A 70,265-nucleotide genomic window follows, 5' to 3' on the forward strand; every position below is an offset into this window, starting at 1 on the left:
TGCTCTATTGTAACCGGTTGGGCCTTTCCCCAGGCATCAGTCACATTGGCCAAATGAATCTCCCTCAGGAAGACACTGCTGTGTCTGGGTTTTATATCCCTTGGTTCTGTGGTATGATTAATCATAGTATTATTTATACTGCACACTTAGGAATATTCCTACAGCAACCCACCAAGTCTAGTTTTGTTACTTTCCCAATTAGTATTAGGAAGGGCTATGGCTCAGTGATAGTGCATAGGCTTTCCATACCAAAGATCCCAGGTCCAACTATCCGATTCTATGATTCTATCTATTTAGGTATTGCTTTTTTTCTTTTAAACTACAAGCTGCTTCAGGCAATGTACATGACTCTCACAACCTTATCCAATGTGATAGGTTTAGATGAGAGAAAGCACTCAGTGGCTGAGTGAGGCTTTAAAGCCAAGTCCCTCTCAGTCAAAGTCCAGCACTCACCACTATCCAACACTAACTCTCAGCAGGGATCTACCTGTGAGCTTCTTCAGTGCCTCTTTAACTTCTTTATTTCTCAAGGAATATATGACAGGGTTGAGCACAGGAGTCACCACTGAATAAAGGATAGCAACAACCTTGTCTTCTTCTGGGGATGAGGTTGAGGTAGGCCTGATGTATGTGTAGATGATGGTGGAAAAGTAGAAGCTGACAACAAGGAGGTGGGAAGAGCAAGTGGAGAAGGCTTTCTTCTTCCCTTCAGTAGATTTAATTCTAAAGATGGTTGTCAGAATAAACAAATATGATGTTAACGTCAGCAAACAGCTACCCATGGAGAAGACTGCATCAGCTACATAAGCCATGGTTTCATTGAGGCTGATGTCTGAGCAAGACAACATCAGCAAAGGAGGCAAGTCACAGAAGAAGTGGTTGATGACGTTGGAGTCACAGAAGGAAAGGCGCAGCACAAGCCCTGTGTGAACGGCAGAATTTATCATCCCCACCACCCACACTCCAGCCACCACCCCAATGTACATTTCCCTCCTCATGATGACTGTGTACTGCAAAGGGTGGCAGATGGCGATGAAGCGATCAAAGGCCATAAAGGAAAGCAGCAATATCTCTGTTCCCAGAGCCCACAAGAAAAAGTAGACCTGGGCTATGCAGCCGGGAAATGAGATGGTCTTCCTGGAGGCCAAAGTAGTCTGGAGCATCTTGGGAATTGTCACCGAGATACAAAACATGTTTGCTATGGACAAATGGATGAGCAGGAAATACATGGGGGTGTGGAGCTTGCGGCAAGTGCTTAAAGTGAAGATGAAGAGGAAGTTGGCTGACAAAGCAGTTGCATAGATTAAAGTGAACCCCCAAAATATGATTTTCTGATGTTCAGGGGAGCTGGATAAGCCGACCAAAATAAAATCTTGAAGTGCTGACTGGTTCTTCAGTTCCATGTGTCTGATAGTGCTGACTTGTCCAGATGAATAAATTTATTGGGTGTTAACCAAAGGTCAAATTCATGAAGACAAATTCATAGAGGATGAACCATGATCTGGAACCCCCATGTTCAGAAACAGGACATTTTCCAGTATATTCACACATCTCCAGTGGGATCAGAAGGAAATAAGAAATAGGTCACACAAAATTGCATGGCTGTCAACTGCTGCAAGACAGTCAAAAACTGCTGACAAAGACAAATAGAAGCCTTTGAGGTGTGAATTTAGCAGTCTCTTGCCGCCTCCAGCCACTCCACATCCCCTACCCTGTTACGCTGTAAGTCAGGGATAGGGAACCTGTGGCTCTCCAGGTATTGCTGGACTACAACTCCCATCATTGCAGATCATTGGCTACACTGGCTGGGAATGATGGGAGATGAAGTCCAACAGCACATGGAGGGCCGCATATTTCCTGCCCCTTCCTGCCAAAAGTTCTGTGGAAACCTACACTCCAGACATGTCTCATAGTAAGTTGGTGATGTGGGTGGCACATAAGTAACAGTCTAGGACAGGGTTTCCCAAACATGGATTTCCAGCTGTTTTTGGATTATACTTCTCATTATCTCATTATCCCTGACTAGCTAGTGATGGTGGGAGTCCATAAACAGCTGGAGACCCAAGTTTGGGAAATCCTGGTTTAGGACTACTATTGACCCACAGCTGATTCTGGGCTCTGGCCAAGGCTATCAACTTATTTTATAGCATGTCAACAGTATCTGATCTTTGACACCTACTTCCTCTTAAGGTAAAGGGTAAAGGGACCCCTGACCATTAGGTGCAGTCGTGACCGACTCTGGGGTTGCGTGCTCATCTCGCATTATTGGCCAAGGGAGCCGACGTATAGCTTCCAGGTCATGTGGCCAGCATGACAAAGCCGCTTCTGGCAAACCAGAGCAGCACATGGGAACGCCGTTTACCTTCCCGCTGTAGCAGTTCCTATTTATGTACTTGCATTTTGAAGTGCTTTTGAACTGCTAGGTTGGCAGGAGCTGGGACCAAGCAATGGGAGCTCACCCCGTCACAGGGATTCAAACTGCTGACCTTCTGATCAGCAAGCCCTGGGCTCAGTGGTTTAACCCACAGCGCCACCTGGGTCCCTCTTACTTATGAGTAAAAACACATGCCAGTTTGTACTGCATATGCTGATCATGTAGACAAAGCATTTCCCCTTATAATAAAGAAAACATCTGTACCAGAATCTTCTGCTTTAGGTTTAAAATTAGCTCACCTGGAAGCAGCAGCAGGATTCAAATGCTCCATATACCTGAAGATGTGAGGCAAAATGAAACTTGTCTCATTGATGATGATCCCCACCCCTTTCTGCTAAGCCAGAGAAGAATGGAAGAATCAAGTGGAGAAACCGACAGCAAACATAAATAGTGAGCGAATGGTTCAAGTGCAGTGTTGGTGGCGTAGGGACAAAACCCTCAGAGGGAGTCAAATTAGGAATAGTCTAAGGATGTAAGGCTGCCACCAAGGAGAATTAGGATCATTGCTTCTGATTGCCTGGGGACCTCTGGGCCCAAGGAGGATGGTGTGGGTTATTATTTATTTATTTAGTATTACATGTATATCCAACGTTTCCTCCGAGGAGCACAAATGTGGCACATGTGGTTATCTACCTTCTCCATTTTATCCCCACAACAACCCTGTTAGGTAGGTTTTGCTGCAAGATAGTAGCCCAAGGTCACCCAGTGAGCTTCATGGCTGCATGGGGATTTGAACCCTGGCCATAGTAAGGGCACAGAGAATCCATTCACATTGTCCAACTGCAAATTCCATATGGTAGATATGCAGTTCTAAAGAGTATAATCCTCTGAGAACTTCAGCTTTCTCTCTACAGTCATATTTATACAATCCACTGCCTTCTCCCAAGTGTAGGACATTGTAAATACATGTGTTTTTAAAGAAGCATTATCCTTATTACATCTCAAACAAAATGCTGCTTTAGTTAATACAAATCAAATATTTCCTGTTGAACAAGTCATCATTTAAGGTGCAATGACACTCCTGTAACATAAGTTTAAACACTGCCCAGTAGTTTAGGAGCCTCCTTTATTTCATTTATATATATCAATATCTGCATATCAAATTGATTTTTGTTTTTATGTGTGTGTGTGTATGTGTGTACACACACACACACACACACACACACACACAGAGAGAGAGAGAGAGAGAGAGAGAGAGAGAGAGAGAGAGAGAGAGAGAGAGAGGGTTTCTAAAAAAAGTGTCTCAGAAGCTGAAAATGCTGCTGGCCAAAACAAAGCTGCTAACAAATGTTGAAGCTGTAGGTGTTACTATTTGGTTACATCCATTAGCTGATATTTATCTCATAAAACACAGCATGCTAAAAATTCACCTTCATCATCTATCAATTGATCCAAAGTCAATATACCCGCTTCCATCCAATTTTTGCATATCACCATCTTTTCCTGATTTTTTAAAGTTGGGTTTCTAATAGGAAAAGGGGTCGAATCTATTTTTTATTAGGCATTGCATTCTATATCTTTCTAGCTGATGTTATTGTTTCCAGAGATTATTATTAATAAAATGGTCTCAACATAAATGTGGTGATTACTGTGTTGTACTATGAGCTAGGAAAACTGGGTTCAAATCCCCATTCAACTATGGGTCAGATACCATCTCTCAGTCTATCCCACCATGAACTCATTGGATGGGATGCAAGAAGGGAAATAAAAACAAATTTAAGGTCCCTGGCTAATGGCATCTCTTTCACCTTCTCAATTATGGTCATCCTTCTTCCTTACTAACCTCTCTTTACTGTTCATATCTGGCCTAAATATAATGATGTGGATTTTGGGGAGGAAGATGCAACCCAGTAAGCCAGCAGTAGAGGCCAAGATGGAGAAGATCTCCACAGCCACCATGTATTTCCCTTTGGTGCTCAGATAAGTGGGGACAAAGGACAGCCAAACACTGCAGAAGACCAGCATGCTGAAGGTAATCAACTTGGCTTCATTGAAAGTATCAGGCAACTTCCTGGCAAAGAAAGCCACAGAGAAGCTCACAATGGCCAAAAGACCCATGTAGCCAAGAATAAGGTGGAACATGATGTCGGAGCCTTCATTGCACTGCACTGTGATTTTCCCATCCTGGGAGTGCAGGTCAAACTCTGGGAATGGGGGAGAGGATGCCAGCCACCCAACACAGATGCCAGCTTGAATGAGAGAGCAGAAGGTGATAAGGGATCCTGCCAGCCTCTTCCCAAGCCATTTCCTCATGCTGTTTCCAGGCTTGGTGACCATGAATGCCAAAACCACAGTGAGGGTTTTGGCTAACACACAAGCAACAGCAATGGAGAAGACGAGGCCAAAGACGGTTTGCCTCAAGACACAGGTCACCTTTGTAGGCCTGCCAATGAATAAGAAGGAGCAGAGAAAGCAGAGAAGCAGAGAAGAGAGCAAGGTGCAGGTGATTCCCCAGTTGTTGGCTTTGACAATGGGAGTGTTCCAGTGCAGAGCGAAGGTCCCCATCACAACAAGCGTGACCAGAGAAAGCAGGAGAGCCAAGGAAGCCAGAATCACCCCCAAGGGCTCCTCATAGGATAGGTAGCTTATTTTTTTTGGAACACATTGGTCCTGAAAGGCATTTGGGTAGCGATCGTCTGGGCATTTCTCACACTGATCTGCATCTGAAAGTGAGAAGCATGCTTTTAGCATTTCTGGAAGTGATAAAAATTAATTTTATTGATACTGTCTATTATGCTGTGCACAAAAAATATTACTGAGCTGTTGAACCATAGCCTATTTTTTCAACTAAGTGATGGTTCCTCCATGAGCATCTCCGCTGTACTAATTAATCCATTCATATTTATTTGTCATGGTTGCGGTATACTGATTGATTTCAGTCTTTTCCCATTAAACATGTCTAGCTCTACTAGTAAGTAAGTGAAGATGAAAATCTGTTGGCTGCAGGTTGAATGCTGACAAAAGGGAATCTATGGAGTGCAATCCTAATTATTTCTTCCCAGATGTATGTCATCCTGATTTCAATGGTGGTTACTCCCATGTGGATGTACTTTCACACAATATACTCTTGAAAGAGGAGGCGAGAGGAAAGGACAATATGTATCAGTAAAATATAAACACATGTGCTTGGGATCCATGACAGTAGATAAGCAGACATAATAAGACTAAGACATGAATGTCTGTGTTGGAGAGGAAGATGGGAATTCCAGTTGACTTGGGTTCCTTCACTTACCCTTCTGGACTGAAATCCTCCCTTTAGGGCACTGAACACAGTCATAGCAACACATTTGCTTTCCCTGCTGAGCAAACATACTCTGTCCAGGGTGGCAGCTCTCAACACAGGTGGAAATGGGCAGCATCTAATGGTAATGACAAGCAAGAGATTTTGAGTGGAATAAATCTTATTGTCATCTATATGCAGCAGAAAGGTCACAGGACTGAAAATATCAGGCCCCCTGATAAAGATTCTTTCTGCTGTCCCCAGACTATTTGGCCAGCCCAGCAGATGCATGAATAGCAAAGAGAAGCTAGTGCCAACATTCTCCTTCCTGATAGATTGATTCCTCATAACCCAAGCCTGATTCCCTTCTGGAGGGAGAGGAGAGCTGAGATAAGGACCCAGCAGCAAATGCTTCTTCTCCTTCTTAGGTGTGCAGGAGTAGGGAATGAAGGACCATCATGAGTTAGTTCTGGTTGTTGGTGATGAAAGATATTTAATATGGTTGCTATACATATTTTCTCTGCAGATCACACAACCTTGACAGTCCTCTCCAAGGAAGTTTTCACCAACCATTTTGTGGGAATTAAACTCTCGTTCCCATTTTTAAAGTTATGCGGAAGATAGCCCTGGTCATTTGACCCGTTAAGAAGTTCCCCTTTTCCTCCTATAAAACTATGCAAGACACTCTCTTTAAAAGTTCAAATAAGAATTAATAAATATAAAATCTACAATGCACGTAGGCTTCGTTCACATTGCTAATACATCTTTGTATTAGACCTCCAGTTATATGGCAGTATATAAACTCATTCAATCCATCCATCCATCCATCCATCCATCCATAAAAGATGATGATGATGGATAATGATTAAAAAAAAGATCTCTGGGTATAGGGTTATATATAAATTCAATCAATCAATCAATCAATCAATCAACCAATCAATCGCCTCAGGCATATGACAACACATATAGCCTTCCATAGCCTTCTGAGCAGCAGCTCTTTCCTTAGCCTTTGGGATGCTTTCATCCCACACATTATGGCCAAGCCTGCATGGAGTTTGGCCTCACAATCAGCCTGATGGAGACCAACATCCTGGCACAGGATATCGCCAGCCACTCCGTCCTTCAACATTAGTGACCACACACTTCAGGTGGTAGGTGATTTTCTTTCTACCTAGGCTCCGCATTGTTCCCAACAACACATTTTGGAGCACAACAGGCCCTTTTCAAGAGCTTTAAACACTTGCAGATTCCTTACTCATAAATACTTTGTTCTTATCCCTGAACTCCAAATTAGCTTCAAACTAGCTCTGCATCAACAAATTTGAACAAAGTAACAAAGATAGTATTTCATCAGTAAGTACCAGAGCTTGTCTCCTCACACCTCTCCTTTGTAGCCATCTCTGTTTTCCTGGATCTCCTGATCTTCTAATAAAAGATGATGATTAAAATAAGAAATAGTCCCACCCACCTGCTTGAACTTGGGATTCCATGCAACGGCACTTCCATCCACTGTGAACTCTTTTCCTGGGGGTGCCTGAGGGTCCACCCTCCCCACTCGGACTCTCTGGAAAGACTCATTGGGAAATGTGACCAAGTTGAGGAGATCATAGCCACCTGCCTGCTGCCCCTTCTCATCAAAAGAGATTTCTTCCCCAGCACTGTTGTTGAAGTGGATGTTCTTCAGGAAGGAGTGAAGCTAGATTGCAGGGAAAAACAACAACACAATCCTTGGAGGCTAATACGCTCTCTCTCTCTCATTTGCAAAGTGGACCTTTGTATTCTTACTACAATTTATCATATATATTGGGTACTTCAAAAAAATTCCCCAATTAATATGTGAAACTGCCATGTGCTGAGTCAAACAACTGGTCTCTGTAGCCCAGAACTGTCGACTTTGAATTGCCACAGTGCTACAGGGCATACATCCGAGGTTTCAACCCAATTTTGACACCAGAGGACACCCCTGCCTCTTGTGCAGCCCAAGTAGGAGAATCCTGGGATGGATTAATTTCAAGAGTTTGAATGTGCAGCTTGCAAAGCATGTGGCCTTTAACTGAGATAATGTCCCTCCCAATGATAGAATTCACCAGGGGAAATCCCCAAGGCCTCTCCTCCATGCCAGGTCTCAGCTGTGCAACATACAAATCAGTAATAATAACATTTGCTTCTAACATTGAGGAGAGTAATTGGCAGTACCTGCCAGGGCGGCATCCGTCTCTCAACCAGTACTTTCTGTTTGGCTCTTGATGAATACATGCTATGGAGAGCATGCGCTACTGCATGGACGGCATTGTAGATGGTGTAGCTCTGGCTGGACATTTCCATTTCAAACACAGGTCCAGTGAGTTTCTCCAGCTTCTCCTCCCCAGTGCAGTGTTCCCGCAGTGTCTCAATTAGATTGTTATCTGAGAATGAACAGAGGAATGCACTGGCCCAGAACTCCTGGATGAAATTAAGATTTGACTGCCATGGATTTATGGTCTGTAGAAAGTCGTGAAACCCTGGAACTGGATTTGAGTGGAGTGTAAATGTCAAGGTGCCATTGAAGGATATGGAAGGGAATTTGTCTCCAGCCAGCACTGCAGTGAAATCCCATTGAGCTGTTGTAATCCACACCCTCTGTACAGGGTACATAGATAAAACCTCACAGGAGACTAAAACCAGTCTCAAACCCTCTAGAGACTGACTGTCTCCATAGACGAGAATCACATTCATCTGCCTCTGTGTGAGAGCAAACATGATTGGTCTCAGTTTTTGTTGAAGTAGCTCATTAGGTAACCATTTTGTCACTAGTGGGATCACCAGTGTCCAAGAAATGCAAAGATTATTTTGGAAAAGCCTTGGTCTAAGAGTACGAAGGAAGGTTTCTCCACTGTCATCATCTGAAACAAGGAGGCCAATCCAGTTCCACCCAAACTTCCGGAGGAGCCACACAATGCCATCATACTGAGCTTCTTCATTGGGGGCCATTTGGAAGAAGGAAGGGAAGAGCCTTTTGTCACTCAGCACTGGATCCAAGGAGCCATAGCTGAGCTAAAGTGAAAGGCATCATATTTTTTAGAATCCGAAGACCATCTATTTCTTCAAAGAAAGAATACGTCTGTGTTGTGGTGGTTAACCACCTGGTCTTACTTTTCAAAGTCTACACCCCTGGCATTATTAAGTCTCAGGGTAAGAGAAGTTTCTAAATAGGAGGCTGGATGCTCCCATGATTACATGCTTTGTGGCATTGTCAGGTTTGGAAGAATCAGAACTTTGGTTATTAGTATTATTGCTACCTTTGCCCCCCCCCCCGAAATCCCAATGCTAATTCAGATGGCAGTGTAGACTACACATAGCTATGAAGCTTTAACATAATCATGTACCCATACCAAGTCTAATGTAGGACATAGGTGTAGAAAACATAATATAATGGGATTGAAAGCAAACCTGGATGCTTTTTGGGGTTTCCCTGTGTATGTCTGCCCTTGTGGTTGTATCTATGTATCTACAAACATACCTGTGGAATCTTGTAGGTGTTTAATATATTGGCCATCTGAAGGGAGTTTTGGGAGGTGAGCCCTCCAACGACGGCAATTAATTTATCTTCCCCATTACAGTGGTAATTGGGGGGATTTTGTTGTCCCACAAAAAGAAGAGCAAGAGTGTTCCAACAAGATTGCAAAGGATTAAAAGCATTCTCATAAAATGTTGATCCCAGTGTGATGTTGGATAAGAATTTGGCATTCTTGTTGACCTCTTGCATGGCAAAGATGAAGGCAAGAACATGTTGGTAGTTTTTCGGGATCAGACTGCAATGAGACAAAGAATGATTGCAACACTGGTGGAAGAGAAACAACTGTGTTTCAGTTTTGATTTGTAAATCTATGTACCTTGAATTTTGCAACCCATAGGAAAGGAACATTTTATTCCAACTAATGAAACTACAGCAGTCTCCTAATAGAATTTGATTAGATGTATGTGAATGGTGGAGTCCAAGAAATCCCATGTTGTGCTATGGATGAATTGGTGGGTTTGGATATGGGAACCTTCGAACCAAAATTTCTTAATGTGCCAAGTTCAGTCAAGCTCTAATTCTGTTCCTATTTAACTAGGTTCAAAACCACAAATGCAATGGAATATAAAATCGAGTGAAGCTGATTGTATGTTCCCAACTTCTTATATACAGAGTCCACGCCTACTTTTTGTTTAGTTTCTTTGTCTTCCATTTCTGAAACATGAAATTTTCATGGGAATGTATTCCCAATTGAACCTGGAGAAGAACTAAACATTAGACAAGGGTGGTCTTACCTGCGGGACACAAGGCCTTTTTTAGTGTCCCTGGAATCTGAGCCTAAGAGAGGGAGAAAGAGGGAGGGTAGTAGGAGTGGGATGTTCCTTCACATTCTCTCCCTTTCTTTCTTTACTGCCTTTCTCCCTCATTGCTTTCTGCATGATTGGTATTTTCAATGGTTCCTTTAATGCAATCCCAAGCCAATAGCAACTGACAAGAGTGATTATTTTATGGGAAATGCAATGCCTGTGTCCCCCAGGTTCAGAGTTGTCCTATTGGAAGATGATGATATATTTGTGGAAACCAGCTAAGCTCTGTCCTCCTGCCAGATGAAAAGTGCAGCTTGTAGCCCTGATGCTGCTGCATGCCTTTTTTTTAAAAAAAAAAACTTTGGAAGTGAAACCTTCCTCTTCTTCTTTTATTCAGCGAGATTTGCTTCCCCAATAATCATGCACAGCTTAAAGGTTGTGATCACTCAAGCTTCCACTAGAATTTTTTTCCTTCCATGTAAACGTGTGGTAATGAAAGCTGTTCTTGATCCCAAGTATTAGAGAGGGATTTGATCAGCCACATCTGGCGCCTTAGCCTGCTAATGGCTTTATTTCTGCTAACTCGAGGGGTGGGAAATAGGTCTGAATGTATCCTAGAAGGCTTCCAGGAGAAGCAAAGACAGAAACTGATGCAGTGGTTCATTTAATAAACTCAAGAATGATCAGTGGGCCCAGTGGAATTGTTTCTGATAAATAAGTAACTACTTACCGAGCATATAATGCAGAGAATTGGGGGTCCTCTGTTAATTTCTTTATTCTGAAGTCTGATTGTGTAACGGATACAAATACACCAATGATCATGTCTGCCAGAGGACCATATGAATTGATTTGAATTTTTTGTCTCAATGTGCATGAGGAGGAGTTCAAACTCTTGCTAGAAGAACAATGCAGCAGCAACAGCAGCAGGAAAAGCAGGTGGAGCGCTAACCATTCTTGTGCTGAACTGCATCTGGAAGCCATCATGTTTGCCTGTAGTCACAATTTCAGTCTTGGCTGCAGTTACAGGGAAACTTGGCTGCATGGAGCTATGTGCCTGCATCATATCCACCTTCCTAACTGGGTTCATGTAAGTTGATAGGACAGGCGCCTATATAGACTAGAACACAGGATCATCATATTTGGAAAGGGCTGTTTCTGTGGCTGTTATTGTGCCGGGCCTCTGATTTCCCAGGGGATATTTAGAAGTAGTGGTGCTGATCAATAATTATAAAAAATTACAGGGTGGAGGATCTGTTTTGCTCAAGTTCTCAATTCTCAGTACACGCAAAGTGCTATGTCGGTGCCATCCAGCTGTAGCCCAAGATCTGCTCACTTCTGAAGCAGTGCCTCTCACCTTGAGTATTGCTTTCTGAATTGATACAATTTTACACATGGCCAACCCATAGAAAGAGGATTGTGGATGTGCATATCCCTTATTTTGAGTCAAACCATTAACCCTTCTATCTAACTACAGTCTACCCTGAGGAGCAATCAAGCATTTTTCTTTCATTCAATTGGAACTCTTTTAACTGGAGATGTTAGCAATTAAACTTTGTCCTAATGCAGGGGTCAGCAAACTTTTTCAGCAGGGGGCCGGTCCCTCACACCTTGTGGGGGGCCGGACTATATTTTGAAGAAAAAAATGAACGAATTCCTATGCCCCACAAATAACCCAGAGATGCATTTTAAATAAAAGGACACATTTTATTCATGTAAAAAACATGCTGATTCCCGGACTGTCCCTGGGCCGGATTTAGAAGGCGATTGGGCCGCATCCAGCCCCTGGGCCTTAGTTTGGGAAACCCTGTCCTAATGCAACCAAAGCTGAGTTATGTTACTGAGCTATATCTCCTCATTCTAAGCTTGATGGTTAAGCACTCCTTCATTACTCCTTCATAAGAATAAGAATAAGAATTAGAATAATAATAATAATAATAATAATAATAATAATAATAATAGGAATAGCATGCCAGGCAATCCTTCTCTCCTTCTGCCTCCATCAGATATCCTCATACACGTGGTCTTTTCAAGGCCATCCCACTATAGCCCAAGACTTGCTCCCTAGTGAAGCAGTGCCTAGGACAGTTGGTCTAACTTTCTGAATGGATACAACGTGAAACTCTTCTGGTCGAGACAACCAGCCCTTCCCCCCATGTACTGCCAATTATGATCCATGGTGTATCAAGGAGATGTTTCTGTCATGCAACTTGGGCTTTTTAAAACTTTGGCCCTTATGTATCCAATCTGAACTCTGCTACTGAGCAATAGCCCCTTACTCTAAGCCATTTGGTTAAGCTCTCCCTCATAACAGCATCCCAGGTAACTCTTCCCTTCTTCTACCTCCATCAGATGCCATCCCACATGAGATTCTCGTCCCCCCCCCCCAAAGCGGGAGTGGTTTTGTGTGGGACAGCAAAGGTGTGGGCCTCCCTCTCTCATGCCGGGAAGTCAGAGAGGCAGGGCGGTGGTTGATTTCTGTTTGAATCCATGGGTGTGACTATGAGAGAAACAAGGCCTTCTTGGGGTGTTAATGCTCTGAACCCCTCCAGGTTGTATATATGTGTAAATAAACCATATATCATAAGGACACCACAGTCTCTGTGGTAGCTCATTCCAAAGGAAACACATCTGGAATCCCTGGAATCTCACAATGCTAGGAGATAGGGACGGTGTACAGCAATATGTAGTGAAGTTCCCAGGTGAGCTTCCCTGGATAGAGCATTCCACAAGTGGGGAGCCACCACAGAAAAGGCCCACTATTGTGTTGCCACTCTCTGAGGCACAAAAAAGGGGCCTCCGATGATGATCACAGCGTCTGAATTGGTTTTTAGAGGTCCTTCAGGTTCTGCAGTCCTGAGCGCTTTAAGGCTTTACAGGTCAAAACCAGCACTTTGAATTGCACCTGGAAAGTAATCAGCAGCCAGTGCAGTTGGGCCAGGATTGGTGTTATATTCTTAAAATGTATTGCCACGGTAAGCAACCTAGTCATGAAATTCTGCACTAGCTGAAGATTCTGAATGTCTTTCGAGGAAGCCCTAGGTATAACACATTGCAATAATCTAACCTAGAGGTTCCAGCAGCACAGGAAAAAGAAGTTTAATATAATCATAGAACTGTGGAGTTGGAAGGGACCCTGAGGATCATCTAGTCCAACCACCTGCCTCCTACATGGGGATCAAACCTGCAGCCTTGGTGCTATCAGCACCACACTCTAAGCAACTGACTTATCCAGGCTGATAAAGTTAGGCTATCCTTGTCCAGATAAGGCTGCAGCTGGGCCCCCAGCAAAAGGTGATGGAAAGCACTCCATGTCACCAAGGCCACCTGAGCCTCAAGTGACAGCAACGGATCAAGAATACCCCCAAGTTGCATACCTGCTCCTTCAGAGGGAGTGGGACCCAATCAAGAGCAGGCCTCCTCTCATCCATGCAGTTTGGGGAAATGTGCACTAACAGTTACCAGTCATATTTTGATTGAACTTATGTTTATTGGTGCTAAACTAGTCCACTAGTGAGGCAAGACATCCACAGCCACACCTGCAGATGTAAAGGGAAAGTAGAGTTGTGTTTCACCAGTATATTGCGTGGACAGGCAGTATTTTTATGGGGAATATCTGTTTGAAGATGGATGAGGGCAGATGCAAATCAAAACAAATGTTAATGTGCTTGGAGCAATCCCCATTGTGTCAACTATGCAAAGAGAGAGTAAGAATTTCTCTTCCAAACCTCCCTCTCTAATATGCCAGAGAGCTCTTAAGAGCACACACAACAAGGGCCCCAACAGTGTTGTGTATGTGGAATATTGGTACAATCATGTGTCAGAGGGCCTGATATGGCTACTCTAGAGTAACGACTCCAGCATGGTCTTTTTAGGCTTTTATTAAGTGCTGATTATTTACAGTGTTCAGAGCGGTAAATATGCATCCTTAAGGTGAGGTGTCAGAACCTCCGAATGGCGATTGGCGCGTTTTCTTCCAGCACAGAAGCCTTGGTAGACCCAACCTCTTCCCCCTACGTTTGCGTCGCAATTCGGGAGTTGGGGGGATTGGCCTTCCCCCCGGGCCCCCCACTTCCTGTCCCACCTGGTGCATGGGCTCCGCAACCTTGCCTGAGCCTCGGACCCCACTTCCTGACCCTCCGCTAGAGGCAGAGCTCTCCCTACTCTCTCCAGCGCTTGGGGATGGGCTGGAACTTAAGATGGGAGGGACTTCCCTGTATCCCTTGTCCCTCACATCCACCCCCCTCCCAGGCTCCTCTCCCCCCCTCCCTAAGGGCTCTCCGCTTGCTGGGGACGAGTGAAACCCCAAGAAGTCCGTGGTGTCAGAGCCTGTGGGTGTAAAAATTTCCCCCCAATCTGGCGATCTTTCCCTCTCCCCCTGAGAAGACTGGAATCCCAAAAAGTCTGTGGCGTCAGAGCTGGTGGGAGTAAAAATGTTCTGCCAATCTTCTCCTGCCTCTGACGTAGTCGACCTTGGTGAAACCCACACCTCTTCTTCCGTATCCTCAAATTCCGCTTCCCATCTCCATGGAGAGCTGCTGCCTGCTATCCCTTACTCCCGCCCCTCCCCCTCCCTTTCCATGTTCCAGGGCTTGGGTCTGTGGGGGAAAAGGGCGTGGAACTCTTCCACTAAAAATTCCTCAGGTACTTCCGTGGCCGGTATCCACTCATTGTGGGACGGCGGAGTGTCCTCCCATGCTATAAGGTACTCCACCCCTCTCACCCCTCTCCTTGAGTCTAAAATCTCAGTTGCCTCATTGAGTCGTCGGGCGTCTCCCGTCTCCCCCCCTCCCTCTGGAGGCTGATCACTGTCCCGCAACCTGGTGCTTTCTCTGTACGGCGACAGCAGGGATCTATGAAACACTGGGTGCACTCTCATGTCCTCCGGCAGTGCTAGCCTGAAGGCTACCGGGTTGACCTGTTGCGTGACCGTGAAGGGGCCCAGCCTCCTGGGTGCTAACTTCTTGCATCGCCCCCTGGTGGGAAGACCTTCCGAGGACAACCAAACCTTGTCCCCCACCCTGATGACCTCCCCCGGTCGCCTGTGGCGATCTGCCCCCTTCTTGTACGCTTCCTTGGCCCTCTCCAAGTGTTCTCTGAGCTGCTGGTGCACCGTCTCCAGGTCCTCTGCCCAATCCTCTGCCTGTGGGCCCTCCTCCCCCTCCTCCCCCTCCCTCTCTGGGAAAGATCTGAGGTCGCGCCCATAGTTGGCTTTAAAGGGCGACACCCCTGTGGAAACGTGCACTGCATTATTGTAGGCAAATTCTGCCAGTGGCAGGCGATCCACCCAGTCCGTTTGCCTCTGGCTGACGTAGCATCTCAGGTACTGCTGCAGAATGGCGTTGACCCTCTCCGCCTGTCCGTTGGTCTGCGGGTGTCTAGCCGTCGACAAGCTGACCTCCACCTGCAGGAGGTTCATGAGCCGCCGCCAGAACCTGGAAACAAATTGGCGGCCACGATCCGAAATAACTCTTAAAGGTAATCCATGCAGTCTGAATACGTGGTCAACAAACAGTTTGGCTGTCTCTTCTGCAGAGACCGCTCTGGCACACGGTGTAAAGTGGCACATTTTGGACATAAGGTCCACCACCACCAACACTGCGGTCTTGCCCCTGGATGAAGGCAGGTCTGTGATGAAGTCCATGGACACCACTTCCCACGGCCTGTGCGGTGTGGCTAAGGGCTCCAGCAACCCTGCTGGCGCTGCTCTGACCACCTTTGCTCGCTGGCAGGTGTCACAACCCCTTACATAGTCTCGAACATCTTCCCGCACCCCTGGCCACCAGAAGTGTCTCATGACTAGGTGAGCGGTTTTGTCCCTTCCAAAATGACCCGCCGTTGGGTTGTCGTGCATCTGCTTGAGGACCTTACGTCTAAGCTGGGTGGTGGGCAGGTACAGTGCACCCTTGTAGAAAAGCAGCCCCCTGCATTCTGCAAAGTCTCTTGCCTGCTCCCTCCCCCCTCGCAGCTCTCTGAAGATGTGGGTGGCAAACTCATCTGCTGCCGTCAGTGCTGTGAGTTCTGCCTCGCTCACCACTGCTGCTCCGCAGGACCATGCTGATGGGGGGAAAATGTGCCTGGGTGCTGGTGGCAACTCCTGCTCCATGTACTCTGGTTTGCGGGAGAGGGCGTCCGCCCTGACATCCTGCTCCCCCGGGATGTAGTGGATGGAGAAGTTGAAGTTCGAGAAGAACTCTGCCCACCGTATCTGCCGCTGGTTGAGCACCCTGGCCGTCCTCCAGAACTCCAGGTTCTTGTGGTCTGTGCACACCTGAATGGGGTGCTTGGCGCCCACCAGGAAGTGTCGCCAGTGCTGGAATGCAGAGTGGATCGCAAGAAGTTCCCTATCAAACACCGTGTAGTTGCGCTCTGGCTGGGTCAGCTTCCTGGAGAAGAAGGCACAGGGTCTCCACTCTCTGTTGGCGTCCAGTTGCAACAAAATGGCGCCCACAGCTCTATCTGAAGCATCTGTTTCCACGCGAAGGGGCGCATCCTGTACCACGTGGAACAGGTTCTGGTCTGAGGCGAATACCCTCTTGAGGCTTTCGAACGCTGCTTGCGCCTCTGGTGTCCACCTGAACTTCTGCTTGCCTCTCAGGCAGTCAGTGATGGGAGCCGTAACGCGAGAGAAGTTCTTGATGAACTTCCTGTAGAAGTTGGCGAAGCCTAGGAGGCGTTGGGCATCCTTGCGCGTCCTGGGGCTGTGCCAGTCCAGGATGGCCTGCACCTTGTCCTTGTCCATCGCCAGCCCCTTGTCTGACAGCTTGTAGCCCAGGAAGTCCACTTCCCTGGTGTGAAACTTGCACTTCTCCAGCTTCACATACAGGTGGTTCTCCTTCAGGCGCTGCAACACCTCCCTGACATCCTTCACATGTTGTACTGGGTCATTGGAATAGATAAGGATGTCATCTAGGAATACCAAGCAGTTCTTGAAAAGGAGGGACCCCAGGACGTGGTGCATGAAGGCCTGGAAGCATGCTGAGCCCCCTTGCAAACCGAAGGGCATCACCAGATATTCAAAAGAGCCCAGTGGCGTGAACATCGTGGTTTTCCACTCATCGCCTTCCCGGATCCTGATCAAGTTGTACGCCCCCCTCAGGTCTAGCTTGGTGAAGATCTTGCCCCTGTGCGCCGCTGTCAGCAGATCGTCCACTCTGGGCATTGGGAAAGCCACCGGTTCCGTCATGGAGTTGAGCCGTCTAAAATCCACCACCAGACGGCGCTGTTGCGTGTCCTTCTTGTCCACCCAGAAGACCGGGCTGCCCCCTGCTGCCTTGCTTTCTCTGATGAACCCCCGCTTGAGGTTCTTGTCGATGAACTCCCTCAGATCCTCCAGTTCCTGATCTGACATGGAGTACAGTTTGGCTGGGGGTAGCGTGGCCCCTGGCACCAGGTTGATTTGACAGTCAAAGGACCTGTGTGGGGGTAGGTGGTCGGACTCCGCTTCGCTGAAGACCTCCTGCAGGTCCCAGTACGGCTTGGGTATTGCCTCACCCCCCTTGATGTGCATGGTGGCCACTGTGGCGATGGGAGGCCCCTCCCCAGGTTGGCGCTGCATGCAATGCTCCAGACAAAAGTCCGATCCAAACGTGATGCATCTCTGGTGCCAACTGATAGAGGGGTCATGTTGCTCCAGCCAGCTCATGCCCAAGATGATGGGGGGGTCGGAGATGGTGGTGACGTTGAATGCCAGTGTCTCTGAGTGTCATCCCACCGTCATTCTCATGGGGGGGGGTCTGGTGGGTGATGCCCCCCCCCAGTAACTCCCTGCCGTCAATGGTGGAGACGTGCAGGGGGAAATCCAGCTGCAGAAGTTGGATCTGGTGCTCTTCTGCAAAGTTTCTCGAGAAGAAGTTGGCTGATGCACCACTGTCAATTAACGCGAGTACCGTCAGGGGATAGCCATTTGGGAGCGTTAACGTCACTTCTAGAACCACCCCTGCTCTGGGGGGTGGGTGGGCTGTCGCTGCTCCTCGCTGTGCGGGTGGGTGGGGTGGGGCCGGTTTGTGCTAACTGTGCCTGGCTGCTGCCCCTTGTCTCCTGCAGCCAGGCTGTCTCGTTTCCCTGCTGTGGTGCTGCTTCAGTGGGGGAAGGTACAACCGTTCCCGCCTTTCCTTGCCACTCCCTGCGATGAGGGCAGTCTCTGATGCGATGCCGGGGGGAGTTGCAGAGAAAGCAATTCCCGCCTCTTCCCTCCTTGCGTCTTGGCGCCGCCGGGGTTTGAAAAGCCCCCGCGCGCACTCCACCGATCTCCATCGGTTCCGGCTCTGGGCTTGGTCTGGGCGGGTCTGGGGGCGGGCCCTGGGGTGGGGTTTGGTGATGTGGTCTGTCCTGGGAGCGTGGGAACCAAGGTTTTGCTGCGCGCGTCGCTTGTTTGTCATTCCATCTGGATTCCTGTCTCACCCCCACCGCTAGCGCCGCTTTGCTTAAATCATCCATAGTTCGCGGTTTAGGACCTCTCGCCAGCTCATCCTTAACGTCTGCGTGCAAACCTAGGTAGAAGGCTGATTTCACTGGCTCACTTTGCAGATCCCACCCCAGTTTGTGCACCAGCATGGTGAATCTCGCCCAGTAGTCCCTAACTGTCGATATTCCTTGTGTTAAGTTATGAAGCTCCTCTTTAGTGGCCTCCATTTCACTGTCACTAGCGTACATTATTTTTAAAGCTTCTAGAAATAGTTTTGCGTTCTTCATGCAAGGATTTTTTTGCGCGATGAGCGGTCTTACCCATTCTCGGGCGGCCCCCGTCAAATGCTCTATGATAAAGGAGACTCTGTGCGCGTCATCTGGGAATTCTGCTGCATGCAATTCCAGCGCATAATTTATTTCTGTCTCAAATCCTAGGTACTCCCTAGTGTCGCCGCTAAACTTGGTGACTAGGCTCTGTCCCCTCCTCACTTGGACTAGCTGCGGCTGGGGCGCCCCCCCACCTCTAGCGGCTTTCTCCTCTTCCAACTTCTTCTGCAGGTCCAATACCATCACCCTTAGCTGTTTCTCAGTCTCCTCTTTTGTCCTCACCTGGTCCACCAGCTTGTCCAGCTCCTCCTGCGCCCCTCGCGCTTCCTCCTGAGCGGCATGCAATTGCTGCTGTGCCTGCGCTGTAAGGTTCCGTAGCTCCTGCTTCGCTGCTTCGGCCTCCAGCCTCCAATGCTCAGCCTCCTGCGCGCTCATCGCGGCACTCCAAAGTAGCCAAAAAAAGATTCGGAGGTTGCTGTCAGAGGGCCTGATATGGCTACTCTAGAGTAACGACTCCAGCATGGTCTTTTTAGGCTTTTATTAAGTGCTGATTATTTACAGTGTTCAGAGCGGTAAATATGCATCCTTAAGGTGAGGTGTCAGAACCTCCGAATGGCGATTGGCGCGTTTTCTTCCAGCACAGAAGCCTTGGTAGACCCAACCTCTTCCCCCTACGTTTGCGTCGCAATTCGGGAGTTGGGGGGATTGGCCTTCCCCCCGGGCCCCCCACTTCCTGTCCCACCTGGTGCATGGGCTCCGCAACCTTGCCTGAGCCTCGGACCCCACTTCCTGACCCTCCGTTAGAGGCAGAGCTCTCCCTACTCTCTCCAGCTCTTGGGGATGGGCTGGAACTTAAGATGGGAGGGACTTCCCTGTATCCCTTGTCCCTCACATCATGGAACCCACATACAATATTTGAACGTTGTGATTACTGTAACATGAATTTAATGTACAAATCTATAAACAAAGGGAAAATAAGGGTTGCATTTAAAAATGAACGGATATTGAAAACATTAGCCACAACATGACCTGAGGAACGCCTGACCTGGATTTGGGCCCAGATCAATTCTCATGTTTCTCCACACAGACAGCACCCTGGAGAAGTAGAGCACAGTAAGTAACAGCATTTCACATTCGGCTCAGCAGCAGGTGAGCAGAGGGTGAATTTTCTTTATTTGGCCTGTGTTTGTCTTTTGAGGGTATAGACAGGCAGGCCAAAAATGCAGATATTCAGCAAAGTTTACAAAAGATGCACAAATACCCCATGGTCCCAGCATAATGTGCTGTCCTAGGTCAGGCATCCCCAAACTTTGGCCTTCCAGAGGTTTGGACCACACTTCCCATCTTCCCCGACCACTGGTCCTGTTAGCTGGCGATCATGGGAGTTGTAGGGCAAAACATCTGGAGGGCCACAGTTTGGGGATGCCTGTCCTAGGTCCTGGGAAACTAGGGTTGAAATCCCCATTCAGCCATAGGTCAGGTGCCATCTCTCAATGTAAGCTTCTTCACAGAGTTGTTGAGAAGACAACAGTGAGAGGGAGAGTGGCTGGCACTTGGATGGCATAGAAGATGGAACATAAAAACAAAGAAATTATTATGAAAATACATACAAAGGAAATAACATCTTCTTGCCACAACTTAAGGTCCCTGACTAACAGCATCTGTTTCACCTTCTCAACTATGGTCATCCTTCTTCCTTACTAACCTCTCCTTACTGTTCATCTCAGGCCTAAATATAATGATGAAGATTTTAGGGAGGAAGATGCAACCCAGTAAGCCAGCAGTAGAGGCCAAGATAGAGAAGATCTCCACAGCCACCATGTATTTCCCTTTGGTGCTCAGATAAGTGGGGACAAAGGACAGCCAAACACTGCAGAAGACCAGCATGCTGAAGGTAATCAACTTGGCTTCATTGAAAGTATCAGGCAACTTCCTGGCAAAGAAAGCCACAGAGAAGCTCACAATGGCCAAAAGACCCATGTAGCCAAGAATCAGGTGGAACATGATGTTGGAGCCTTCATTGCACTGCACTATGATTTGCCCATCCTGGGAGTGCAGGTCAAACTCTGGGAATGGGGGAGAGGATGCCAGCCACCCAACACAGATGCCAGCCTGAATGAGAGAGCAGAAGGTGATAAGGGATCCTGCCAGCCTCTTCCCAAGCCATTTCCTCATGCTGTTTCCAGGCTTGGTCACCATGAATGCCAAAACCACAGTGAGGGTTTTGGCTAACACACAAGCAACAGCAATGGAGAAGACGATGCCAAAGACGGTTTGCCTCAAGACACAGGTCACCTTTGTAGGCCTGCCAATGAATAAGAAGGAGCAGAGAAAGCAGAGAAGCAGAGAAGAGAGCAAGGTGCAGGTGATTCCCCAGTTGTTGGCTTTGACAATGGGAGTGTTCCAGTGCAGACCGAAGGTCCCCATCACAACAACCGTGATCAGCGAAAGAAGGAGAGCCAAGGAAGCCAGAATTGCCCCCAAGGGCTCCTCATAGGATAAGTAGCTTATTTGTTTTGGAATACATTGGTCCCGAAAGGCATTTGGGTAGTGATCAGCTGGGCATTTCTCACACTGATCTGCATCTGAAAGTGAGAAGCATGCTTTTAGCATTTCTTGAAGCAAAAAATTATTAATATTATTGATACAGTCTATTATGGTGTACACGAAACATATTACTGAGCTGATGAACCAAAGGTGATGAACCAAAGTGATGGTTCCTCTCTGATCATCTCAGATTTACTAATCAATCTATGCATATTTATTTGTCATGGTCGCAGTATATTGATTGATTTCAGTGTTCCCCCTTAATCATGTCCAGCTCTGCATCCAGCCCCATGTTTTTGCATTTCTAAGCTTGTCGTCTAAGTGTTTCTTTTTTACACTTTCTGTAAGGGAACTTGGGAGTAGACGAAACAGCCAAGTAGCCTGTCATCAGGAAAATCTATATTTCACAAGAAATGACTGTTCCTAAGGCTTGAAACTGTGTGGATACAATAGAAGAGATAATTTACAATTTTAATAACAGAAGATGAAAATTTGTTGGCTGCAGTTTCAATGGTGAGAAAAGGAAATCTATGGCATGCAATCCTATCCATTTCTACCCAGATGTATGTTATGCTGATTTCAATGGTGCTTACTCCAATGCGGACGTAGTTTCACAGAAGATATACCAGAATAGCTGTCCAAAGAGTAGGGGAAAGGAAAGGAAAATATGTATCAGTAAAATAAACACATGTGCTTGGGATCCATGACAGAAGATGAGCAGACATAATAAGACTGAAACATGAATGTCTGTGTTGGAGAGGAAGATGGGAATTCCAGTTGACTTGGGTTCCTTCACTTACCCTTCTGGACTGAAATCCTCCCTTTCGGGCACTGAACACAGTCATAGCAACAGATTTGTTTTCCCTGCTGAGCAAACATACTCTGTCCAGGGTGGCAGCTCTCAACACAGGTGGAAATGGGCAGCATCTAAGGGTAATGACAAGCAAGGGATTTTGAATGGAATAAGCTTGCTTCTCTACATAAATCTTATTGTCATCTATGTCTGCTATGCGGCAGAAAGGTCACAGGGCTGAAATTAGAGGATGACTGTCAAGCATTTGCTCCCTTGGCAAGCATCAGGCCCCCTGATAAAAATGCTTTGTGCTGTCACCTAACCATTTGGCCAGCCCAGCACATGTCTGAATGGCAAAGAGAAGCTCCTGCCAACCTTCTCCTTCTTGATAGATTGATTCCTCATAACCCAATGCTGAATCCCTCCTGCAGACACTGTCTTTTAAAGTTTAAATAAGAATTAATTTTTACTTAGTGTACTATGGCAGCTTTTGACTGATCTTGGATTAAGAAAGATAGAGAAAGTAAGATTAAGGGTATAAATCATCGTAAGAATGTAGTATATAAAGGATAGAGATTAGAGAAATGAGGTTGGGTACATTCAATATAAGAATTAAATTATACAACGGGATTCGACAGGAAGTCTATTTTTTATGTCATAGCCTTTGTAAATAATCGAATAGAAACTAGCAGCAATACATTTTAAGTTTTTGTTCATAAGTATGCAAGAAAGGACAAACACAGGTTTTTCTTTTTCTTTTTATTATTTTTCTTTTTATTCTTCTTCTTCTTCTTTGTGTAAATAGCTGGAATTTTCATTTATTCTGAGAGATGTATTATATATTTAATGCTCTGCAAGACTATTAATAAAGCTAATAAAAATACTTAGTGTACTTTTACTTGCAGATTAAAATACACGATGCAGGCAGGTGTTACTTACATTGCTGATACATCTTATATAGATTTTTATCTAAGATAAATGCTGTTACAGACTGACAGCAGCACAACAGAACATTCTGCTCTATTGTGTTTTTAATATTCGGTTGGGAGCCGCCCAATGCCCCTGGGGATACCCAGCTTCATGGGCGGGGTATAAATAAATTATTATTATTTCGATTCAACCCATCACATAAATCATTACCTCATTTTATATTTAATATTAATCATTACCTCATTTCATGTTTAATACGCATGCGCAATAAGCATCGCTAACTAAACTTTGATTCTCACCGTGATCTGTTACATATTGTTAGTTTACATGCATGGGAACCTGTGTTACGTGTGGATGTAACAACTTATGTTCTAGCTCATGAATTATATCATTGTGATTTGCGTATTAGCTGACCTTCTGTTCTGGTAAAAGAACGGCATCTTGCTGAATCATCAGTTCCTTTAAAGCATCAGGTTACCATAACTCTTCTAATATAAGCATATCCTGAGATTTATAAGGATTTACATTATCACCTTAATTGTGGCCCTTTGGGCCCCTGCTACAATAACTGCCATAACTGTACAAACCGACAGAACTATGCCCTTTTAAAATGTGGTTTGTTTGTTTTTACAGGGGCTATTGGGTTGTTGTTTTTATTATGATTATGTATGATGTGGTTTCATGTGTTTATTTCAATCTATGAATCGCCCTGAGACCTCTTGGTATAGGGTGGTATATAAATTCAATCCACCCACCCATTGCATCAGGCATATGAAAGCAAAGGGTTCTATAGCCTTCTGAGCATTCACCGTTTCCTTAGACTTTTGGAGGCTTTCATCCCAAACATTATGGCCAAGCCTGCACGGAGTTTGGCCTCACCATCAGCCTGATGGACACCAACATCCTGCAACAGGTTATCACTGGCACTCCATCCATCAACATTAGTGACCACACACTTCAGGTGGTAGGTGATTTTCTTTCTACCTGGACTCCACTTGTTGGGACACAGTCTCAAACAAAGATTGTTGCCAACAACACATTTTGGAGCACAACAGTCCCTTTTCAAGAGCTTTAAACATTTGCCAATTCCTCACCCAGAAATACTTTGCTCTTTAACCCTGAGCTCCAAATTTGAACAAAGTAACAAAGATTGTAGTTCATCAGTGAGTACCAGAGCTTGTCTCCTCACACCTCTCCTTTGTAGCCATCTCTGTTTTCCTGGATCTCCTGATCTTCTCATAAAAGATGATGAAAACAAGAAATAGTCCCACCCACCTGCTTGAACTTGGGATTCCATGCAATGGCACTTCCATCCACTGTGAACTCTTTTCCTGGGGGTGCCTGAGGGTCCACCCTCCCCACTCGGACTCTCTGGAAAGTCTCATTGGGAAATGTGATCAAGTTGAGGAGATCATAGCCACCTGCCTGCTGCCCCTTCTCATCAAAAGAGATTTCTTCCCCAGCACTGTTGTTGAAGTGGATGTTCTTCAGGAAGGAGTGAAGCTAGATTGCAAGGGGGGGGGAGACAGACCTTGTAGGTTAATACGCTCTCTCTTTTGCCAGTTGGACCTTTGGCTTTTTACTACCATTCATCGGTATGTTATAGGACACTGAAAGTTGCCTTCCAGTGAGTGAAATCATTGCTCTATATAGCTCAGTAATTTCTACACTGGTTGTTATTGACTCTCTAAGGTTGCTCTAGTCTATTCTGAATTCAAAGCAGATGCTCTGCCATTGAGCTGTAAGCTCTTGTTTTACTTGGCATAGATACTGGGTACTTCAAAAAACTCCCCATTAACATATGAAACTGTCATGTGCTGAGTCAAACAATTGGTCTCTGTAGTCCAGAACTGTCTACTCTGAATTGCCACAGTTCTATACGGCATACATCTGAGGTTTCAACCCAGTTCTGATGACAGAGGACACCCCTTTCCCTTATGCAGCCCCAAGTAGGAGAATCCTGGGATGGATTAATTTCAAGAGTTTGAATGTGCAGCTTGCAAAGCATAAGAAATAAATTCTCACCCAATGATAGAGCTCACCAGGGAAAATCCCCAAGGCCTCTCCTCCATGCCAGGTCTCAGCTGTGCAACATACAAATCAGTAATAATAATAACACCTGTGCTTCTAACATTGAGGAGAGTAGTTGACAGTACCTGCCAGGGCTGAACTTTTGGCTGCATCCATCTTTCACCCAGTACTTTCTGTTTGCCTCTTGATGAATACATGCTATGGAGAGCATGTGCTACTGCATGGACGGCATTGTAGATGGTGTAGCTCTGGCTGGACATTTCCATTTCAAAGACAGGTCCAGTGAGTTTCTCCAGCTTCTCCTCCCCAGTGCAGTTTCTCTGAGTTGTGGCAATTAGATTGTGATCTGGGAATGAACAGAGGAATGCACTGGCCCAGAACTCCTGGATGAAATAAAGATTTGGCTGCCATGGATTCATGGTCTGTAGAAAGTCCTGAAACCCTGGAACTGGATTTGAATGGAGTGTAAATGACAAAGTGCCATTGAAGGATATTGATGGGAATTTGTTTCCAGCCAGCACTGTAGTGAAATCCCATTGAGCTGTTGTAATCCACACCCTCTCCAGAGGGTTCATAGCGAAAACCTCACAGGAGACTAAAACCAGTCTCAAACCCTCCAGAGACTGACTGTCTCCATAGACGAGAATCACATTCATCTGCCTCTGTCTGAGAGCAAACATGATTGGTCTCAGTTTTTGTTGAAGTAGCTCATTAGGAAAAAAGTTTGTCACTAGTGGGATCACCAGTGTCCAGGAAATGCAAAGATTATTCTGGAAAAGCCTTGGTCTGAGAGTACGAAGGAAGGTTTCTCCACTGTCATCATCTGAAACAAGGAGGCCAATCCAGTTCCACCCAAACGTCCGGAGGAGCCACACAATGCCATCATATTGAGCTTCTTCATTTGGGGCCATTTGGAAGAAGGAAGGGAAGTGCCTTTGGTCACTCAGCACTGGATCTAAGGAGCCATAGCTGAGCTAAAGGGAAAGACACCATATTTTTAAGAATCCGAAGACCATGTATTTCTTCAAAGAAATAATACTTCTGTATTGTGGTGGTTAACCACCTGGTCTTACTTTTCAGAGTCTACACCCCTGGCATTATTAAGTCTCAGGGTAGGAGAAGTTTCTAAACAGGAGGCTGGATGCTCCCATGATTACATGCTTTGTGGCATTGTCAGGTTTGGAAGAATCAGAACTTTGGTTATTACTATTATTGCTTCCTTTGCCCCCCCCCCGAAATCCCAATCCTAATTGAGACGGCAGTGTAGGCAACACATAGCTATGAGGCTTTAACATAATCATGTACCCATACCAAGTCTAATGTAGGACATATGTGTAGAAAACATAATGTAATGGGATTGAAAGCTAACCTGGATGCTTTTTGGTGTTTTCCTGTGTATTTCTGCCCTTGTGGTTGTATCTATCTACACACATACCTGTGGAATCTTGTAGGTGTTTAATATATTGGCCATCTGAAGGGAGTTTTGGGAGGTGAGCCCTCCAACGACGGCAACTAATTTATCTTCCCCCTTACAGTGGTAATTGGGGGGATTTTTTTGTCCCATGAAAAGAAGAGCAAGAGTGTTGAAACAAGATCGCAAAGGGTTAAAAGCATTCTCATAAAATGTTGATCCCAGGGTGATGTTGGATAAGAATTTGGCATTCTTGTTGATCTCTTGCATGGCAAAGATGAAGGCAAGAACATGCTGGTAGTTTTTCGGGATCACACTGCAATGAGACAAAGAATGACTACAACACCTTTTTAGAACTAAAATATCCACCTGATGAAGTTAAACAACAGATCAACAGAGCCAGACAGATACCTAGAGAGAACCTGCTGCAAGACAGACCCAAAAAAGAAAATAACAGAACACCACTAGTCATCACATACAGCTCCCAAGTTAAAACAGTACAACGCATCATCAGAGATCTACAGCCTCTCCTGGACAATGACAGCTCCCTTTCTCAAGCTCTGGGAGGAAGACCTTTCATTGCCTACAGACAGCCACCCAATCTTAAACAACTCCTCACCCACAATAATACAACCACCAGACTTAACATGGACACTGGTACCAGAGCCTGCAATAAACCCAGATGCCAACTTTGCTGCCACATACACCCAGACAACACCATTACTGGCCCCAACAACATCCAACATACCATCTCAGGACTATTTAATTGCTCATCCTCTAACATTGTGTATGCCATCAAATGCCAACAGTGCCCTTCAGCTCTCTATATTGGACAAACAGGCCAAACCCTACGCCAAAGGATAAATGGACATAAATCTGACATCAGGAACCAGAAGACAGAAAAACCAGTAGGAGAACACTTCAATCTCCCAGGACATTCTATACAAGATCTCAAAGTAGCTGTCTTACTACAAAAGAATTTCAGAAATAGACTGGAAAGAGAAGTTGCTGAATTACAACTTATCACCAAGCTCAAAACCATGGAGGGACCTGGTTTGAACAGAGATATCGGATTCTTATCTCATTATACATGATAAGCGATCTTCAGCCATCTCAACCCTTGCTTTTTCATGCAAAACCATTTGCAGTCGTTTCCAGTCATCAACAGCTATCAGTCAGTCAATCACCCATTTCCACCACCCTTCTGAGTGATCCCCCAACCCCATCCCCACCCCTCCCCACTCCTTCTCTACATATGTGCCTGGAAACTCCCATTTCACTGTATCTGAAGAAGTGTGCATGCACACGAAAGCTCATACCAAAATAAAAACTTAGTTGGTCTTTAAGGTGCTACTGAAGGAATTTTTTTATTTTACTTCGACCCAGACCAACACGGCTACCTACCTACAACACTGGAGGAAGAGAAACAAGTGTGTTTCAGTTTTGATTTGTGAATCTATGTACCTTGAATGTTGCAACCCATAGGACAGGAACATTTTATTACAACTAATGAAACTGGAGCAGTCTCCTTATAGATTTTGATTAGATTTAGGTAAATGGTGAATTCAAAGAGATTCATTTTTGTGCTATGGATGAATTGGTGGGTTTGGATATGGGAAACCCAGAAACAGAAAGCTGTTAAGTTCTACGGTTAACACATTCCCCTCTCTTTTAAACATAATCTCCATGCCTGTCTCTTGTTCTTCTTCTTTGTCCACCACCTCCCTTCCGTTTCTGAACCATGAAGTATTCACTGGAATATGTTCTCAATTCAACCTGTAGAACAACCATTTAGTATACCAGTGTGCTCCAACACACAAGGGCTTTTGAGCGGCCCTTGAATCACAGTGTAAGAGAGGGAGACAGTGTCAGCATTTGTGCCCGGGGGACAGGATGAGACTGCCCAGAGCTGGAGCAATGCCCTGTGCACATTCCTGGCTGTAAGGACAGACTTGTGGCATGAAAATATGCGATTGTCCTCATTTGTGAAGAACAACACACACAAGTAATAAAGAGCCATACAGTAGGGCTAAACTACTTTATTGTAGGCTATTCACAACATCAATCTCTGCTGCGCTGCTCAGATACTCAGAGTTGTGCATAGTTGCTTCCAGCACGTCTCGAGCCAGAAGCGAAAATAAAGAAGTACAATACCATCACATGGGGAGAAAGGCAGATAACACACAGTCATTTTTCACGGTAAAATTCCAGACACACAAATCATACCACCCTGTGCTGTAGAAGCTCGGTGAACAAAATCATAACAGACAGATGGGAGGGTAGGACTGGGATGGTCTCTCCTTCTCTCCTTCTCTCCCTGCTACATTTTGACTGCCAGTAGTGAGCTCCAGGAACAGACAGAGAAACTGCATATGAGCAATATCTGCTCTATTTCCCCCTCGCTGCTTTCTGCACGCTAAGTCTTCTAAACTGCTGATTTCATGCAACTCCAAGCCATTAGCAAGTGACAGAATACTTGGTACGCCTATTTAAATTATGACAAGTGTAAAGTACATAAAAGCTTTACCAACCATATAATAAGAAATGTGCTGTTTAAGGTACGGGCAAAATACAAACCCCTGCTAGAACATAAAACACCACTTTGGATATCTCCTTTAGAGGCCAAGGTGGTTAAAAAGAAAAATATGAAAGGAGATTGGCTGCCATATAACTCATTACTAACAGAGGATGGTAACCAAGTAAGACTAAAGAATTATGAAGAAGTAAAGGATCAACTATTAGGATGGCTAGAGTATTCCCAACTCTTTGCGACGTCCAGTACATTTCTGAGCACAATTCAAAGTGTTGGTGCTGACCTTTAAAGCCCTAAACGGCGTTGGTCCAGTATATCTGAAGGAGCATCTCCACCCCCATCATTCTACCAGGACACTGAGGTCCAGTGCCGAGGGCCTTCTGGTGGTTCCCTCGCTGCGAGAAGCCAAGTTTCAGGGAACCAGGCAGAGGGCCTTCTCGGTGGTGGCGCCTGCCTTGTGGAACGCTCTCCCACCAGATGTGAAAGAGAACAACTACCAGACTTTTAGAAGACATCCAAAGGCAGCCCTGTTTAGGGAAGCTTTTAATGTTTGATGGATTACTGTATTTTAATATTTTGTTGGATGCTGCCCAGAGTGGCTGGGGAAGCCCAGCCAGATGGGCGGGGTATTATTATTAATAATAATAAAAAAATAATTTATTCAAAAATAGGATATGTTCAAGAGATATCTATAAAAAATAACAGTAATATACCATCTATGGCACCGTTTGAATGACCCTTGGGAATATAAAACATTGAGAAATAAGGAAAAAAGGTACGATATGTTGTAAGAAAGTAGTACGGTAGAAACTATATTAAGAGTAAGGTAATAAATATAAGTACATTCACTATTATAAATGTCAATTACATCGGGAAATAATGGGAAGTTTACTTTATGTTATGTTGTTGTTATGTTATGTCATGTTATCGTATTCTATTTTAGTTTGTTATGATTTATGAGGAAAGAGAACATATAAGTCTAAATTAATCATTAACGTTAAATTTATTTAAGATTATTTTTCTTTCTTTGCACTTGTATGTGTGAATTTAGCATTGTGTAAAATACCAATAAACTTCAATAAAGGGTTTCTTCCCCCAAAAAGCAAGTGACAGAACAGATTGTTTCTGGGAAATGCAAGGTCTGTGTCACCCAGGCTCCATTTATTCTGTTGGGAGATGAGGATCCATTTGCTCTAGGCCTCTTCGCAAACCAGCTCAGCTCACTCCAAACTTTCCTTATACTGCTGCATGCCTTACAGAAATATACTTGGGAAGCAAACCCCTCCTTTTCTTTTTTTATTCAATGCATTTGGCATCCCCAATAAGCATGTGTAGGATTACAAGCATAGGATCCAACACCTAGGGGCTGAAGGGTCTTCGGACCCCCCCAGATATTGGAGAAAGCCTCTCCCCCCAAAAGCATTGCCATTGAAATGGTGTGCATGGACTGTTTCATGTGATCCATTATGCGGAGAGGGGCTTACCTGCTCCCCCCATATTTTATGCAAGTTAGCATCGTTGATTACAGGGTTTGATCGCTAAAGCTTTCATTTGAAATTGCCTCCTCCCAAGTATACATGAGTTAAGGAAAGCTGCCCTTGATTCCAAATATTTGAGAGGAAGCATCCCATTGGCTGAACTGGCGCTCTCAGAAACATGATTTAAGCAGCAATCCAGTTGCAGCCACTTACCCGTCAGTGGTGATTACTTCAGAGTAGACATGGATAGGGTTGCCCATTTCGGTTAAAAGCCGATGCATGCTGGTGGGAAGTGAGGTGTACTTGCGGGTAAAGTTTGGCATAGGGATGGGTTGCAAAATCTATGGGTTTCAAGTAGCTTCGAAATTTCAGCTGGGTTGTATCTGTGGCCCATATGGGGGGAAAGCAGGGGAAATCTAGGAACCAAACTTAAGCTCTTTGAAATCCCCATGGTTTTCATGAAGATTCTGAAGCCCATGCTTAAGAGTTGATGGTCCTCTGCTCTTTTGCCTAAGAAGAAACTCACTGACCAAAATGAAGGGACTTGTTTTCAAGTAAATGTGTACCAAATGCATGCAGTTTTTTGCACTTTCAGTTTTTTTGCATGCATTTGGGACACACAAATGTGTCCCAAATGCATGCAGGTTTTTGCACTTGTAAGGGGAGGGAGCTGCAATTTATCACGCTGCATTGTCCTACAGTGTCCTTGTGGAGTATATGTATGTCTCTCTCTCTGTGTGTGATTGTGAGTGAAGTTAAGGGTGGGGGTGAATGCTGCTGGTTCTCCTTCCTCTACTTCATTCCAGACTTCCCTAAATGGTCACATGTTCTGCATTGGCACCAGTGGTACCATCAGGAGGGCATGGTGGAATGACAAAAGCTAATCTGAGTGGTGGGACATAAGTCTGAATGTATCCTAGAAGGCTTAAAGGAGAAGCTGATGCAGTTGTTTATTTCATCAAGTCAAGAATGATCAGTGGGCCCAGTAGACAGTTTCCCACTAAATAAATAGCTACTTACTGAGCAGTTAATGAAGAGGCTTGTGGGTCCTCTGTTAATTTCTGCATTCTGAAGTTCGCTTGTGTGATGGATACAAATACACCGATTATCATGTCTTCCGGAGGACCATATGAATAGGTTTGAATTGTTGGTCTCAATCTGCATGAGGAGGAGTTCAAACTCTTGCTAGAAGAACAATGGAGCAGCAACAGCAGGAAAAGCAGGTAGAGCACTAACCATTCTTGGGTTGAATTGCAGCTGGAGGCCATCATGTTTACATTCAGTTAACAATAGCATTTCAGTCTTGGCTAAAGTTATAGGGAAACCTGGCTGCAGGGAGGCATGTATCTGCCTCAAAATCCACCTCCCTAACTGGATTCAGGTGAGTTGATAGGACAGCCGCCTATATAGAGCACAACACAGGATCATCACATTTGGAAAGGGCTGTTTCTGTCACTGTTATTGTGCCTGGCATCAGATTTCCCATGGGATATTTAGAAGTAGTGATGCTGATCAATAATTATAAAAATTACAGGGTGGGTGAACTGTTTTGCTCAAGTTCTCAACTCTCAAAATAAGCAAAGTGCTAAATCAATATCATCCGACTATAGCCCAAGATCTGCTCCCTTGTGAAGCAGTGCCTTGGACAGTTGGTCTAACATTCTGAATTGATTCAGTAGCACCTTAAAGACCAACTAAGTTTTTATTTTGGTATGAGCTTTCGTGTGCATGCACACTTCTTCAGATATCTGAAGAAGTGTGCATGCACACGAAAGCTCATACCAAAATAAAAACTTAGTTGGTCTTTAAGGTGCTACTGAAGGAATTTTTTTTTTTTTTACTTCGATCCAGACCAACACGGCTACCTACCTGTATTCTGAATTGATATAATGTGAAACTTGGCCAGAGTATAGATAGAGGATTGTGGATGTACATATCCCTTCCTTTGATTCAAACCACTAGCCCTTCTATCTAACTACAGTCTACCCCAAGTATCAATAATTCTCCCTTGTCCTTCAAAGTGTTTTTCTCTCATTCAACTGGGCAGGGGCGAACGGTGCCGCTTGGCTGCCCGAGGTGGCACCTCTGGGGCATCGCTCCACAGCGCGCATGTGTCCTGACGCCACGCATGTGTCCTGACGTCACAAAGCACGCCAGGACAAACTGCGCATGTCCACACATGCACACTCCAGGTTGGTGCTGCTGCTCTGCTGCTCTGCTCGGCTAGCACACTCTGAAGCAGAGCATTCCGCCTGGCAACCCGCTCTGTAGCGTGCTCTGCTTCTTCTTGCTTGGGTGGAGGAGGCGAGGGACGGGTCAGGGGCCGGGGGCGTTGGCCCCGTGCGCTGCCCCACCAGACTGGAGCTAGGGGCGGCCTGCCCCCTATGCCCCTTTCTTGCTATGTGCCTGCAACTCGAGCTCTTTTAACTGGATATGTTAGCAATTAAACTGCTAATTAAGCTGAGCTCTGTTACTGAGCTATATCCCCTCGTTGTAAGCTAGATGGTTACGCACTCCTTCATTGTTTATATTGTCAACTGCCCTGTGATTCTCAGATGAAGGGCAGTATAGAATAAAAAGAATAAGAATAGGAATAGGAACAAAAAAAGAATAATAGCATGCCAGGAAATCCTTCCCTCCTTCTGCTTTCATCAGATTCCCTCACACATGTGGTTCCTGTCTCTCCCCATAGAAGCCAAAGTATCTTTTTCACTGGGTCTCTTGATAATATTGAACTTCAGCTCCCATCATCTGTGGCCGTTGGCCCTCGCTGGCTGAGAATGAAAGTAGTTGTAGTTCAACAACTTCTGCAGACACAAGGTTGAAGAGGAGTGATCTATTCCATGTACACTACCTATTTTCATGTCATCTACCTCTCTTCATTTCATGACTCCAATCCTAACATAGAGGTGTGATGTCCAATGCCATCAGAGGCAGCCCAATGGGTGGTGGTTGGGATATCATATGGTCACTGCAGATGGTGGATTGAGATGTCACTAGGGATGAGTGAACAGGAGACACACAGATCTCATATACTAACCCCAGCAAGGAAGAACATTCTGCAGGAAGCGCTGAAATGAATGGGAAGTGTAAAATAATATGAAAATACTTGGTGTTATTCATTTTGACAGTCTTTTGCTGCTGTAGTGAGCACTCCAGTGGAAGCAGCATCTCTATGTACTTCAATCTGCAAATGGCTCAGTTTTGTCTGCTGAAAATAAATAAATAAATAATAATAATAATAATAATAATAATAATAATTTTTATTATTGTTATTTATACCCCACCCATCTGGCTGGGTTTTCCCAGCCACCCTGGGCAGCTTACAGCATACCTTAAAACATAAAACATCAAGCGTTAAATACCTCCTGATAGAGGGCTGCCATCAGATGTCTTTTAAAATAAATATTAAAGATTTTTTTGGTTTACAAAACTCGATGCCTTGTCTTTCTCCCTGGGTTCTACGGTATTTCTTACAAAGCAGTTACATTTGTTGTGAGACATTAGTGTTGAGCACAGTAGAAGGTTGGGGAAGAAGAGGGGGTGTAGAGAGGAGGGGTGGTGTGGTAAGGCTTATATTCCGTTTTTAACCTGAAATGGTTCTTTTTTTATTTTAAAATTCTTTTTATTCATTTTATGCGTGAATCGCCAAACCCAGAAGTAATCCTGATCTTTTTTTGAAGTTGGGTTTCTTATAGGAAAAAGGGCCAAATCTATTTTTATTAGGCATTGCATTCTATATCTTTCTAGCTGATGTTATTGTTTCCAGAGATTATTATTAATAAAATGGTCTCAACATAAATGTGGCGATTACTGTGTTGTACTATGAGCTAGGAAAACTGGGTTCAAATCCCCATTCAACTATGGGTCAGATACCATCTCTCAGTCTATTCCACCAGGAACTCATTGGATGGGATGCAAGAAGGGAAATAAAGACAAATTTAACATCTCCTTGCCAAAATATAAGGTCCCTGGCTAATGCCATCTCTTTCACCTTCTCAACAATGGTCATCCTTCTTCCTTACTAACCTCTCTTTACTGTTCATCTCAGGCCTAAGTATAATGATGAAGATTTTAGGGAGGAAGATGCAACCCAGTAAGCCAGCAGTAGAGGCCAAGATGGAGAAGATCTCCACAGCCACCATGTATTTCCCTTTGGTGCTCAGATAAGTGGGGACAAAGGACAGCCAAACACTGCAGAAGACCAGCATGCTGAAGGTAATCAACTTGGCTTCATTGAAAGTATCAGGCAACTTCCTGGCAAAGAAAGCCACAGAGAAGCTCACAATGGCCAAAAGACCCATGCAGCCGAGAATAAGGTGGAACATGATGTTGGAGCCTTCATTGCACTGCACTATGATTTGCCCATCCTGGGAGTGTAGGTCAAACTCTGGGAATGGGGGAGAGGATACCAGCCACCCAAGACAGATGCCAGCTTGAATGAGAGAGCAGAAGGTGATAAGGGATCCTGCCAGCCTCTTCCCAAGCCATTTCCTCAGGCTGTTTCCAGGCTTGGTCACCATGAATGCCAAAACCACAGTAAGGGTTTTGGCTAACACACAAGCAACAGCAATGGAGAAGATGATGCCAAAGACGGTTTGCCTCAAGACACAGGTCACCTTTGTAGGCCTGCCAATGAATAAGAACGAGCAGAGAAAGCAGAGAAGCAGAGAAGAGAGCAAGGTGCAGGTGATTCCCCAGTTGTTGGCTTTGACAATGGGAGTGTTCCAGTGCAGACCAAAGGTCCCCATCACAACAACAGTGACCAGAGAAAGCAGGAGAGCCAAGGAAGCCAGAGTGGCCCCCAAGGGCTCATCATAGGATAGGTAGCTTATTTGTTTTGGAATACATTGGTCCTGAAAGGCATTTGGGTGGTGATCATCTGGGCATTTCTCACACTGATCTGCATCTGAAAGTGAGAAGCATGCTTTTAGCATTTCTGGAAGCAAATTTTTTTATTATTATTGATACAGTCTATTATGGTGTACACGAAACATATTACTGAGCTGATGAACCAAAGGTGATCAACCAGTGTTCCCCCTTAATCATGTCCAGCTCTGAATCCAGCCCCATGTTTTTGCATTTCTAAGCTTGTCGTCCAAGTGTTTCTTTTTTACACTTTCTGCAATGGAACTTGGGAGTAGACGAAACAGCCAGGTAGCCTGTCATCAGGAAAATCTATATTTGACAAGACTGTTGACGGTTCCTAAGGCTTGAAACTGTGTGAATACAATAAAAGAGATAATTTACAATTTTAATAACAGAAGATGAAAATTTGTTGGCTGCAGTTTCAATGGTGAGAAAAGGAAATCTATGGCATGCAATTCTAACCATTTCTACCCAGATGTATGTTATGCTGATTTCAATGGTGCTTACTCCAATGCAGACGTAATTTCACAGAAGATATACCTGAATAGCTGTCCAAAGGGTTGGGGAAAGGAAAGGAAAATATGTATCAGTAAAATAAACACATGTGCTTGTGATCCATGACAGAAAATAAGCGGACATAATAAGACTGAAACATGAATGTCTGTGTTGGAGAGGAAGATGGGAATTCCAGTTGACTTGGGTTCCTTCACTTACCCTTCTGGACTGAAATCCTCCCTTTCGGGCACTGAACACAGTCATAGCAACACATTTGCTTTCCCTGCTGGGCAAACATACTCTGTCCAGGGTGGCAGCTCTCAACACAGGTGGAAATGGGCAGCATCTAATGGTAATGACAAGCAAGGGATTTTGAATGGAATAAGCTTGCTTCTTTACATGAATCTTATTGTCATCTATGTCTGCTATGTGCAGAAAGGTCACAGGATAGAAATTAGAGGATGGCTGTCAAGCATTTGCTCCCTGGGCAAGCATCAGAAGACAAAGATGCATTGTGCTGTCACCTAACCACTTGGCCAGCCCAGCACACATCTGAATGGCAAAGAGAAGCTCCTGCCAACCTTCTCCTTCTTGATAGATTGATTCCTCATAACCCAATGCTGATTCTCTCCTGGAGACGCTCTCTTTTAAAGTTTAAATAAGAATTAATTTTTACTTAGTGTACTATGGCAGCTTTTGACTGATCTTGGATTAGGAAAGATAAGGAAAATAAGATTAAGGGGATAAATCGTTGTAAGAATGTAGTATATAAAGGATAGAGAATGGAGAAATGAGGTTGGGACGCAGGTGGCGCTGTGGGTTAAACCACAGAGCCTAGAGCTTGCCGATCAGAAGGTCGGCGGTTCGAATCCCTGCGACGGGGTGAGCTCCCGTTGCTCGGTCCCAGCTCCTGCCAACCTAGCAGTTCGAAAGCACATCAAAGTGCAAGTAGATAAATAGGTACCGCTCCAGCAGAAAGGTAAACGGCGTTTCCGTGCGTTGCTCTGGTTGGCCAGAAGCGGCTTTCTCATGCTGGCCACATGACCTGGAAGCTGTACGCCGTGTCCCTTGGCCAATAATGCGATATGAGCGCTGTAACCCCAGAGTCGGTCTCGACTGGACCTAATGGTCAGGGGTCCCTTTACCTTTACTTTTACATTCAGTATAAGAATTAAATTATACAACGGGATTTGACAGGAAATCTATTTTCTTTTATGTTATAGCCTTTGTAAATTATCAAATAGAAACTAGTAGGAATACATTTTAAGTTTTTGTTCATAAGTATGTAAGGAAGGACAAAAACAGGTTATTCTTTTTAAAATTCTTTTTCTTTTTATTCTTCTTTGTGTAAATAGCTGGAATTTTCATTTATTCTAAGAGATGTATTATAGATGTAATGCTCTGCAAGACTATTAATAAAGCTAATAAAAATACTTAGTGTACTTTTACTTGCAGATTAAAATATACAATGCAGGCAGGTGTTACTTACATTGCTGATACATCTTATATAGATTTTTATCTAAGATAAATGTTGTTACAGACTGACAGCAGCACAACAGAACATTCTGCTGTATTGTGTTTTTAATATTCGGTTGGGAGCCGCCCAATGTCCCTGGGGATACCCAGCTACATGGGCGGGGTATAAATAAATAAATTATTATTATTATTATTATTATTATTATTATTATTGTTATTATTATTATTATTATTATTTCCTGCTGCTCTAACTGTTTGAACTGCTCATAATGTTGCAAGCCAAAAAATTGCTCATCTTCTGAGTTAAATAAAACTCAGAGAAAATAGGAGTTAGAAGTCCATTTTGTTTATTGCAAAGCAATAGGCTACAGTCGAATTATTTCGCAAAACTGCAACCCCGCCCATGGTGGGGCAGAGGAATTTATAACATTTCAGACAAAGGATTTCGATTTAACCAATCACATAAATCATTACCTCATTTTATATTCAATATTCATCATTACCTCATTTCATGTTTAATACGCATGCGCAATAAGCATCTCTAAGTAAACTTTGATTCTCACCGTGATCTGTTACATATTGTTAGTTTACATGCATGGGAACCTGTGTTACATGTGGATGTAACAACTTATGTTCTAGCTTATGAATTATATCTTTGTGTATTAGCTGACCTTCTGTTCTAGTAAAAGAACGGCATCTTGCTGAATCATCAGTTTCTTTAAAGCATCAGGTTACCATAACTTTTCTAATATAAGCATATTCTGAGATTCATAAGGATTTACATTGTCACCTTAATTGTGGCCCTTTGGGCCCCTGCTACAATAACTGCCATAACTGTACAAACCAACAGAACTATGCCCTTTTAAAATGTGGGATTTTTTTAACAGGGGCTATTGAGTTGTTGTTTTTATTATGATAATGTATTATGTGGTTTTATATGTTTATTTCAATCTATGAATCGCCCTGAGACCTCTTGGCATAGGGTGGTATATAAATTCAATCCACCCACCCACCCATTGCATCAGGCATATGAAAGCAAAGGGTTCTATAGCCTTCTGAGCATTAGCTGTTTCCTTAGACTTTTGGATGCTTTCATCCCAAACATTATGGCCAAGCCTGCACGGAGTTTGGCCTCACCATCAGCCTGATGGAGACCAACATCCTGGGACAGGATATCACTGGCACTCCATCCATCAACAATAGTGACCACACACTTCAGGAGGTAGGTGATTTTCTTTCTACCTGTACTCCACTTGTTGGGACACAGTCTCAAACAAAGATTGTTGCCAACAACACATTTTGGAGCACAACAGTCCCTTTTCAAGAGCTTTAAACACTTGCCAACTCCTCACCCAGAAATACTTCGTTCTTTAACTCTGAGCTCCAAATTTGAACAAAGTAAAAAAAATAGTATTTATTCAGTGAGTACCAGAGTTTGCCACCTCACACTTCTCCTTTGTAGCCATCTCTGTTTTCCTGAATCTCTTGATCTTCTCATAAAAGATGATGATGAAAACAAGAAATAGTCCCACCCACCTGCTTGAACTTGGGATTCCATGCAATGGCACTTCCATCCACTGTGAACTCTTTTCCTGGGGGTGCCTGAGGGTCCACCCTCCCCACTCGGACTCTCTGGAAAGACTCATTGGGAAATGTGACCAAGTTGAGGAGATCATAGCCACCTGCCTGCTGCCCCTTCTCATCAAAAGAGATTTCTTCCCCAGCACTGTTGTTGAAGTGGAGGTTCTTCAGGAAGGAGTGAAGCTAGATTGCAAGGGGAGGGGGAGAGACAGACCTTGTAGGCTAATGTGCTCTCTCTATTGCCAGTTTGACCTTTGGCTTTTTACTACCATTCACCGGTATGTTATAGGACACTGAAAGCTGCCTTACAGTGAGTGAAATCATTGCTCTATATAGCTCAGTCATTTCTATACTGGTTGTTATTGACTCTCTAGGGTTTCAGAGTCTTTCCCAGCATGATCTTGAGATGCTGGGGGTTGAACATGGGACCTTCTGAATGAACAGAAATGCTCTGCCATTGAGCTGTAAGCCTTTCCAGTTCCAATACAGTGGTACTTTGGGTTATGAACACTTTGGGTTACAAACGTGTCAGGTCACAAACTCCGCTAACCTGGAAGTGGTGCCTCAAGTTGTGAACTTTGCCCCAGGATGAGATCAGAAATTGTGCACTGGCATTGCGGCAGCAGTGGGGGGCCCCAATTAGTGAAAGCGTGCCTCAGGTCAAGAACGGTTTTGGGTTAAGCACGGACCTCCCGAACAAATTAAGTTCGTAACCCGAGGTACCACTGTATTAGGAGACATGGCTTTGTATGCTTCTGGACTTGGCATAGATTCTGGGAACTTCAAAAACCTTCCCCATTAACTGAGATATAGTTGCTCCCAATGTTAGAGCTAACCAGGGACAATTCCCAAGGCCTCTCCTCCATGCCAGGTCTCAGCTGTGCAACATATGAACTAGTAATAATAACACCTGTGCTTCTAACATTGAGGAGAGTAGTTGACAGTACCTGCCAGGGCTGAACTTTTTGCTGCATGCGTCTCTCACCCAGTACTTTCTGTTTGGCTCTTGATGAATACATGCTATGGAGAACATGTGCTACTGCATGGACGGCATTGTAGATGCTGTAGCTCTGGCTGGACATTTCCATTTCAAACACAGGTCCAGTGAGTTTCTCCAGCTTCTCCTCCCCAGTGCAGTGTTTCTGACTTGTCAGAAATATATTGTGATCTGGGAATGAACAGAGGAATGCACTGGCCCAGAACTCCTGGATGAAATAAAGATTTGGCTGCCATGGATTTATGGTCTGTAGAAAGTCCTGAAACCCTGGAACTGGATTTGAATGGAGTGTAAATGCCAAGGTGCCATTGAAGGATATCGGAGGGAATTTGTCTCCTATCAGCACTGCAGTGAAATCCCATTGAGCTGTTGTAATCCACACCCTCTCCAGAGGGTACTTAGAAAAAACCTCACAGGAGACTAAAACCAGTCTCAAAGCCTCCAGAGACCGACTGTCTCCATAGACAAGAATGACATTCATTTGCCTCCGTGTGAGAGCAAACAGAATTGGTCTCAATTTTTGTTGAAGTAGCTCATTAGGTAACCATTTTGTCACTAGTGGGATCACTAGTGTCCAAGAAATGCAAAGATTATTTTGGAAAAGCCTTGGTCTAAGAGTACGAAGGAAGGTTTCTCCACTGTCATCATCTGAAACAAGGAGGCCAATCCAGTTCCACCCAAACTTCCGGAGTAGCCACACAATGCCATCATATTGAGCTTCTTCACTGGGGACCATTTGGAAGATGGAAGGAAAGAGGCTTTGGTCACTCAGCACTGGATCCAAGGAGCCATAGCTGAGCTAAAGTGAAAGGCATCATATTTTTTAGAATCCGAAGACAATCTATTTCTTCAAAGAAAGAATACGTCTGTATTGTGGTGGTTAACCACCTGGTCTTACTTTGCAAAGTCTACACCCCTGGAATCATTAAGTCTCAAACTAGAAGAAGTTTCTAAATAGGAGGCTGGATGTGGAAGAATAAGAACTTTGGTTATTAGTATTATTGCTTCCTTCCCCCCCCCCCGAAATCTCAATGCTAATTCAGATGGCAGTGTAGAATACATATAGCTTTTGTTGTTGTTGTTGTTGTTGTTTAGCCATTTAGTCGTGTCCGACTCTTCGTGACCCCATGGACCCTAGCACACCAGGCATTCCTGTCTTCCACTGCCTCCCGCAGTATGGTCAAACTCATGTTGGTAGCTTCGAGAACACTGTCCAACCATCTCATCCCCTGTCGTCCCCTTCCCCTTCTTCCCTCAATCTTTCCCAACATAAGGGTCTTTTCCAAGGATTCTTCTCTTCTCATGAGGTGGCCAAAGTATTGGAGCCTCAGCTTCACGATTGGTCCTTCCAGTGACACATAGTTAGGAGGCTTTAACATAATCATGTACCCATACCAAGTCTAATGTAGGACATAAGTGTAGAAAACATAATGTAATGGGATTGAAAACTAACCTGGATGCTTTTTGGGGTTTTCCTGTGTATGTCTGCCCTTGTGGTTGTATCTATGTATCTCGACACATACCTGTGGAATCTTGTAGGTGTTTAATATATTGGCCATCTGAAGGCAGTTTTGGGAGGTGAGTCCTCCAACGACGGCAATTAATTTATCTTCCCCATTACAGTGGTAATTGGGGGCATTTTGTTGTCCCATGAAAAGAAGAGCAAGAGTGTTGAAACAAGTTCGGGAAGGATTAAAAGCATTCTCATAAAATGTTGATGCAAGTGTGATGTTAGATAAGAATTTGTCATTCTTGTTGATCTCTTGCATGGCAAAGATGAAGGCAAGAACATGCTGATAGTTTTTCGGTATCACCCTGCAATGAGACAAAGAATGATTGCAACATTGGAGGAAGAGAAACAACTGTCTTTCAGTTTTGGTTTGTGAATCTATGTACCTTGAATTTTGCAACCCATAGGACAGGAACATTTTATTACAACTAATGAAACTAGAGGAATCTCCTTATAGATTTTGATTACACTTAGGTAAATGGTGAATTGAAAGAGATTCATGTTTTCCTCTCTCTTAAACACAATCTCCATGCCTATCTCTTGTTCTTCTTCTTTGTCCACCTCCTTCCATTTCTGAACCATGAACTATTCATTGGAATATGTTCTCAATTCCACCTGTAGAACAACCATTTAGTATACCAGTGTGCTCCAACACACAAGGGCTTTTGAGCGGCCCTTGAATCACAGTGTAAGAGAGGGAGACAGTGTCAGCATTTGTGCCCGGGGGACAGGATGAGACTGCCCAGAGCTGGAGCAATGCCCTGTGCACATTCCTGGCTGTAAGGACAGACCAGTGGCAGAAAAATATGTGATTGTCCTCATTTGTGAAGAACAACACACACAAGTAATAAAGAGCCATACAGTAGGGCTAAACTGCTTTATTGTAGGCTATCCACAACATCAATCTCTGCTGTGCAGCTCAGATACTCAGAGTTGTGCATAGTTGCGTCCAGCACGTCTCGAGCCAGAAGCGAAAATAAAGAAGTAAAGAAGAACAGTAACATCACATGGGGAGAAAGGCAGATAACACACAGTCCTTTCTCATTGTAAAATTCCAGACACACAAATCATACCACCCTGTGCTGTAGAAGCTCGGTGGACAAAATCACAACAGACAGATGGGAGGGTAGGACTGGGATGGTCTCTCCTTCTCTCCTTCTCTCCCTGCTACATTTTGACTGCCAGTAGTGAGCTCCAGGGGGGACCCAGGTGGCGCTGTGGTTAAACCACTGAGCCTAGGGCTTGCTGATCAGAAGGTCGGCGGTTCGAATCCCTGTGACGGGGTGAGCTCCCGTTGCTTGGTCCCAGCTCCTGCCAACCTAGCAGTTCGAAAGCATGTCAAAATGCAAGTAGATAAATAGGAACCGCTACAGCGGGAAGGTAAACGGCGTTTCCATGTGCTGCTCTGGTTCTCCAGAAGCGGCTTTGTCATGCTGGCCACATGACCTGGAAGCTATACGCCGGCTCCCTCGGCCAATAATGCGAGATGAGCGCGCAACCCCAGATTCGGTCACGACTGGACCTAATGGTCAGGGGTCCCTTTACCTTTACCTTTAGTGAGCTCCAGGAACAGACAGAGAAACTGCATATGAGCAATATCTGCTGTATTTCTCCCTCGCTGCTTTCTGCACACTTAAGTCTTCTAAACTGCTGATTTCATGCCACTCCAAGCCATTAGCAAGTGACAGAACGGTTGGTACGCTTATTTCAATTATGACAAGTGTAAAGTACATAAAAGCTTTACCAACCATATAATAAGAAATGTGCTGTTTAAGGTACGGGCAAAATACAAACCCCTGCTAGAACATAAAACACCACTTTGGATATCTCCTTTAGAGGCCAAGGTGGTTAAAAAGAAAAATATGAAAGGAGATTGGCTGCCATATAACTCATTACTAACAGAGGATGGTAACCAAGTAAGACTAAAGAATTATGAAGAAGTAAAGGATCAACTATTAGGGTGGCTAGAGTATTCCCAACTCTTTGCGACGTCCAGTATATTTCCGAGCACAATTCAAAGTTATTGGTGCTGACCTTTAAAGCCCTAAACTGCGTCGGTCCAGTATATCTGAAGGAGCATCTCCACCCCCATCATTCTACCAGGACACTGAGGTCCAGTGCCGAGGGCCTTGTGGTGGTTCCCTCTCTGCGAGAAGCCAAGTTTCAGGGAACCAGGCAGAGGGCCTTCACAGTAGTGGCGCCTGCCCTCCCACCAGATGTGAAAGAGAACAACTACCAGACTTTTAGAAGACATCTGAAGGCAGCCCTGTTTAGGGAAGCTTTTAATGTTTGATGGATTACTGTATTTTAATATTTTGTTGGATGCTGCCCAGAGTGGCTGGGGAAGCCCAGCCAGATGGACGGGGTATTTATTAATAAATAAATAAATAAATAAATAAATAAATAAATAAATATAATAATAATAATATATTCAAAAATAGGATATGTTCAAGAGTATCTATAAAAAAAAATAACAGTGATATATCATATATGGCACCGTTTGAATGACACTTGTGAATATAAAACATGAGAAATAAGGAAAAAAGGTACGATATGTTGTAAGAAAGTATTAGAAAATATATTAAGAGTAAGGTAATATTTATAAATACATTCACTATTATAAATGTCAATTACATCGGGAAATGTTGGGAAGTGCATGGTGGAATGACAGAAGCTAATCTGAGTGGTGGGACATAAGTCTGAATGTATCCTAGAAGGCTTAAAGGAGAAGCTGATGCAGTTTTTTATTTCATCAAGTCAAGAAGGATTAGTGGGCCCAGTAGATAGTTTCCCAATAAATAAATAACTACTTACTGAGCATCTAACGAAGAGGCTTGTGGTTCCTCTGTTAATTTCTGCATTCTGAAGTTCGCTTGTGTGATGGATACAAATACACCAATGATCATGTCTGCCGGAGGACCATATGAATTGATTTGAATTGTTTGTCTCAATGTGCATGAGGAGGTGTTCAAACTCTTGCTAGAAGAACAATGCAGCAGCAACAGCAGGAAAAGCAGGTGGAGCGCTAACCATTCTTGTGCTGAACTGCATCTGGAAGCCATCATGTTTGCCTGTAGTCACAATTTCAGTCTTGGCTGCAGTTACAGGGAAACTTGGCTGCATGGAGCTATGTGCCTGCATCATATCCACCGCCCTAACTGGATTCATGTAAGTTGACAGGACAGGCGCCTATATAGATTACAACACAGGATCATCACATTTGGAAAGGGCTGTTTCTGTCACTGTTATTGTGCCTGGCATCTGACTTCCCATGGGATATTTAGAAGTAGTTATGCTGATCAATAATTATAAAAATTACAGGGTGGGTGAACTGTTTGGCTAAAGTCCTCAAGTCTCAGAATAAGCAAAGTACTATTTCAGTGTCATCCCACTATAGCCCAAGATCTGCTCCCTTGTGAAGCAGTGCCTTGGACTGTTGGTCTAACATTCTGAATTGATATAATGTGAAACTTGGCCAGAGTATAAAAAGAGGATTGTGGATGTACATATCATTTCCTTTGAGTCAAACCATTAGCCCTTCTATCTAACTACAGTCTACTCTGAATAGCAAAAATTCTCTCCTGCCCTTCAAAGTGTTTTTCTCTCATTCAACTGGGCAGGGGCGAATTGTGCCGCTTGGCTGCCTGGGAAGGCACCCCTGCGGCATCGCTCCACAGCACGCATGTGTCCTGACGTCACACATGTCATACATGAGTCCTGACGTCACGCATGTGTCCTGATGTCACGAAGCACAACACGCACACCAGGACGAACTGCGCATGTCCGCACATGCACAGTCCGGGGTGGTGCTGCTGCTCTGCTCGGCTAGCACACTCTGAAGCAGAGCATTCCACCCGACAACCCGCTCTGTAGTGCACTCTGCTTCTTCCTGCTTGGGTGGAGGAGGCGAGGGATGGGCCAGGGGCCGAGTGCTCTGACTCTGTGCGCTGACCCCATGCTGCTCCGCCAGACTGGAGCTCCTACCAAAACAAGGAGAAGACTCTGAAGAGATGGCAAATTACCGTCCTATATCATTACTAAACTGTGACTACAAAATCTTCACAAATATTCTGGCTAATAGGCTGAAAGAAGCCATAAAAGACATCATCCATCTGTACCAAGCAGGATTTCTCCCAGGGAAATAGATTTCTAATAACACAAGGAACATCATAGACATTATAGAATATTTAGAAGTGAATAATGATAAAAAGCTGTGCTTCTACTTATTGACGCCGAAAAGGCATTTGACAATGTCTCCTGGAAGTATATGAAAAAACAGTGGGAAATGATGGAGTTGGGAACATAGTTAAGGAGAGGAGTTGAGGCCATATACGATCGGCAAACAGCAAGGCTCCTAATAAATGGTAACTTAACAGATAAAATTACAATAAATAAAGGGACCAGACAGGGGTACCCCCTCTCCCCGTTATTATTTATCATGGCATTAGAACCGCTTCTCCAACATATCAGGAATGAGGAAAGAATAGAAGGAATCAAATTGGGGAAAAACAAATACAAAGTCAAAGCATTCACGGATTACTTAATCGTTACAACGCAAGATCCAGAGTACGGTATACCAGCAGCCTTAGACTCAATTAAAGAATTTGGAAGTTCGATGGGTTTAAAAATAAATTATCAAAAGACGAAAATATTGACGAAAAATTTAAATAGAGAGGAAAAGGAAAAACTTCAAGATAGAACAAAATTGGAAATAAAAAAGAAAGTAAAATATTTAGGAATTTGGATTTCAAGCAATAATCTAAATCTGTTCGAAGATAATTATAATAAGGCATGGAAAGAAATTAGGAAGAACATGGAAACTTGGAATAAACTGCATCTGTCACTATGGGGTCGTATCTCGGTGGTAAAAATGAATATACCCAGAGTCTTTTCTACTAGGAATGGTAGAGGAAGACAAAATTAAACAAGATGAAAAGGTTTTCCTCTATGCAACGGTAGTGGCAAGAATATTAATTGCCAAATATTGGGAAGAACAAGAAATTCCCAGCATTAGGGAATGGCAAGAAAAGGTGATTAGTTACATAGAATTGGCCAAATTAACAAATTCTGTCAGAGGGGGTAGTATTCAAAGGTCAAATATAATTGGGGGAAATTCAGAGATTATTTGAAAAGACTTGGATTTACGTCAAATATTCTGTAGAGATCCCAAGATGAAAGTTAAAAGAAAGCAGTGCAAAAAGAAGTAAATTCATCAGCCTGGGAGGATGATGAGTGGAAGTCGATCTGAAAAAGAATCTATCTAAAATTAATAGAAGCCATTAATATTAAGACAGGTTTATTTGATTTAAATATATGATTTTGATATTTGTTAGTAGATTTCTGCAAAAAGAGGTATGTATGATTTGTTCGTTTTGCATACATATTTTATTGTTTATATTTTATTGTCTGCGTGCATTTTATTTGTATGATTTTGTTTGAAATTTCAATAAAGATTAAATTAAAATTAATTTTTTTAAAAAGAAGAATAAAAAGCCCGCTCCCTTCCTGAGTCTGAGCTTCCTTCCTGGGCCTCTGGGTGGCTGCAGGGCTCTTCAGCATCCCTGAGCCCCTGCTCTCCCTGGCTACTCTCTGCCATTTCTTCCACTTCCTCTGTTTCTGGGCGGTTGTGGGGCTCTTCAGTATCCCTGAGCCCCTGTTCTGCCTCTTCTGTCCATTGCTCCTCTGAATCAGCCTGACAATAATTATAAAAATTACAGGGAGTGGGATCTGTTTTGCTAAAGTCCTCAAGTCTCAAAACAAGCAAAGTGCTATTTCAAGGCCATCCCACTATAGCCCAAGATCTGCTCCCTTGTGAAGCAGTGCCTTGGACAGTTGGTCTAACATTCTGAATTGATACACAGTGGAACCTCAGTTTATGAACACCTTGGTTTACGAATTTTCGGTTTACGAACACCGCAGACCCATCTGGAACGGATTAATTCACTTTCCATTACTTTCAATGGGAAAGTTCGCTTCAATTTATGAACAGACTTCCGGAACCAATTACACCCATGCTTCGGATTAAGTACGCTTCAGGTTGAGTACTCTGCGGACCCGTCTGGAACAGATTAATCCACTTTCCATTACTTTCAATGGGAAAGTTCGCTTCAGTTTATGAACGTTTCAGTTTAAGTACTCCGCGGACCGTCTGGAACAGATTAATCCACTTTCCATTACTTTCAATGGGAAAGTTCGCTTCAGTTTATGAACGCTTCAGTTTATGAACAGATTTGCGGAACCAATTGTGTTCATAAACCGAGGTACCACTGTAATGTGAAACTTGGCCAGAGTATAGAAAGAGGATTGTGGATGTACATATCCCTTCCTTTGATTCAAACCATTAGCCCTTTATCTAACTACAGTCTACCCCAAGTAGCAAAAATTCTCTCCTGCCCTTCAAAGTGCTTTTCTCTCATTCAGCTGTGGCTCTTTTAACTGGAGATGTTAGCAATTAGACTGTGTCCTTATGCATGGAAAGCTGAGCTCTGTTACTGAGCTATATCCACTCATTGTAAGCCAGATGGTTACACACTCCTTCATTGTTTATATTGTCAAGTGCCCAGTGATTCTCAGATGAAGGGCAGTATAGATTAATAAGAATTAGAATAAGAATTGGAAAAAGAATAAGAATAAGAATAATAGCATTCCAGGCAATCCTTCCCTCCTTCTGCTTTCATCCGATTCCCTCACACATGTGGTTCCTGTCTCTCCCCATAGAAGCCAAATCATCTTTTTCACTGGGTCTCTTGATAATATTTGACTTCGGCTCCCATCATCTCTTGCCATTGCCCATGCTTGCTGAGAATGAAAGTAGTTGTAGTTCAACAACCTCTGGAGACACAAGGTTGAAGAAGAGTGATCTGTTCCATGTACACTACCTATTTTTCTGTCATCTACCTCTTTTCATTTCATGACTCCAATCCTAACATACAGGTGTGATGTTCAATGCCATCAGAGGCATCCCAATGGGTGGTGGTTGGGATATCATATGGTCACTGCAGATGGTGGATTGAGATGTCACTGGGAATGAGTGAACAGGAGACACACAGATCTCATATGCTAACCCCAGTCAACAAGAACATTCTGCAGTAAGCCCTGAAATGAATGGGAAGTGTAAAATAATATGAAAATACTTGGTGTTATTCATTTTGACAGTCGTTTGTTGCTGTAGTGAGCACTCCAGTGGAAGCAGCGTCTCTATGTACTTGAATGTGCAAATGGCTTACTTTTCACTGCTGAAAATAATAATAATAATAATAATAATAATAATAATAATAATAATAATAATTTTATTATTTATACCCCACCCATCTGACTGGGTTCCCCCAGCCACTCTGGGTCAGCTTACAGCATACCTTAAAACAGGCATCCGCAAACTGCAGCCCTCCAGATGTTTTGGCCTACAACTCCTATGCTCCCTAGCTAATAGGACCAGTGGTAGGGGAAGATGGGAATTGTAGTCCAAAACATCTGGAGGGCCGAAGTTTGGGGATGTCTGCCTTAAAACATAAAGCATCAAGTGTTAAATACCTCCTAATATAGAGCTGCCTTCAGATGTTTTTTAAAATAAATATTAAAGATTTTATTTGTTTACAAAACTACATGGCTTGCCTTTCTCCCCGGGTTGTACACTCTTTATCACAATGCAACTACATTTGTTGTGAGACATTAGTGTTGAGCACAGTATAAGGTTGAGGAGGAAGAGGGATGTAGAGAGGAGGGGTGGGGTGGTAAGGCTTATATTATTATATTCCGTTCTTAACCTGAAACCATTCTTTTTTTTAAAAAAATACTTTTTATTCATTTTATGCGCAAATTGCCAAACCTGGAAGTAACCCGTTCCGGCATATCACCATCTTTTCATGATTTGTTTGAAGTTGGGTTTCTAATAGGAAAAGGGGTCAAATCTATTTTTATTAGGCATTGATTCTATATCTTTCTAGCTGATGTTATTGTTTTCAGAGATTATTATTAACAAAATGGTCTCAACATAAAGTGTGGCGATTAGTGTGTTGTACTACGAGCTAGGAAAACTGGGTTCCAGTCCCCATTCAACTACGGGTCAGATACCATCTCTCAGTCTCTTCCACCATGAACTCATTGGATGGGATGCAAGAAGGGAAATAAAAACAAATTTAACATCTCCTTGCCAAAACATAAGGTCCCTGGCTCTTTCACCTTCTCAACTATGGCTATCCTTCTTCCTTACTAACCTCTCTTTACTGTTCATCTCAGGCCTAAGTATAATGATGTAGATTTTGGGGAGGAAGATGCAACCCAGTAAGCCAGCAGTAGAAGCCAAGATGGAGAAAATCTCCACAGCCACCATGTATTTCCCTTTGGTGCTCAGATAAGTGGGGACAAAGGACAGCCAAACACTGCAGAAGACCAGCATGCTGAAGGTAATCAACTTGGCTTCATTGAAAGTATCAGGCAACTTCCTGGCAAAGAAAGCCACAGAGAAGCTCACAATGGCCAAAAGACCCATGTAGCCGAGAATAAGGTGGAACATGACGTCTGAGCCTTCATTGCACTGCACTATGATTTGCCCATCCTGGGAGTGCAGGTCAAACTCTGGGAATGGGGGAGAGGATGCCAGCCACCCAACACAGATGCCAGCTTGAATGAGAGAGCAGAAGGTGATAAGGGATCCTGCCAGCCTCTTCCCAAGCCATTTCCTCAGGCTGTTTCCAGGCTTGGTCACCATGAATGCCAAAACCACAGTGAGGGTTTTGGCTAACACACAAGCAACAGCAATGGAGAAGACGAGGCCAAAGACGGTTTGCCTCAAGACACAGGTCACCTTTGTAGGCCTGCCAATGAATAAGAAGGAGCAGAGAAAGCAGAGAAGCAGCGAAGAGAGCAAGGTGCAGGTGATTCCCCAGTTGTTGGCTTTGACAATGGGAGTGTTCCAGTGCAGACCGAAGGTCCCCATCACAACAAGTGTGACCAGAGAAAGCAGGAGAGCCAAGGAAGCCAGAATTGCCCCCAAGGGCTCCTCATAGGATAGGTAGCTTATTTCTTTTGGAATACATTGGTCCTGAAAGGCATTTGGGTAGTGATCATCTGGGCATTTCTCACACTGATCTGCATCTGAAAGTGAGAAGCATGCATTTAGCATTTCTGGAAGTGATACTTATTAATATTATTGGTACTGTCTATTATGCTGTACATACAACATATTACTGAGCTGATTAACCAAAGCCTATTTTTTCAAATAAGTGATGGTTGCTCTCTGAGCATCTCAGCTGTACTAATTAATCCATTCATATTTATTTGTCATGGTTGCAGTATACTGATTGATTTCAGTCTTTTCCCATTAAACATGTCTAGCTCTACTAGTAAATAAGTGAAGATGAAAATCTGTTGGCTGCAGGTTGAATGCTGACAAAAGGGAATCTATGGAGTGTAATTATTTCTTCCCAGATGTATGTTATCCTGATTTCAATGGTGGTTACTCCCATGTGGATGTAATTTCATACAATATACTCTTAAAAGGGGAGGAGAGAGGAAAGGACAATATGTATCAGTAAAATATAAACGCATGTGCTTGGGATCTATGACAGAAAATAAGCAGACATAATAAGACAAAGACATGAATGTCTGTGTTGGAGAGGAAGATGGGAATTCCAGTTGACTTGGGTTCCTTCACTTACCCTTCTGGACTGAAATCCTCCCTTTAGGGCACTGAACACAGTCATAGCAACAGATTTGCTTTCCCTGCTGGGCAAACATACTCTGTCCAGGGTGGCAGCTCTCAACACAGGTGGAAATGGGCAGCATCTAATGGTAATGACATGCAAGAGATTTTGCATGGAATAATTCTTATTGTCATCTATTTCTGCTTTGCGGCAGAAAGGTCACAGGACTGAAATTAGAGGATGGCTGTCAAGCATTTGCTCCCTGGGCAAGCATCAGAAGACAAAGATGCTTTGTGCTGTCACCTAACCATTTGGCCAGCCCAGCAGATGCCTGAATGGCAAAGAGAAGCTCGTGCCAACCTTCTCCTTCTTGATAGATTGATTCCACATAACCCAATGCTGATTCCCTCCTGGAGTAAGAGGAGAGCTGAAATAAGGAGCCAGCAGCAGATGCTTCTTCTCCTTCTTAGGTGTGCAGGGTTTGTTTGTAGGGGTTTTGTATTTTCATTATGTATTATGTATGGATTCATTATGTATTCTGTGGTTTTATATGTGAATTTTGTTCTGTGAAGTGCCCTGAGACCTCCAGTTACATGGCAGTATATAAACTCATTCATTCATTCAATCCATCCATCCATCCATAAAAGATGATGATGATGGATAATGATCAAAGCAAAACACAAGAGATCTAGGTATATTCAATCAATCAATCAATCAATCAATCAATCAATCGCCTCAGGCATATGACAGCACATATAGCCTTCCATAGCTTTCTGAGCATCAGCACTTTCCTGAGCATTTTGGATGCTTTCATCCCACACATTATGGCCAAGCCTGCATGGAGTTTGACCCCACCATAAGCCTGATGGTACAGGTTATCGCCAGCCACTCCGTCCATCAACGTTAGTGACCACACACTGGTAGGTAATGGTAGGTAATTTTCTTTTTGCCTGGGCTCCGCATGGCGGAGATGATTGCCAACAACGCATTTTGGAGCACAACAGCCCCTTTTCAAGAGCTTTAAACACTTGCAGATTCTTTACTCATAAATAACTTGTTCTTAACCATGAACTCCAAATTAGCTCCAAACTAGCTCTGGATAAACAAATTTGAACAAAGAAACAAAGATAGTATTTCATCAGTGAGTACCAGCGCTTGCCTCCTCACCCTTCTCGTTTGACGCCACTTCTGCTTTCCTGGATCCCTTGATGTTCTCATAAAAGATTATGATGAAAACAAGAAATTGTCCCACCCACCTGCTTGAACTTGGGATTCCATGCAATGGCACTTCCATCCACTGTGAACTCTTTTCCTGGGGGTGCCTGAGGGTCCACCCTCCCCACTCGGACTCTCTGGAAAGACTCATTGGGAAATGTGACCAAGTTGAGGAGATCATAGCCACCTGCCTGCTGCCCCTTCTCATCAAAAGAGATTTCTTCCCCAGCACTGTTGTTGAAGTGGATGTTCTTCAGGAAGGAGTGGAGCTAGATTGCAGGAGAAAACAACGACACAATCCTTGGAGGCTAATATGTTCATTCTCTTCCATTTGCAAAGTGTACCTTTGGATTCTTACTACAATTTATCATATATACTGGGTACTTCAAAAAACAAACAAACCCATTAACATGTGAAACTGTCATGTGCTGAGACAAACCATTGGTCTCTGTAACCCAGAACTGTCTACTTTGAATTGCCATAGTGCTACATGGCATACATCCGAGGTTTCAACCCATTTTTGATACCAGAGGACACCCCTGCCTCTTGCGCAGCCCAAGTTGGAGAATCCTGGGATGGATTAATTTCAAGAGTTTGAATGTGCAGCTTGCAAAACATAAGAGATAAATTCCCACCCAATGATAGAGCTCACCAGGGAAAATCCCCAAGGCCTCTCCTCCATGCCAGGGCTTGGTTGTGAAACATACAAATCAGTAATAATAATCTTTGCTTCTAACATTGAGGAGAGTAATTGACAGTACCTGCCAGGGCTGCGTCCGTCTCTCACCCAGTACTATCTGTTTGGTTCTTGATGAATATATTCTATGGAGAGCATGTGCTACTGCATGGACAGCATTGTAGATGGTGTAGCTCTGGCTGGATATTTCCATTTCAAACACAGGTCCAGTGAGTTTCTCCAGCTTCTCCTCCCCAGTGCAGTGTTTCTGAGTTGTCAGAATTAGATTGTGATCTGGGAACGAACAGAGGAATGCACTGGCCCAGAACTGCTGGATGAAATAAAGATTTGGCTGCCATGGATTTATGGTCTGTAGAAAGTCCTGAAATCCTGGAACTGGATTTGAGTGGAGTGTAAATGTCAAGGTGCCATTGAAGGATATTGATGGGAATTTGTCTTCTACCAGCACTGCAGTGCAATCCCATTGAGCTGTTGTAATCCACACCCTCTCCAAAGGGTACATTAAGTATACCTCATAGGAGACTAAAACCAGTCTCAAAGCCTCTAGAGACTGACTGTCTCCGTAGACAAGAATCACATTCATTTGCCTCTGTGTGAGAGCAAACATAATTGGTCTCAATTTATGTTGAAGTAGCTCATTAGGTAACCATTTTGTCACTAGTGGGATCACCAGGGTCCAGGAAATGCAAAGATTATTCTGGAAAAGCCTTGGTCTGAGAGTACGAAGGAAGGTTTCTCCACTGTCATCATCTGAAACAAGGAGGCCAATCCAGTTCCACCCAAACCTCTGGAGTAGCCACACAATGCCATCATACTGAGCTTCTTCACTGGGGACCATTTGGAAGAAGGAAGGGAAGAGCCTTTGGTCACTCAGCACTGGATCCAAGGAGCCATAGCTGAGCTAAAGTGAAAGGCACCATATTTTTAAGAATCTGAAGACCATTTATTTGTTCCTAGAAAGAATACTTCTGTATTGTGGTGGTTAACCACCTGCTCTTACTTTTAAAAGTCTACACCCCTTGCATTATTAAGTCTCAAACTAGGAGAAGTTTCTAAATAGGAGACTGGATGCTCCCATGATTACATGCTTTGTGGCATTGTCAGGTTTGGAAGAATCAGAACTTTGGTTATTAGTATTATGGCTTCCTTTGCCAACCCCCCCCCCCAAAAAAAAATCCCAATGCTAATTGAGTTGGCAGTGTAGGCAACACATTGCTAGGAGGCTTTAATATAGTCTCGTACCCATACCAAGTCTAATGTAGACACAAGTGTAGAAAGCATAACGTAATGGGATTGAAAGCTAAGATGGATGCTCTTTTGGGGTTTTCCTGTTTATGTCTGCCTTTGTGGCTGTATCTATGTGTCAGGAGCATGGCAGAGTCAAGTAAGGAAGAGGAGCTCGACAAAGGAGAGGGATGAGAGATAGAGTCTGACTCTGAATTTGACAGTCTGCTGGAGGAAGCAGGCCCAGCCCCCCCTTCTCCAACAAGAGTTCACTGAGATAGAGCAGGCACAGACAGTTCACAAGAAGGGGGAGTGGAAGATAGTGGGGTGGGGTGGGGGGTTTGCTAGGCAACCAACATCAGATAGACAGAGGACTGACAGGACTGTGCCTAAAATATGTGAAAAGACTTCAATCTCTTTCAGAGGAGAGTTTCCCTGCTATGTCTTACACAGAAAGGGAACATACCAAATGCTGGAAGGCTGGCATCCAACTCCTCTTGTCCCAATATCAATTACAAGATCTTCAGGCGACCATGAAGATGGACAAGAGGCACTTAAGAGACTGTCTCTTTAGGTCCGATGCAGAATGGGATCAAACCATGATTGCTTCTACCAAGAGCTCACCATGGTTCCCACTTATCAAAATGGAGCATGCCCGAGCCAGATACCTGACAAAGCTTCCACTTGCCGTTCTAAGAGCTACACCAGGGCTCCCCAAACTAAGGCCTGGGGGCCGGATGCGGCCCAATCGCCTTCTAAATCCAGCCCATGGACAGTCCGGGAATCACCATGTTTTTACATGAGTAGAATGTGTCCTTTTATTTAAAATGCACCTCTGGTTTATTCATGGGGCATAGGAATTCGTTCATATTTCCCCCCCCAAAATATAGTCCGCCCCCCACAAGGTCTTCTGAGGGACAGTGGACCGGCCCACCACTGAAAAAGTTTGCTGACCCCTGAGCTACAGCGACAACTTTGTTGCTTACAAAGTAGCACTCTAAGCACTGGCAGCTAAGAAGATCAGGAGGAAGGAACTAGACAAGATTGTGGTCAACTGCAAAGGGGATTCGGATATTTAATTTGGCACATCTAACCTAAGAATCTTCTGCTATTCGATTCTATTTAATGCAACAAATAATTTTAGTAGCCGTGACCATGGTTTTATTGGATGTCTGTGCCCGATGATTTTTATGGTTATTGTTGTTTTTTGTTTTTGTTTCAGTTCTTTTTCTGAATGATGCCATGGCCTATGGCTAGTGCAATAAAAGTTTAATTGGATTAGATTGGACTGACAGACCTTTTTTTTTTTGAAAGCATAGATCCCTACTCCCCATATCCTGAAGAGCTGAAAAGGTCAGATTGGAATGGAAGTGCAAAAGGGGAAAGGCTTTTACTTCATGCTTTTCCTGTTGTGATTAACTGAATAAATAAATGCAACCATAAAAACTGTCAATGACTCGTTAATTCTTATTGGGGCTTGGAAGGCTTCCTGGAAATCATTACACTATGTATCTATCTACACACATACCTGTGGAATCTTGTAGGTGTTTAATATATTGGACATCTGAATGGAGTTTTGGGAGGTGAGCCCTCCAACGACGGCAATTAATTTATCTTCCCCATTACAGCAGAAATTGGGGGGATTTTGTTGTCCCATGAAAAGAAGAGCAAGAGTGTTCCAACAAGATTGCAAAGGATGAAAAGCATTCTCATAAAATGTTGATCCCAGTGTGATGTTGGATAAGAATTTGGCATTCTTGTTGATCTCTTGCAGGGCAAAGATGAAGGCAAGAACATGCTGGTAGTTTTTCGGTATCACACTGCAATGAGACAAAGAATGATTGCAACACTGGCGGAAGAGAAACAAGTGTGTTTCAGTTTTGATTTGTGAATCTATGTACCTTGAATTTTGCAACCCATAAGACAGGAACATTTTATTCCAACTAATGAAACTAGAGCAGTCTCCTTATAGATTTTGATTAGATTTAGGTAAATGGTGAATTGAAAGAGATTCATTTTCGTGCTATGGATGAATTGGTGGGTTTGGATATGGGAAACCCAGAAACAAAAAGCTGTTAAATTCTTCTGTTAACACTTTCCCCTCTCTCTTTCAACACAATCTCCATGCCTGTCTCTTGTTCTTCTTCTTTGTCCACCACCTCCCTTCCATTTCTGAACCATGAACTATTCATTGGAATATGTTCTCAATTCCACCTGTAGAACAACCATTTAGTATACCAGTGTGCTCCAATACACAAGGGCTTTTTAGCTCCAGGAACAGACAGAGAAACAGCATATGAGCAATATCTTCTGTATTTCCCCCTCGCTGCTTTCTGCACGCTAAGTCTTCTAAATTGCTGATTTAATGCAACTCCAAGCCATTAGCAAGTGACAGAATGGTTGGTACGCTTATTTCAATTATGACAAGTGTAACGTACATAAAAGCTTTACCAACCATATAATAAGAAACGTGCTGTTTAAGGTATACACAAAATACAAACACCTGCTAGAACCTAAAACTCCACGTTGGATATCTCCTTTAGAGGCCAAGGTGGTTAAAAAGAAAATTATGAAAGGAAATTGGCTGACATAACTCATTACTAACAGAGGATGGTAACCATCTAAGACTAAAGAATTATGAAGAAGTAAAGGGTCAACTATCAGGATAGCTGGAGTATTACCAACTCTTTGTGACGTTCAGACAAGACAAAATAAATGGATTTGCCAATGAGCCCTCTTAATTTTAAAAGAGAATTGCTAACTAATGAACTAAGACCATTTCCATCATGGGAAGTCAAGGAGGCGGCGGCGATGGTTGTTATGATTAAATGGACACAGAACATTGGGCTTACTATTATGATGAGTAAATGGGAACCTCTCTGGAAAATTAATATGAACTTTACTGCATGTCACACAATTAAAAAAATATATGATGAAAATGCAGTTTAGATGCCGTTCTGCTCAGAACCCTATGTAGCGATATCCCGAAAAATATAAGAGAAATCTTCCTATACGCAACAGCTGCCACCCGACTATTAAGGGAATGGCAAAACAAACTACCAGAATTTGTGGAAATGGCTCAATTAACAAGTAGGCTAAGAGGTAACACAAAACAATCATTTATTCAAAAATGGGATATGTTCAAGAGATATCTATAAAATACACAGTGATATACTATACTATCTATGGCACCATTTGAATGACCTGTGGGAATATAAAACATTGAGAAATAAGAAAAAAAGATACGGTCTGTTGTAAGAAAGTATTAGAAAACATATTAAGAGTAAGGTACAAATAATAAGTACATTGTCAATTACATCGGGAAATGATGGGAAGTTTATGTTATGTTGTTATGTTGTTATGTTATGTTATGTTATGTTATGTTATGTTATGTTATGTTATGTTGTTATGTATTCTATGTTATTATATTCTATTTTACTTTAGTTAGAATTTATGTCGAAAGAGAACGTATACGTCTAAATGAATCTTTAACATTATATTTTTTAAAGATTGTTTTTCTTTCTTTGGACTTGTATGTGTGAATTTACCATTGTGTATGATACTAATGAACTTCAATAAAGGGTCCCCCCCCAAAAAAAGCAAGTGACATAACAGATTGTTTCTGGGAAATGCAAGGTCTGTGTCACCCAGGCTCCATTCATTCTGTTGGGAGATGATGATCCATTTGCTCTAGGCTCTTCGCAAACCAGCTCAGCTCAATCCAAACTTTCCTTATACTGCTGCATGCCTTAAAGAAATATACTTGGGAAGTAAACCCCTCCTTTTCTCCCCCCCCCAGTGCATTTTGTTTCCCCAGTAAGCATGCATGGGATTACAGGCATAGGATCCAACACCTAGGGGCTGAAGGGTCTTCGGACCCCCCAAAATATTGGAGAAAGCCTCTCCCCCGAAAGCATTGCCATTCAAATGGTGTGCATGGACTGTGTCGTGTATTTTAATATTTCTGTTGGAAGCCGCCCAGAGTGGCTGGGGAAACCCAGCCAGATGGGCAGGAAATAAATAAATAAATAAATAAATAAATAAATAAATAAATAAATAAATAAATAATTTGATCGGTTATGCGGGGAGGAGCTTACCTGTTCCCCCCCCATATTTTATGCAAGTTAGCATTCCAAATTTAAGCTCTTTGAAATCCCCATGGTTTTCAACAAGATTCTGAAGCCCATCCTTAAGAGTTGAAGGTCCTCTACTCTTTTACCTAAGAAGAAACTCACTGACCACAATGAAGGGACTTGTTTTCAAGTAAATGTGTACCACATGTGTGCAGATTTTTGCACTTTCAGATAAGAGAAGGGGGAACCTTAGTTTGCATGCTGTATTATCCTTCAGTGTCCTTGTGGGGTACATGTATGTCTCTCTCTCTGTGTGTGATTGTGAGTGAAGTTAAGAGTGGTGGTGGTGGTTGCTGCTGGTTCTCTTCCCTCTACTTCATTCCAGCCTTCCCTAAATGGTCACGTGTTCTGCATTGGCACCAGTGGTCCCATGAGGAGGCCATGGAGGAATGACAAAAGCTAATTTGAGTGGTGGGACATAAGTCTGAATGTATCCTAGAAGGCTTAAAGGAGAAGCTGATGCAGTTGTTTATTTCATCAAGTCAAGAATGATCAGTGGGCCCAGTAGACAGTTTCCCAATAAAGAAATAATTACTTACTAAGCATCTAACAAAGAGGCTTGTGGTTCCTCTGTTAATTTTTGCATTCTGAAGTTCGCTTGTGTGATGGATACAAATACACCAATGATCATGTCTGATGAAGGACCATATGAATTGGTTTGAATTGTTTTTCTCAATCTGCAAGAGCTCAAACTCTTGCTAGAAGAACAATGCAGCCGCAACATCAGGAAAAGCAGGTGGAGCGCTAACCATTCTTGGGTTGAACTGCAGCTGGAGGCCATCATGTTTACATTTAGTTACCAATAGCATTTCAGTCTTGGCTAAAGTTATAGGAAAACCTGGCTGCAGGGAGGCATGCACCTGCCTCAAATCCACCTCCCTAACTGGATTCAGGTGAGTTGATTGGACAGCCGCCTATATAGAGCACAACACAGGATCACCACATTCGGAAAGGGCTGTTTCTGTCACTGATATTGTGCCTGGCAGCTGATTTCCCATGGGATATTTAGAAGTAGTGATGCTGATCAATAATTATAAAAATTACAGGGTGGGTGAACTGTTTTGCTAAAGTCCTCAAGTCTCAGAATAAGCAAAGTGCTATTTCAGTGTCATCTCACTATAGCCCAAGATCTGCTCCCTTGTGAAGCAGTGCCTTGGACAGTTGGTCTAACATTCTGAATTAATATGTGAAACTTGGCCAGAGCATAGAAAGGGGATTGTGGATGTACATATCCCTTCCTTTGACTCATACCATTAGCCCTTCTATCTAACTACAGTCTACCCTGAGTAGGAAAAATTCTCTCCTGCCCATCAAAGTGTTTTTCTCTCATTCAACTGGACAGGGGCGAACGGTGCTGCTTGGCTGTCCGGGGCGTCACCCCCGGGGCATCGCTCTGCAGCGCGCATGTGTCCTGACCTCATGAAGCACGACGCGCATGCCAGGACAAACTGTGCGCATGTCTGCACATGTGCAGTCTGGGTTGGCACGCATGCCAGGACAAACTGCGCATGTCTGCACATGCACAGTCTGGGTTGGCGCTGCTGCTCCGCTCGGCCAGCCCACTCTGAAGCAGCGCGCACTACAGAGCAGATTGCCTCCGCCTCCGCCTGACAACCCACTCTGTAGCGCTCTCTGCTTCTTCCTGCTCGGGTGGAGGAGGCGAGGGACGGGCCAGGGGCCGGGGGTGCTGGCCCCGTGCTGCCACGTCAGAATGGAGGTAGGGGCGGGCCGACCCCTACACCCCTCCCTTGCTACGTGCCAGCAACTGGAGCTCTTTTAACTGGAAATGTTAGCAATTAAACTGTGTCCTTATGCGTGGAAAGCTGAGCTCTGTTACTGAGCTATATCCACTCATTGTTAGCTAGATGGTTACGCACTCCTGCATTGTTTATATTGTCAACTGCCCTGTGATTCTCAGATGAAGGGCGGAATAGAATAATAAGAATAAGAATAGGAATAGGAATAAAAATAAGAATAATAGCATGCCAGGCATCCCTTCCCTCCTGCTTCCATCCGATTCCCTCACACATGTGGTTCCTGTCTCTCCCCATAGAAGCCATAGCATCTTCTTCACTGGGTCTCTTGATAATATTGGATAATATAAGAGTGATCTATTCCATGGACACTACCTATTTTTATGCCATTAACCTCTTTTCATTTCATGACTCCAATCCTAACATACAGGTGTGATGTCCAATGCCATCAGAGACAGCCCAATGGGTGGTGGTTGGGATATCATATGGTCACTGCAGATGGTGGATTGAGATGTCACTAGGGATGAGTGAACAGGAGACACACAGATCTCAGTAAGCCCAGTCAACAAGAACATTCTGCAGGAAGCGCTGAAATGAATGGGAAGTGTAAAATAATATGAAAATACTTGGTGTTATTCATTTTGACAGTCTTTTGGTGCTGTAGTGAGCACTCCAGTGGAAGCAGCATCTCTATGTACTTCAATGTGCAAATCGCTCAGTTTTCTCTACTGAAACTAGTAATCTTATTATTATTAATAATAATTTTATTATTTATACCCCAACCATCTGGCTGGGGTATAAATAATAATACCTTAAAACATAAAACAAAAAGCGTTAAATACCTCCTGATATAGTGCTACCTTCAGATGTCTTTCTAAATAAATATTAAAGATTTCATTGGTTTACAAAAGTACATGCCTTGCCTTTCTCCCCAGGTTGTACAGTCTTTCTTACAAAGCAGTTACATTTGTTGTGAGACATTAGTGTTGAGCACAGTATAAGGTTGGGGAAGAAGAGGGGTGTAGAGAGGAGGGGTGGTGTGGTACGGCTTATATTCTTTTGTACATCTCTGGTTACGAACTTAATTCATTCCGGAGGTCCGTTCTTAACCTGAAACCGTTCTTTTTCTTTTACATAATTTTTATTCATTTTATAGGAAAAAAGCACCAACATACAAAAACAAAACAAAACAAAGAACACAGAAATACTTCTTATACTCTTATAACTTCTTAACATCATAATGACTTCCGCTGGTTCCCCCCATCTGAATTCCATTTCTGATCATCTTTGGCAGTTTCAAAAGATATACTTATACCCTCAACAGATTTCTGTTCTATTACCTTCTAAAAAGAATATTTATCTATATCCTACTTTTATGCCAAAAATCTATAATTACATCCTTAAACAATATTAAATATTACAATTTTTTTCAAATATAATTTAAATTTTTCCCAATCTTCCCCTACAGTTTCTTCTCCCTGGTCATGGAGTCTCCCAGTCAGCTCGGCAAGTTCCATGAAGTCCATCATCTTCATCTGCCATTCATCTATTGTTGGGATATCTTGACTCTTCCAATTCTTAGCAAGTAGTAACTTCGAAGCAGAAGAATATAATGTCCTTTTTGGGGATTCCCTCCCCCACTATTCCCAGTAAAAAGGGTTCTGGTTTCTTAATAAAAGTGTCTTTCAACACTTTTTTCATCTCATTATAAATCTTTTCCCATAAGTCTTTTACTTTGTGTCAGGTCCACCACATGTGGTAGAAGGTTCCTTCCTTTTCTTTACATTTCCGTTTATTAAATATTGTTTATTAAATATTCTTTAAAAAATCACACACACGTAAAAAAAAACTTATATACACCCTTCACATTAACATATCTTTAAACTTTACATAGAAGAACAACAAAAATTAAGAAAAATTAGACAAAAAGGAAGAAAAAAAATCCAAATGAAAGCGTTTCTGAATTACAGATTATCTCACATCACACTTCCAATACTTTTCATTATATTTTTTCCTTTAACCTTATTTTTTTCAAAGGTTGGTATTGTTATCTCTTCTTTTTGTTTTCTTTCCTCTAAATGATTCCATTATTCTTTTTATCCTTTGACAAATATCATTCCAGTTCTGCTTATATGGAGTTGCTTGAATAAAAAAGATTTAGCCTAGTCTTATCATAACTGATTTCACTTGCGCATCCTTTGTATGCCACTCCAACAACAAATTATACATCTTAGAAAGATTTTTACCCTTTGTATCTAAGAATTCCGTTTCCAATTTAGATTTATCTGTTTGGAAGCTTATATTCTTATTATCCACCTTAAACATTTCATTTATCTGATAATCTTGTAACCAATCGCTAAACTTATCTTTAAGCTGTTCATAAGACTTTAATTTGAATTTATAATCTACTTCAATCAGCAAATCAGTACAGTGGTACCTCTGGATGCGAACAGAATCCGATCTGGAGCCCCGTACGCATCCAGAGCAGTACGCAACCTGAAGTGCCGAATCTGCACATGCTTGTTGTTCGATTCGGCGCGTCTGCGCATGTGGGGATTTCCAAACCTGGAAGTAACCCATTCCAGCATACCACCATCTTTTCCTGATTTTTTAATGTTGGGTTTCTAATAGGGAAAGGGGTCAAATCCATTTTTATTAGGCATTGCATTCCGTAGCTTTCTAACTGATGTTATTGTTACCAGAGATTATTATTAACAAAATGGTCTCAACATAAAATGTGGTGATTATTGTGTTGTACTACGAGCTAGGAAAACTGGGTTCAAATCCCCATTCAACTATGGGTCAGATACCATCTCGCAGTCTATTCCACCAGGAACTCATTGGATGGGATGGAAGAAGGGAAATAAAGACAAATTTAACATCTCCTTGCCAAAACATAAGGTCCCTGGCTCTTTCACCTTCTCAACTATGGTCATCCTTCTTCCTTACTAACCTCTCTTTACTGTTCATATCTGGCCTAAATATAATGATGAAGATTTTAGGGAGGAAGATGCAACCCAGTAAGCCAGCAGTAGAGGCCAAGATGGAGAAGATCTCCACAGCCACCATGTATTTCCCTTTGGTGCTCAGATAAGCGGGGACAAAGGACAGCCAAACACTGCAGAAGACCAGCATGCTGAAGGTAATCAACTTGGCTTCATTGAAAGTATCAGGCAACTTCCTGGCAAAGAAAGCCACAGAGAAGCTCACAATGGCCAAAAGACCCATGTAGCCAAGAATAAGGTGGAACATGACGTCTGAGCCTTCATTGCACTGCACTATGATTTGCCCATCCTGGGAGTGCAGGTCAAACTCTGGGAATGGGGGAGAGGATGCCAGCCACCCAACACAGATGCCAGCTTGAATGAGAGAGCAGAAGGTGATAAGGGATCCTGCCAGCCTCTTCCCAAGCCATTTCCTCAGGCTGTTTCCAGGCTTGGTCACCATGAATGCCAAAACCACAGTGATTGTTTTGGCTAACACACAAGCAACAGCAATGGAGAAGACAATGCCAAAGATGGTTTGCCTCAAGACACAGGTCACCTTTGTAGGCCTGCCAATGAATAAGAAGGAGCAGAGAAAGCAGAGAAGCAGAGAAGAGAGCAAGGTGCAGGTGATGCCCCAGTTGTTGGCTTTGACAATGGGAGTGTTCCAGTGCAGACCAAAGGTCCCCATCACAACAACTGTGATCAGTGAAAGAAGGAGAGCCAAGGAAGCCAGAATCACCCCCAAGGGCTCCTCATAGGAGAGGTAGCTAAACTTTTTTGGAATGCATTGGTCCTGAAAGGCATTTGGGTAGTGATCATCTGGGCATTTCTCACACTGATCTGCATCTGAAAGTGAAAAGCATGCTTTTAGTATTTCTTGAAGCAGTAATTATTAATATTATTGGTACTGTCTATTATGCTCTATACGGGTTGATTTAAGCGTTTTCCCCTTAAACATGTCTATATCTGCACCCAGCCCCATGTTTTTGCATTGCTAAGCTTGTAGCCCAAGTGTTTCTTTTCCATAATGGAACTTGGGAGTGGATGAAACTGCCAGATAGCCTATCATCAGGAAAATCTATATTTGACAAAAATGAACTGTTTCTAAGGATTGAAAATATGTGGATATAATAGAGGACTAACAGAAGATGAAAATTTGTTGGCTGCAGTTTCAATGGTGAGAAATGGGAATCTATGACATGCAATCCTAACCATTTCTATCCAGATGGATGTTATCCTGATTTCAGTGGTGTTTAATCCCATGTGAACTTTATTTCACACAATATATTCTTGAGCGTCTGTCCAAATGGGAAGGAGAGGAAAGAACAATATGTATCAGCAACATATAAACACATGTGCTTGGGATCTATGACAGAAAATAAGCAGACATAATAAGACTAAGACATGAATGTCTGTGTTGGAGAGGACGATGGGATTTCCAGTTGACTTGGGTTCCTTCACTTACCCTTCTGGACTGAAATCCTCCCTTTAGGGCACTGAACACAGTCATAGCAACAGATTTGTTTTCCCTGCTGGGCAAACATACTCTGTCCAGGGTGGCAGCTTTCAACACAGGTGGAAATGGGCAGCATCTAAGGGTAATGACAAGCAAGGGATTTTGAATGGAATAACCTTGCTTCTCTACATAAATCTTATTGCCATCTATGTCTGTTTTGCGGCAGAAATGTCATAGGACTGAAATTAGAGGATGGCTGTCAAGAATTTGCTCCCTGGGCAAACTTCAGGCCCCCTGATAAAGATGCTTTGTGCTGTCACCTAACCATTTGGCCAGCCCAGCACATGTCTGAATGGCAAAGAGAAGCTCCTGCCCACCTTCTCCTTCTTGATAGATTGATTCCTCATAACTCAATGCTGATTCCCTCCTGCAGACGCTGTCTTTTAAGTTTAAATAAGAATTAATTTTTACTTAATGTACTTGAACAATGCAGGCAGGTTTTACTTACATTGCTAATAGTACATCTTACATAGATTTTTATCCAAGATAAATACTGTTACAGACTGACATCAGCACAACAGAACATTTCTGCTGCTCTTACTGTTTAGACTGCTTATAACTGCCATAACTACACAAACTGACATAACTATGCCCTTTTAAAATGTTTTTGTGTGTGTGTGTGTGGGGGGGGCTTTTGGGTTGTTATTTTTATCTTGAATATGTATTTTGTGGTTTTATATGTCAGTTTTATTCTGTGAACCTCCCTGAGATCTCCGGGTATAGGGTTGTATATAAATTCAATCAATCAATCAATCAATTGCCTCAGTACATTTGGCCTTCCATAGCCTTCTGAGCATCAGCACTTTCCTGAGCATTTTGGATGCTTTCATGCCAAACATTATGGCCAAGCCTGCATGGAGTTTGGCCTCACCCTCAGCCTGATGGAGACCAACATCCTGGCACAGGATATCACCAGCACTCCATCCATCAACATTAGTGACCACACACTTCAGGTGGTAAACAATATTTTCCCACAGTCTCAGACAAAGATTGTTGCCAACAAAGCATTTTGGAACACCACAATCCATTTTCAAGAGCCTTAAACACCTGCCAATTCCTTACTCTGAAAGACCTTGTTCTTTAACCCTGAGCTACAAATTAGCTTCAAACTAGCTCTGCATCAACAGATTTTAACAAAGTAACAAAGATAGTATTTCATCAGTGAGTACCAGAGCTTGTCTCCTCACCCTTCTCCTTTGTAGCCACCTCTGTTTTCCTGGATCCCTAGATCTTTTCATAAAAGATTGTGATTAAAACAAGAAATAGTCCCACCCACCTGCTTGAACTTGGGATTCCATGCAATGGCACTTCCATCCACCGTGAACTCTTTTCCTGGGGGTGCCTGAGGGTCCACCCTCCCCACTCGGACTCTCTGGAAAGACTCATTGGGAAATATCACTAAGTTGAGCAGATCATAGCCACTTGCCTGCTGCTCCTTCTCATCAAAAGAGATTTCTTCCCCAGCACTGTTGTTGAAGTGGATGTTCTTCAGGAAGGAGTGGAGCTAGATTGCAAGGGGGGGGAAAAGAGGCAGACCTTGTAGGCTAATACACTCTCTCGTTTCCATTTGTCAGTTTTTACTACCATTCTTCAGTATGTTATAGGACACTGAAAGCTGTGTTACAGTGAGTGAAATCATTGCTCTATATAGCTCAGTCATTTCTACACTGGTTGTTATTGACCCTCTAAGGTTTCAGAGTCTATCCCAGCATGATCTTGAGATGCTGGAGGTTGAACACGGGACTTTCTGAATGAAAGCAGATGCTCTGCCATTGAGCTGTAAGCTTTTCCAGTACCAATACTAAGAGACATGGCTTGGTATGTTTTTACTTGACATAGATACTGGGTACTTACAAACACTTCAGGTTACAAACTCCGCTCAGCCGGAAGTAGTGCCCTGGAATGTGAACTTTACCCCAGGATGAGATTGGAAATCGGGCACCGGAGGTGCGGCAACAGTGGGAGGCCCCATTAGCAAAACCTCATGTTAAGTACAGTTTTGGGTTAAGAACTGACCTCCGGAACAAATTAAGTTTGTAACCTGAGGTACCACTGTACTAGGAGGTATGCTTTTTGACTTGGCATAGATTCTGGATACTTCACAAACCTTCCCCATTAACATATGCTACTGCCTTGTGCTGAGTCAAACTATTGGTCTCTGTAACCCACAACTGTCTACTCCAGGCATCCCCAAACTTCGGCCCTCCAGATGTTTTGGACTACAATTCCCATCATCCCTGGTCACTGGTCCTGTTAGCTAGGGGTCATGGGAGTTGTAGGCCAAAACATCTGGAGGGCCGCAGTTTGGGGATGCCTGGTCTACTCTGAATTGCCACAGTGCTACAGGGCATACACCCGAGGTTTCAACCCAGTTCTGATAACAGAGGACACCCATTTCCCTTGTACAGCCCCAAGTAGGAGAATCCTGGTAGGGATTAATTTCAAGAGTTTGAATGTGCAGTTTGCAAAGCATGCGGCCTTTAACTGAGATAAAGTCCTTCCCAATGATAGAGGTCACCAGGGGAAATCCCCAAGGCCTCTCCTCCATGCCAGGTCTCAGCTGTCCAACATATGAACCAGTAACAATAACACCTGTGCTTCTAACATTGAGGAGAGTAGTTAACAGTACCTGCCAGGGCTTAACTTTTTGCTGCGTCTGTCTTTCACCCAGTACTTTCTGTTTGGCTCTTGATGAATACATGCTATGGAGAGCATGTGCTACTGCATGGACGGCATTGTAGATGGTGTAGCTCTGGCTGGACATTTCCATTTCAAACACATGTCCAGTGAGTTTCTCCAGCTTCTCCCTCCCAGTGCAGTGTTCCGGCATTGTCTCAATTAGATTGTTATATGGGAATGAACAGCGGAATACACTGGCCCAGAACAGTTGGATGAAATAAAGATTTGGCTGCCATGGATTTATAGTCTGTACAAAGTCCTGAAACCCCGGTACCAGATTTGAATGAAGTGTAAATGACAAGGTGCCATTGAAGGATATCGAAGGGAATATGTCTCCTGCCAGCACTGCAGTGAAATCCCATTGAGCTGTTGTAATCCACACCCTCTGTAGAGGGTACATAGATAAAACCTCACAGGCGACTAAAACCATTCTCAAACCCTCTAGAGACTGACTGTCTCCAGAGACAAGAATCACATTCATTTGCCTCTGTGTGAGAGCGAACATAATTGGTCTCAGTTTTTGTTGAAGTACCTCATTAGGTAACCATTGTGTCACTAGTGGGATCTCCAGTGTCCAAGACATGCAAATATTATTTTGGAAAAGCCTAGGTCTCAGAGTACGAAGGAAGGTTTCTCCACTGTCATCATCTGAAACAAGGAGGCCAATCCAGTTCCACGCAAACTTCTGGAGTAGCCACACAATGCCATCATACTGAGCTTCTTCATTGGGGACCATTTGGAAAAAGGAAGGGAAGAGCCTTTGTTCACTCAGCACTGGATCCAAGGAGCCATAGCTGAGCTAAAGTGAAAGGCATCATATTTGTAAGAATCTGAAAACCATATATTTGTTCAAAGAAAGAATACTTCTGTATTGTGGTGGTTAATTACCTGGTCTTACTTTTCAAAGTCTACACCCCTGGCGTTATTAAGTCTCAAACTAGGAGAAGTTTCTAAGCAGGAAGTTGGATGCTCCTATGATTACATGATTTGTGACATTGTCAGGTTTAGAAGAATCAGAACTTGGATTATTGTATTATGGGTTTATCCCCCCCCCCCAAATCCCAATGCTAATTGAGACATCAGTGTAGGCAACACATAGCTAGGAGGCTTTAACATAATCATCTTCCCATACCAAGTCTAATGTAGGACATATGTGTAGAAAACATAATGTAATGGGATTGAAAGCTAACCTGTATGCTCTTTTGGGGTTTTCATGTGTATGTCTGCCCTTGTGGTTGTATCTCTGTATCTACACACATACCTGTGGAATCTTGTAGATGTTTAATATATTGGCCATCTGAAGGGAGTTTTGGGAGGTGAGCCCTCCAACAACGGCAACTAATTTATCTTCCCCATTACAGTGGTAATTGGCGGCATTTTGTTGTCCCATGAAAAGAAGACCAAGAGTGTTGAAACAAGTTCGCGAAGGATTAAAAGCATTCTCATAAAATCTTGATCCCAGTGTGATGTTGGATAAGAATTTGGCATTCTTGTTGATCTCTTGCATGGCAAAGATGAAGGCAAGAACATGCTGGTAGTTTTTCGGGATTGCACTGCAATGAGACAAAGAATGATTGCAACACTGGAGGAAGAGAAACAAGTGTGTTTCAGTTTTGATTTGTGAATCTATGTACCTTGAATTTTGCAACCCATAGGACAGGAACATTTTATTCCAACTAATGAAACTAGAGCAGTCTCCTTATAGATTTTGATTAGATTTAGGTAAATGGTGAATTGAAAGAGTTTCATTTTCGTGCTATGGATGAATTGGTAGGTTTGGATATGGGAAACCCAGAAACAAAAAGCTGATTACCGGTAGTTCTTTTGTTAACACTTTCCCCTCTCTCTTAAACACAATGTCCATGCCTATCTCTTGTTCTTCGTCTTTGTCCACCACCTCCCTTCCATTTTGAACCATGAAGTATTCATTGGAATGTGTTCTCAATTCAACCTGTAGAACAACCATTTAGTACAGTGGTACCTCGGGTTACGGACGCTTCAGGTTATAGACTCTGCTATGATGGCCTGGGACGTGGGCTCAGACTCAGAACCAGAGGAATCTCAGTCTGTACTGGATCCTCTGCCTCGGGCATTGGCTGAACCAAGTCTGGGGCCTGATTCTGAGGAGCCTCAGTCTGCACAGATTCCCCTGCAACAAGCACCAGCTGGACCGAGTCAGGGGCCTGAGCCTGTCCTGGCTCCAGATACAGGGAATACCTCGTTGCCGCCAGCTAGGCTGTCACTGACAGCTGACCCACTACCGGCTGAGTCAGGAGAGGCTTAGGTGCCTCTTGGGTTTAGTAACCCACCAGCGTCTCCTGAGCTGCGGAGACTCAGGTCTGAGAGAAGGAGAGATCTGAGTACTTGCCTTCGGGCGAGACAGGGTGGTGAGTCGCCGGGGACCAGGACTGGCCATTACCCCATCAGAGATAAAAGGCGGCCAGACCCCGCCCCAGGTTGCGGGGGCAACATTGCTGTTTGCCAGATCCTGCCTGTGTTCCTGTTCCTGACCTTTCCAGGTTACGTTGACTCTTTGGACCGTGGACCGGACCTGGACCTCACCTCTTGGATTACCCACGGGACCACCACATCTGCTAACCCAGAAATAGTACCTCAGGTCAAGAACTGACATAGAACTCATTGCTAACAGAGGATGGTAACCAAGTAAGACTAAAGAATTATGAAGAAGTAAAAGATCAACTATTAGGATGGCTAGAGTATTACCAACTTGATGCGACGTTCAGAAAAGACAAAAAAAATGGATTTGCCAATGAGGACTCTAAATTTGAAAGAGAATTGCTAAATAATAACACTAAGACCATTTCCAACTCCTCCTTGACTGGGAAGTCAAGGAGGAGGAAGTGAAGGTGGTTATGATTAAATGGACACAGAACATCAGGCGTACTATTATGATGAGTGAATGGGAAACTCTCTGGAAAATTAATATGAACTTTACTGCATGTTACACAATTAAGGAAAATACAGTGAAAATGCAGTTTAAATGCCTTTCTGCTCGGAATCCTAGGTAGAGATATCCCGAAAAATATAAAAGAAATCTTGCTATATGCAACAGCTGCCA

General features: G+C 43.5%; 6 protein-coding genes across 6 annotated transcripts; all 6 read right to left on the reverse strand.

Annotated features, from left to right (window-relative positions):
- Positions 1 to 455: 455 nt before the first annotated feature.
- LOC148684011 (olfactory receptor 13G1-like) lies at positions 456 to 1,403 on the reverse strand. The gene has a single exon (XM_088654740.1). The coding sequence runs from the start codon at positions 1,401 to 1,403 to the stop codon at positions 456 to 458; it is 948 nt and encodes a 315-aa protein (XP_088510866.1).
- Positions 1,404 to 4,186: 2,783 nt separating this feature from the next.
- LOC148684012 (vomeronasal type-2 receptor 26-like) lies at positions 4,187 to 10,693 on the reverse strand. The gene is made up of 7 exons (XM_088654741.1): positions 10,687 to 10,693; positions 9,945 to 9,987; positions 9,154 to 9,445; positions 7,851 to 8,687; positions 7,123 to 7,350; positions 5,667 to 5,793; positions 4,187 to 5,097 (listed from the first exon to the last, which is right to left on the reverse strand). Exons 1-7 carry the CDS (start codon positions 10,691 to 10,693, stop codon positions 4,187 to 4,189), a joined length of 2,445 nt encoding a protein of 814 aa, XP_088510867.1.
- Positions 10,694 to 20,363: 9,670 nt separating this feature from the next.
- On the reverse strand, positions 20,364 to 26,569 carry LOC132592959 (vomeronasal type-2 receptor 26-like). Its single transcript, XM_060281258.2, has 5 exons — positions 26,426 to 26,569; positions 25,116 to 25,964; positions 24,235 to 24,462; positions 22,037 to 22,163; positions 20,364 to 21,274 (listed from the first exon to the last, which is right to left on the reverse strand). Exons 1-5 carry the CDS (start codon positions 26,552 to 26,554, stop codon positions 20,364 to 20,366), a joined length of 2,244 nt encoding a protein of 747 aa, XP_060137241.2. The 5' UTR covers positions 26,555 to 26,569.
- Positions 26,570 to 34,410: 7,841 nt separating this feature from the next.
- LOC132592960 (vomeronasal type-2 receptor 26-like) lies at positions 34,411 to 41,497 on the reverse strand. Its single transcript, XM_060281259.2, has 5 exons — positions 41,354 to 41,497; positions 39,781 to 40,629; positions 38,789 to 39,016; positions 35,996 to 36,122; positions 34,411 to 35,321 (listed from the first exon to the last, which is right to left on the reverse strand). Exons 1-5 carry the CDS (start codon positions 41,480 to 41,482, stop codon positions 34,411 to 34,413), a joined length of 2,244 nt encoding a protein of 747 aa, XP_060137242.2. The 5' UTR covers positions 41,483 to 41,497.
- Positions 41,498 to 49,522: 8,025 nt separating this feature from the next.
- On the reverse strand, positions 49,523 to 55,789 carry LOC118095547 (vomeronasal type-2 receptor 26-like). The gene is made up of 5 exons (XM_035136797.3): positions 55,646 to 55,789; positions 52,958 to 53,794; positions 52,238 to 52,465; positions 50,997 to 51,123; positions 49,523 to 50,433 (listed from the first exon to the last, which is right to left on the reverse strand). The coding sequence occupies exons 1-5, from the start codon at positions 55,772 to 55,774 to the stop codon at positions 49,523 to 49,525; spliced, it is 2,232 nt and encodes a 743-aa protein (XP_034992688.3). The 5' UTR covers positions 55,775 to 55,789.
- Positions 55,790 to 62,734: 6,945 nt separating this feature from the next.
- LOC132592961 (vomeronasal type-2 receptor 26-like) lies at positions 62,735 to 68,591 on the reverse strand. Its single transcript, XM_060281260.2, has 5 exons — positions 68,448 to 68,591; positions 67,137 to 67,985; positions 65,784 to 66,011; positions 64,457 to 64,583; positions 62,735 to 63,837 (listed from the first exon to the last, which is right to left on the reverse strand). Exons 1-5 carry the CDS (start codon positions 68,574 to 68,576, stop codon positions 62,927 to 62,929), a joined length of 2,244 nt encoding a protein of 747 aa, XP_060137243.2. The 5' UTR covers positions 68,577 to 68,591; the 3' UTR covers positions 62,735 to 62,926.
- Positions 68,592 to 70,265: the final 1,674 nt, after the last annotated feature.

This window comes from Zootoca vivipara, chromosome 12 (genome assembly GCF_965207765.1).
Source record: "Zootoca vivipara chromosome 12, rZooViv2.hap1.1, whole genome shotgun sequence".
In the NCBI taxonomy this organism is placed as follows: domain Eukaryota; kingdom Metazoa; phylum Chordata; class Lepidosauria; order Squamata; family Lacertidae; genus Zootoca; species Zootoca vivipara.

Excerpts from the sequence above, each read along its gene's own strand:
- LOC118095547 (XM_035136797.3), bottom strand. The coding sequence starts at position 55,774 with ATGGGACAACAAAATCCCCCCAATTTCTGCTGTAATGGGGAAGATAAA. Across the intron at positions 53,795-55,645 it reads ACACCTACAAGATTCCACAG|CTCAGCTATGGCTCCTTGGA; the intron begins GTATGTGTGTAG and ends CTTTCACTTTAG. Across the intron at positions 52,466-52,957 it reads GACGGACGCAGCCCTGGCAG|CTCCACTCCTTCCTGAAGAA; the intron begins GTACTGTCAATT and ends CCTGCAATCTAG.
- LOC132592959 (XM_060281258.2), bottom strand. The coding sequence starts at position 26,554 with ATGGGACAAAAAAATCCCCCCAATTACCACTGTAAGGGGGAAGATAAA. Across the intron at positions 24,463-25,115 it reads CAAAAGTTCAGCCCTGGCAG|CTTCACTCCTTCCTGAAGAA; the intron begins GTACTGTCAACT and ends CTTGCAATCTAG. Across the intron at positions 22,164-24,234 it reads GGAATCCCAAGTTCAAGCAG|ATGCTGCCCATTTCCACCTG; the intron begins GTGGGTGGGACT and ends CATTACCCTTAG.
- LOC148684012 (XM_088654741.1), bottom strand. Across the intron at positions 9,446-9,944 it reads AAAGGCCTTGTGTCCCGCAG|TCTGATCCCGAAAAACTACC; the intron begins GTAAGACCACCC and ends GTCTCATTGCAG. Across the intron at positions 8,688-9,153 it reads ACACCTACAAGATTCCACAG|CTCAGCTATGGCTCCTTGGA; the intron begins GTATGTTTGTAG and ends CTTTCACTTTAG.
- LOC132592961 (XM_060281260.2), bottom strand. The coding sequence starts at position 68,576 with ATGGGACAACAAAATGCCGCCAATTACCACTGTAATGGGGAAGATAAA. Across the intron at positions 66,012-67,136 it reads AAAAAGTTAAGCCCTGGCAG|CTCCACTCCTTCCTGAAGAA; the intron begins GTACTGTTAACT and ends CTTGCAATCTAG. Across the intron at positions 64,584-65,783 it reads GGAATCCCAAGTTCAAGCAG|ATGCTGCCCATTTCCACCTG; the intron begins GTGGGTGGGACT and ends CATTACCCTTAG.
- LOC148684011 (XM_088654740.1), bottom strand. The coding sequence starts at position 1,403 with ATGGAACTGAAGAACCAGTCAGCACTTCAAGATTTTATTTTGGTCGGC.
- LOC132592960 (XM_060281259.2), bottom strand. The coding sequence starts at position 41,482 with ATGGGACAACAAAATGCCCCCAATTACCACTGTAATGGGGAAGATAAA. Across the intron at positions 40,630-41,353 it reads ACACCTACAAGATTCCACAG|CTCAGCTATGGCTCCTTGGA; the intron begins GTATGTGTCGAG and ends CTTTCACTTTAG. Across the intron at positions 36,123-38,788 it reads GGAATCCCAAGTTCAAGCAG|ATGCTGCCCATTTCCACCTG; the intron begins GTGGGTGGGACT and ends CATTACCATTAG.